This window comes from Equus caballus, chromosome 2, assembly GCF_041296265.1.
Source record: "Equus caballus isolate H_3958 breed thoroughbred chromosome 2, TB-T2T, whole genome shotgun sequence".
Taxonomy (NCBI): Eukaryota; Metazoa; Chordata; class Mammalia; order Perissodactyla; family Equidae; genus Equus; species Equus caballus.
In genome coordinates, this window is record NC_091685.1 from 122,863,496 (window position 1) to 122,935,584 (window position 72,089).

Sequence of the window (72,089 nt, forward strand, 5' to 3'; positions counted from 1 at the left end):
TCCCCAGCCCCTGTCTTGTTCTGGAGCCCAGGAAGGGTTGCGACACCCAGAGAGATGGGCTATTTACAGAGTCATCCTGGAAGGCTCCGGATCCAGGGAGTCTGACATCTGTTCCTGGTGCTTTCGCCCTTTTGAAAGTAGTTGCATTTTCTAAGCAACCTCTTGCAAGGAAAAAAGGATAGGCCAAACAAGTCACCTCTAGACATTTTACCCTCCTGTGCCTTTGTATTTCTGGGTGTGCAGGGGTTTACCCCTGCAAGAAACCATTTAAAGAATGTAGATAATCCCTATCAACGTTGTGAGTCACCTGCCATGAGAGCACCGTACAACCGTGCATGCTTGTAAGTTATTGATCTTTCCCTGAGGCTTGATGGAAGACAGTTTCCTTGATGAGGAGATAAAAAGGAGCAGCATGAAAGCAAAGTAAAAGGAGAACAGTTCGTTAACACTGGATCGACCTCTGGGCTTAACTTTTTTTGAGTTTTTTTTATTAGTATTACTGAAATTTTATCATCACAAAAAGTTTACTTTGAGAACATCTTTTCAGAAAATAAAGAGAACAATCAGGGAGGGAATAAGGTTCAAAAGGGACAGAAATACAGAGAGACAGAGAGAGAGAAAGTTTGAGAGACGAAGAAGAGAAAGGAGGAGAGACTAAAGAAACTAACCTCTGTAGACCTGGGCTATTGAAGATATGGGTAAAGAGACCAAGCCCCAAAGAATGGAAATAAACACCCCTGAAAAAGCAACAGCTTCTCGCCGTTGGAATTAGCAGGAGGAGTTTGCAGAGGTAGACAGAGGAGACCGTCCCCAGCCCACCTCACTCCCAAGGGAGGGCTGGAGGATGCCGTTGGAGAGAGCAGGATTGGTCATCAGGAGCAGCGGCCTCTAACTTGAGCAAACCAGTACCCTCGCCCTAAAATAAGGGGGTCGAAGCCAAGGTTTCTAGGGGCCTGCAGTTCTAGGATTCTGTATCTCTCAGGGTAGGTGGGGCGGCCACTGAGAGGTACTGGACTTGAGTCCAAGAAAGGGTGGAGAAGGGAGATAACTGATGCTTCATTTCGTGTTGAAATTTAGTTCACATTCCAGTTGGCTTATCCTCTCCTTCCCGTTGCTCTCCTAGAACAGAACCTCGGGAGTAAGCAAGCCTCAGGGAGAGGAATCGCTGATTTTCCAGACCATAGTAGGAGTCAACTAAATAGAGCAATGCAAGAAATAAATTTCTAACCTCATAATACCATGATTGTTTAAAACAACTTAAACTTGAACTAGATAAATCATATATGGACACAGTTTCTTTGTGAATGATGAAAATATTACATATAAGGCTTAAACTCCCCTTTCACTGCCATTCTTAATCCCCAGTCTGCCTCAGCCTCTTCCAAGGGAGGCTTTTCTCAGTTCACCGTGTTTCCTTCACAGACCTTCTTCAAGGCAGAAACTAGACAGTATTGTTTTATGTTTGTAAGTGTGCTTTTAATGTAAATAGTATGGGTTTTTTATTGAATAAATTTGACATGTAACATTGTGTAAGTTTGAGGTGTACAGCCTGTTACTTTGATACATTTATATACTGTAGTAGGATGGCTGATGTAGTGATATTTATCACATTACATAATTAGAGTACAATATTGTTGTCTATGTTCATTACACTGTGCATTAGATCTCTACGGCTTATTTGCTACTCATTGCAAGTTTGCACCCTGAAACAGCATCAGTCTTATCCTCCTCATCCCCCATTTCCTGGTAACCACCATTTTACTCTCTGGTTTTCACAAACTTGACCTTTTTCGATTCCACATATAAGTGATAACGTATAGTACTTGTCTTTCTCTAACTTATCTCGCTTAGCATAATGTGCTTATGGTCTATGCATGTTATAACAAATGGAAGGATAGCCTTCTTTCTCGTGGCTGAATAATATTCCATTGTATGTATGTACCACATCTTTTTTATCCATTCATCTGTTAATGGGCATTTGGGTTGTTTCCGTATTTTGGCTATTGTGAATAATGCTGCAATATACATGGGAGTGCATATATCTTGTTGAAATCTTGGTTTCATTTCCTTTGGGTATATTCCAGAAGTGGAATTCCTGGATTGTATGGTTGATCTACTTTCAATTTTTTGAGAAACCTCCGTATTGTTTTCCATAGTGGTTGGACCAATTTACATTCCCACCAAAAATATATAAGGGGTCAGTTTAGGTTTTTTTTATTGCTATGGCTTAAAGATTGGTTCTTATTAATACAGAAGTTCCGCCTCATTCTTTTTAACTGTCTTGTAGTGTTCTGTGGCACAGATAAGTCTCCGTTTAGCCGTTCCCTTATGATTTGCAATTATGTGGTTTCCAGGTCGTTGCTTGTTTTTAGCTACTGTAAATAAGTGCTGCACAGACCATCCTTATAGCTGCCTCCTTGTGCACCTGTGTCATTGTTTCTCTAAGGTAGAAATAGTTTGGTTTTCAGCCTCTGGGTCTCCAAGTCCTACAAGGAAAGTTTGAACTCAGCTACATCCCACAATGGGTCTGAAAAACTGCCCCAAAATTGAGGGCAATGGAAGAGGTGCTCTTTAATCTTAGCAAAACATTAGCCCATTTCCCAGCTACAGAAAATGACTATCAGTTTTTCCAGTCTCAATGATTAACTGCTGATGAAGAATGCTATGGTACACATGGTATCACCACTCCTCCCCCCACCCCCCAAATACTACCTTAATATTCTTCTTCTCTTTTGCAGCTTGCATGTTAAATATGCATTTCAGGCATAAAAATAGTAACCTTTTTGTATTTATATGAAAACGTGTATAAACCAAGACTTTCATCATAGTGCAAAGAGCCACTCTGTAGGAATATTATCTTTTCTTTTCCTAAATGAATGTTTAATGAATACATGGGATGGAAAAAAAAGAAAAGGAAATGATGTCAAAATTGGAAATCATAGTCATTTATGCCTCATGCTATCCGTACTGGCAGCTTCAGAATCAATGCAGTTGCAAATCCTCGGAGCAGCTGTTTGTATGTCCTTGACTAACAAAGCTCTTTGAGTGCTCTGGCATTAATGTGACGAAGCGGGAAGAAAAGGAGAGACATCCTAAAGAGAGACTCTCTTTCCCCAGCCACTTGTGGAAATCCATTTCAGGTCAACTGGGACCAATTGTGAGTTCTGGCCTTGGGCAAAATTCCTTTGTGCAGTCAATAAATTAATGGGTGACACCTTGAAATGGGTTGCGCTTTAGCTGAATCAATGTCTGATGTGGCCATTTTCCTCAGGCCAAATTCCCACTGGAGTTCATAGGTCGGGTCTGACTGAAGAAATAGATGGATCCTTGAAATTTCTTTCTTCTTGTTTTTCAAATCGCTCTAAAAAAGCAGAGAGCAATATTCTGGCACTGACGTTTCTTCTCTCCTGTCCTTGCCCATCCTCTTTAGTTGGCATGGAAGGAGTCCTGATGCTGAGCCACTTCATTTGGACAGAGCTCCACAACGTCTTTATCTGGCCGATTCTAGTTTAGTCGTTTCCTCTGAGAAAACCATCCATAAGGCCAGAGAAGGAACCGGTCCTTCACAGTAGCTCCTTTTGAAAGCTCTGGGCAGCAGGAAGCAGAGAAGGCTGCTGTGTTGGTTCAGCTGGCTTTTACAGCTGAAGATAACACGAACCACAAATCTGTCGAGGTTCGTGTTTTCGTGGAGGGGGAGGAAAATTCAGGGAGCAAAATAAAGAGAAGTTTAAGTTTAATATTTCATAACCGTGTGCACTTTTCCAGGTTTTATTCCTGTAATATTCTCTGTGTGTGGCCAGGCCCTTCATAACACAGCACTGTTGAAGCAGAGGGAGAAGGAAAACGGAGGAAGGGCAGAGGTAGGGATAAAAACTAGCCTTTGGGGGAAAAAGAACACTGCTTTTAGGGGTCCTGACCGTGACCCTAACTGGATGTAGTCAAGGCCTCCTGGCACTGAGTTGGTCATTCCCTTCTGAAAATAGGATAGAGGCAAGCGTGGTATGGCATTTATAGTGAGGCCAGAAGGGGGAAGTGACCCACTTAGAATCTTCCGGAAAAAGTGGGTTCCTGAGGCTCAGAAAGTAGAGGGACTGAGAGCTTTCCTTTCCCTGAGGATGTGTTGGATAATGTCTGCTGGGAAAAGACGATAAGTCAGAAGAACAAAGATGGGTGAGACATTGGAGCAAAATATTTTTTGTATTTTGGAATCTTTTTGTGGAATTAAAAAATAAGCAAAAATTTTCTAAATCTCTGGAAAGAGAACAAGCACTGGCACGTCCAAGTTATGCATGCAGCACGGTCCCTGCCCCCAGACCGGTAGTCTAACGAGCTCAGCCGCTCAGGAGAAGCATATTTTATTTTCAGGTCGGCTAAGCTATTTCCTGCCTTTGGAGCAAAACCCAGTGCAGCTACTGTACCCTGACGATATTTTTTCTCTCTGAATATCGTAAGCTTTTAAATAACAAGCGTTCTGCTCTTTCAGGGGCTCTGAAAACATGGGTGGAGAAACACAACAGCACCCTTTTATCCCTTCCCTCAGGAAGAATACCCTTTCTCTAGGTCTGTACACCATCGCTGGGATTTCTGAATGTAAACGCAGAAGATGACAATTGTGTTGCTCTCTCGAGAGTGAGAAGAAATAACCAAAACACACAGTAGCGATCCAGTCACCTAACCTTGAAAGGAACAACCAGAAGAGGGCCAGTGACAGGTTCTGGGCTGGTTGGGGTCCGTCAAGGCAGAGGAGTGTGTGCTGGGCAGGCAGAGGAGCAGCGGGGAGGCAGGGGCCGTGATGGGAGGGCTGGCGCGTGGTGTTTGACAGGTCTCACGCATTGATGCATATGTCTTCAGTGCACCATCACAGAGCTGAAAAGCTCTTAGATTTCATCTAATCCAATGCCATCGTTTTCCCGGATGATTTGCTAGAACGAGTGGCCACGGTTCCAGGGCTCTTGTCTCCCAGGGTGGTATTTTCCACTGCTTTGAGTTGGGCATTTTACCATTCAGGTGAAAACACACAGTCTCTGTCTTCTAGTAGCTTACAATTTAAAAGGTCTGTTTCCCAGAAAAAGGAGTAGTTTGGGAGTGAGTTAGCACTGAGATGACCAAAGAGGATACTTGGTTCTAAACCTGTGTCGCTGGGCGACCATGAGAAAACCACTGAACTCGTCTGTGCCTGTGAGTGAACCGGATGGGAAGAGGGACAGGGGCAGCTTCTTCAGCATTTTTAAGAGTTGCCGGTTCTGCGTTAACCTAACGCAGATGCAGACTCCTTACTGTGTGTGAGGGATATGGCAGTGGTCGGATGCAAGGTTAACGTTCTCATCTGAAAGTTGATGTTGGAATAATAGCACTGCCTGTTTCTTTGTGAGAGGGCAGTGCGGGTTCTCACAGTGACACAAAGTGCCCTGGCTCTGTATCTCTTCCTTTACAAACAGGCACCACATGTCAGCTTCCTGACTGACTTCTGGTAAATCGTCTTCAAACGATTCCTGGCATTCACCTCACAGAGGGTTAAAACTTCCTGTCACAAACCAAGGGCTACTACACACAGGGGAGAGAGACGACAAGGGAGGGCGTTGTTGCTCATTTTATACCAATTGGGAGAAGAGAGCACCAAAAGGAGAAAAATGCTGTGGTATTATTTTAAAAGTCCAGATTCATAAGAAAAAATTTTCCAGAGGTTTTTTACTCCATTTTTTCCACCCCACGTAACCATTCCTAAAAATGTCCTTATTCAGGTGAGAAAGATTATTTATGCTACCGCACTCTATGTTGAAACTCAGGAACAAAAGGTTTGACCAGGGGTGGTACAGACAGGGGTTAGTGATGTTGACCCACTGAACTCCCAGCCTTGGCCCCAGAAGGGCTTGGGGCAAAAATGTTTCCAGTGGGGCTGTTTTCGTCCCTCCCTTTAGAAGGACTGGAAGAAGAATGTGATGGCGGTAAAAACCAGCCCCACACGCATTCCTCTGCTCCATCTACTTCTTTCTGGGAAATAAGACGAAGAGAACAGTCACATCCATCGGTGACTGAGAATTCCTGGAAAATGGCAGCAGGGCGTATTAAACCTGTAGTGTTAGACCCGAAAGAAACCCGGGACATGGGGTTGGGTTTAGCTCCTATCTTTGTGGAGAACTGCACTGTTTTCTTTAACAGAGAGGTGGGTCTTAACCCTTCATGAATGCTGTGCAGGCCAGTATCACATCTTGCAACCTGTTACTGATGTAATTTTTCAGAGGTGGAATATGTGTAATGAAGAATTAATGTCCAGTGGAAAAGCAGAAAATGAGCTGCTGGAGACTTCTGGGCTATTATGTTAGGATATGCAGCCAGGCTGCTATAGTTCATGTTTCAACAGTCCAGAATGAGACAATACTCAAAATATTTATTTTAGGACCCAAAGTAGGTGTTGACATTTATGTGAAGGGCTTGCAGACCCACCCAACTATCTTTCTGTGCATTGCCATACTGTTTAAAGGGCCATCCACCTCTTGAGAGTTAACATACTTTATTTACTAAAAGTAAAAGTTTCTTTGGCCTCCCCCCCTTTTTTTTTTTTTGCTGAAGATGATTAGCCCGGAGCTAACATCTGTTGCCAATCTTCCTCTTTCTTTTGCTTGAGGAAGATTAGCTCTGAGCTAGCATCGGCGACAATCTTCCTCTGCTTTATACGTGGGTTGCCATCACAGCATGGTTAATGAGCGGTGTAGGTCCACACCTGGGATCCGAATCCATGAACTGGGGCCACTGGAGCAGAGCATGCCGAACTTAACCACTAGGCCATGGGGCCAGCCCCATCTTTGGTTCTATTTTTCTTTTGGGGGGTAAAAATAATTTGTTAGCTGTCAAGACAGCCAAACAGAAGGAAAAATAGCTTTACTCCTTCTTTTTAATTTGCTTTGATGACGTAGTAACCAAGTAACCAAGCTGGCATATATACTCAAAGTACATTGGATCAGAGTCTCTCTGGCGGGGCCGGGTCATCGGAACTTTTTCAAGCTCCTCAGATGGTTCTACTGTGCAGTCAGGGCTGAGCCACCGCGTCTGAGGTCTCAGCAATGTAACTGGTGTTTGTTAGGGGGCACTTTGGTCGGAAAGGGAACACCGGAAAGGCTAACATGGAAATGAGCTACAACGAATAAATGAGCTGCTTTAGGAGCTGCTTCATCGAATTAGGGTATGAAAAGAACTTGGAGGGTTCAGTTATTTCACTCATGTGCATCCAGATAGGAACATACTCCAGGAGCTGATATTCTGTGTCTAACGGCTTTCAGCGCTGGGCCTCCAGGCATCTCTCTGTAACTCGTTTCTAAACATGGTAACGGATGGAAAAGCAAGCAAGTCCATAGACCAGTAGTAAAAAGCATTCTAGAAAGAGCCCATTTTTCAGAAAAATAAAAACGGAAGTAAAAGGTTAAATTAGGATTGCTTGGAGACCATGCACCATGGGTAAATTTTCATATATACATATTACAAATGAAACTGGTTTCATCAAACCAATTTATAAATGCTCTTAGATCTCCCTACCAAAATTTTTCTTTTTAGTTAATGCCAGTGGGGGGGGCTGTTTTAGCCCTTTCTCTGACCTCTGGTGAAGGTACTGGTCTGGCTAGATTTATAGGTAATTTCCAGGTCGTGATAGCAATAACTTTTAACTCACCATATTTAAAAGCTGTAATTATTGGAGAAGAAAATTAAAAGTGAACCTTTGTCTTCATTGAGATACAAGAGGATAGAAAATATTTATAAAAGGAACGACCAAAAAAAGTCATGTAAATGATGAGGTTGAAAATACAAGATCTGTTTTCTGAAGGAACTTGGGCATGTATATTAGGAAGGACTCTTTTCTTTTAACAGCTAACTAGGCGGTCGGGTGGGTTGAGTTCCAAGGCTGACCGTCTCCCCTATTTGGTTCCTTTAGGGCCAGGAGGCAAGTGGAGATCCTTAAGAAAGGTGTGGGTGGCCAAGCCTCGAATCCCAAGGCTTCATTGTTTGTGTGCAGTGGGGTTCTGAATTCATTTGGGAAAGTGCTGAGTACAAGAAGGAAAGCAGTCACTGAACAATGATGAATGGGACCCAATGGGAGATGCAAAACCACAAAGGAGGGAACAATTCTTTAGCTTTTATGAAACAGTTAAGACTTTCCTGGCTCAGCCCAGAGCGCACCCAAAACTTCCCCAGGGCCACAGTAAGATGTTCATGGGGCCTAGGCACTTTGCCTTTGTGAGTCCCTTCCTTCATAAAAAAAAGGACTAAAAATTATATTTTATGACTGTGTTGGTATAAAAACAAATATATTAATATGATTTATATGTTAAAATATTGCCTTTAACCTAGAATTTTTTTCTTCTGTTTTTAACAAAAAATAAAGGTTTTTGTGGACTCCTAAAAGCATTGTGGGTCTATGGCCCTGTGCCTACTGCCTATTGGATAAGTTAGCTGGACCAGAGCAGGGTAAATGAGGAGCTGCCGAGCAGAATTAGCGAGGCGAGTAGCGAGGGGACGAAGCACAGGGCCTTCTGGCCATGGTGCATGGTAAGGATGTTGGCGTTTATTTTCATAAGTGAGGCGAGACTTTTGTGAGGGTTCTGAACAGAGAAGTCACATGACCTGACTTACATTTTAAAGGGATAGCTTCTTTTGTGGAAAATGTACTATGAGAGGCAAGGAAGAAAAATCAGAGAGACAAGTTAGGGGCTAGTCTGATAACCTACGAAAGAGGCAACACGGCTTGTCCACAGGTGATGGTGGAGGTGGGAAGAAGGGGTCGGATTATGAATAGATACCAAAGGTAGAGGCAGAAAGGATTTGCTGATGGGTTGAATGCTGAATGTGACAGAGGAGATTCAAGAGGGCTCCACGGCTTCTACTTGAACCCCTGGAAGAGTGGATTTGTCATTTGCTGAGATGGGGAAAAGTGTAGGGAGAGCACATTTAGGGGAGGAAAATCAAGAGTTCACTTTTGGACTTGTTAAGTTTTCAATGTTTATTAGACATCCACGAGGAGGGGTCTGGAGTTTAGAAAGTGGTTCAGGCTGGAGACGGGAATCTGGGAACATGTGCTCACAGGTAGTATTTAACGCCGGCAAAGGACGGCATCAGAGATGGGGTGTTACGCATGCGCAGCAGAGAAGAGGCTCAGGGACTGCAGTCTCAGCTTCTCTGATATCTAGAGGTTGGGAACATGAAGAGGAACCAGCAAAGGAGACTTTGTAGGAGTGACCAGCAGAGTAGGAAGAGATCCAGAGAGAGTGGTACCCTGGGGACCAAGTGAAGAAGCACTCAGGTCTGCATAAGCAGTTGCTTTCAAACCGTGGCCATCTCTGGTTGCTTAACCCCACATGAAATGATGGTAGACCCACATGCCTCCTCTCTGATGCGGGAGGAAACCAAGTTCCCACTGCCAAAAATGTGATGGAAAATCAACCTAACGACCTTCCCCCACTCCCCTATGTGACTTGCCACAAATAGAGAAATTTAAATAATCTCTTCTGGTTCAGTTAAGACACAAATATCCCCGAGAGGGCAGAATAAGCCCAAGAGGTAAGGAAATCTTTTCTCATGGTGGGAGAACCCTTTCTATAGATTTATGACCTCCTCTGGTCACGTCTGAGGAGGCATTTTCTCCCCTAGAGCTCCAGCGTGATTCTGGGTGTTCTAGAAGGAAATGACAAGAAGTGTATACAAATGGCAGTGGTGAGGGATCCGACGGTGAATCCTGTCATGGATGTTGACATGGTGGACACACAAGATGAGGGAGGAGCTCAGGAAAAGGAAAAGCAGGGCTCAGATCTGGAAGAGAAGAAAACAGAATGCAATCTGAAAAAACAAAACAAAAGTAAAAAACATTTGCTTTGCTCCAGATAAAACCTCACACAACCAACAAAATTTACATTTAAATATGATTGTCCCAGATTTGGTCGAACATTGGTCACAAATCAGCAGTAGTGCCCCTGGCTGCTACTGCAGGCTTTCAGAAGAGTTTAGGAGGGGAGGAGAAGAAACTCTTGGGCCACATTTCACACTGGAATATAGCTTTAATTTTCTGTAAAAAGTGTAAGAAAAGGAAATAAATTGCCATTATTAAGGGGGAGGTCAGAAGGTGATGTCTGAAGTTTTTAAGTAATTTAGAAATAAAATCTTTTAAAAACTGCCTGCTTCTGAAACTACATCCTAACACTAAAAATATAAAAACTGTATTCTGTTCAATGGGGTTAAAATTATAAAGAGACAAAGATGGAAATAATAAGATTATGCTTAAAAATATATATTTTATAAGATTATGTACATATATGTGTATATGTGTGTGTGTATATATATACAAATATATGTGTATATATTTGGCTGCTTGCCCTTGCTTAGTTCTCTTCCTGATTGCAAGATGACTTCCAGAGCTCCAGAGTTTTCTGTCATGCAGGCATGACAATGTCCAGTGGAAGAAGGGGACTCTCTCTTCCTCATGACTCTTTTCGTGCGTGTGTGTGTGTGTGTATGTGTGTGTGCGTGCACACACATGCACTTTGTCATATATATGTAGCATAATTTTATAAAAATATATATAAAGCATAATTTTATTCTTTGTCTCTTTATAATATACACATCAGTATAAAGTACTATAATCACATTACAAAATTTTGAAAACAAACAGAGAAAAATTACCCTACATCACACCATCCAACACAACCATAATTTTGGACTATTTCTTTCCAATCATTTTTCCCAGACAAATTTAAAAATCTATATAGTTATAATTATAAAATATGTAAACTTTCATATCTTACTTTCTCCACAGAGCATTAAGAAATGATTTTTTAAATATAGGTAACTGCCTTTCTAACCCTAGAAATTCCTTACAGCAGGGTCTTACCTACCTTTGGGCTGCATTTTTTTCATTGCTCCAAAAATTATTCCCCACCACAAGTGACAAAGGGGTCTATAGAAGACCCTGTGAATCAATTACCCTGCGTAATTTCTCTTTTTTCATTGCAACCCAAATCCAACTTTTGCTCAGATGTTCACTCATCCTTTATTGGCACCCATCCCCAATTCCAAAGTCATTGTGCTTAGCCAATCCTGGTGGGCTATTCCTCTGGTTGTGAGCATATGCCTCAGTTCTAGCCAGTGAGATTGAAGGAGAAATCTGGGAACAGTTTCTTATTAAAAGAGCCATGAGAGAGAGCAGTTCCCTTCGTCCAGTGGACACTGTCACATGCCTGCATGACAGAAAACTCTAGAACTCTGGAAGTCATCTTGCCATCAGGAAGAGAGCTAGCTAAGGTCAAAGCAGATATGCTGAGGTTGGCACAAAGGAAAGATGGAAGTAACCAAGATATCAACCCAAGTATTCGTACTCTACTTATCATCCTACTTATTCTTTATTGCTTACATTGATAAGTTGAGGTTTTTTTGTTACTTGAAGCTAAAGCATGTGCACTAACGCTGAGCCACTGCCCTCAAGCTTGGTCCTCTCTCTGCCTTGGGAATTGCTCAGAGAGAAGACCCCCATAAGTGGTTGCTTTTGGCTCCTGATATTGCCCAAGACCTTGGCCCATTGTAATTTCTATCCACTTTTCTTTGATCTACACATTTCCCCGTTCCCTTAATTTTAGGAAAAAAGCTTAAAACGTCTCTGGGATCTAGTATTAAATGTTGGAAAGCTTAAATTTGGTATTAATTCATTCAGTGGGTGTTTGAGCACTTCCTTTGGTCTTGTATTCAACATTTCAGGTACAAATAAGAATAAGGCATAATATCAGTCTCAGCTTGGTCAGTCAATATATATTGCCAGTCACGTGTTAGATGCTGGCGTTGTCACTGAGACCAGACTCTGACATGAAGAGACAGACACATCCCCCTAAAGCCTAACTTCAGTATAATGTACTATGTGTTATTAGCAGTGGCATAAATAAAATATTCTAGGAACCAAAAATTAAGAGATGACTCATTGCCTAAGAGTCAGGAAGAATTTCACACAGGAAATAATATTTGATTCTGATGTGCTTTGATGCGGAAATAATATTTGAATTGGGTACTAAAGAATGAATGAAAGTTTTCCTGGTGCAGACGTGGAGCAGGAAGGGGCGTCTTTGACAAAAAGCATAATATGAATACGCATGCAGAATCATAGAAAAGAAACATGTGGAGAACACTGAAAAGTTGAGGGGGCAGGAGATGTGTGTGAGAAGAGAGTGGGAGAGGAGGCTGCCAAGATTGTGTGTGACTGCAAATAACCTGACGGACCAGCTAAGAATTTGGGGTTCTATCTTGTAAGCGTGTAAACTTGCACACCAAGGGAACACGAGACATAGCACTAAACATGCAACTGAAGGCATAATATTTATGTGAAATCTTGTGGTTTACCTGAATTCATGTGAATTTTCCGATCCTACTCCATAATAGATTTATATTTTATAATATACACAATATATTTTTCTAAATCTTTAAGTAAAAGTGATGGCCCAGGAAGACATCTCCAGTTTATTCTATGCGTTAGTCTCCAGCATACGGTCACAATCTTTGAGGGGATATAGTCCAGATCAAGAAGCACTCTAGAGGCAATGGGAAGCTAAAAATTGTTTTCAAGAAGCAGAGAAGGATAGAAGTGTCGCCCCCACCCCCACTCGCCAAGGAAGGTCTCTCTGGTTTCAGAATGGCATATTGACTGGAAAGAGAGAGAGGGAAGAGACTGGTGGCATGCGGATGGAGAGAAAGCACTAAATGAGACTGGGTGAGAAGTGGGACTTCACCTCAGTGAATACTAGTCGTTGGTCTCCGCAGCACCCATTTCCTCTCCTTCCAGCACAGCCCTGGCTTTACCGTGTGCATCTACTCCTCCCCTACTTCTGCTCCCGTCTGTATAGGGCTCGGCTTCCCGTCCCAGCAGTGGAGCACATGACTCTGCCCTGAGCCAATCACCACACTGCATTTCTCTAACCACAGAGATTGATTCAAGGGCTGTCAAGAGACCCAAGTGGATTCAGTCAGAACAAACCATGGAAGTATGCTTAGAATGCTGGGAGAAGCTGGGAAGATGCAGCTATGGAAGCTATAGGAAGCCTTATTCTGGTTACTTGGGCCCTGAGAAAGGAGCAAGAAAAGAGAAAGAAAATATGGATCCTGGCTCAGTTTGGACACTTCAGCTACATGAGCAAATAAATATTTATTGGTTTAAACCAATTTGATTTGTATTTTCTGTTGCAATATGATTCTATTACAACCAATAGAATCCTAACAGATAAAAGAAAAAAAAGCTTTTCTACTTCTAAATGTTGTATTTGCTGAAGATATATCACAAGTCAATTTCCATGAAGAACTTAGAGATTTATAGAACTCTATATTTTTTTTTTTTTTAAAGATTTTTATTTTTTCCTTTTTCTCCCCAAAGCCCCCCGGTACATAGTTGTGTATTCTTCGTTGTGGGTTCTTCTAGTTGTGGCATGTGGGACGCTGCCTCAGCGTGGTCTGATGAGCAGTGCCATGTCCGCGCCCAGGATTCGAACTAACGAAACACTGGGCCGCCTGGAGCGGAGCGCGCGAACTTAACCACTCAGCCACGGGGCCAGCCCCTAGAACTCTATATTTTTTTAATCTTCACTTTTCCTTGACTACAAATAATCTAATTTTCAACTACAGTAATAATACAAGAAAAAAAAGGATTATATTCTTAAAATTAGATATTTAAGCAGATAATTTTCAAATGCTATGCTGGGGATCTCTTTTAAACATACACACACACACAACTACAGTTGCGTGGGGAATTTTTGCATAACAGTGATTTAGTGGAAGGCCAAATGAGAAACAAAATCATATACCAAGTGATTCCTCTCTGCTAAATCCACTAAAACCTACTTTTGAAGCAACTTGTTTAAAAAATCCACTTTCTATGCATCAAAACTGCAACTGAATGCAGGAAGTAAAAAATAAAATTACACATTGATAGACTCTAAGCTATAAAACTGTGTTCTGAGGCTGAATCTGGCCTGGGGATTGGAGGAACTAATCTGGCATTCATACCGCTTTGCCAAGCTACAGCTGCAGCTGAGGCCACTGCCTCTATTTCTTCATTGCATGCCCACTGAGTCAGCCTGATCCTGCGTTATCTGTTGTAATCATTTGGTACCCCTTATGGAAACCTATTGTTCCCATAAACAGTTATCAGATCTTTGGTCCAGACAATTCAAGTTGAAAATGTGCTTTCAGCCCTGACAGAACTAACACATCAGATTTCAGTTTGCTATTATAAGACCAAATCAAAAATCTCAGAAAACTTCTATCCTCCTTATGGTGGGTGTTCCAAATACAAGGCATAGTGTGGCCAACAGTAACCAACCCACAAAGAAACAGACCTCAGTTTTAGGATTCCGTGAAACAGCTGGATGAAATTTTCTCCAATGAATGCTTCAAAAACAGACACAGCCCTTAGAGCATTTGAAGATAAGTGGTTTGGATGACACCTTTGGTAGCCATGTAGCTGATGGGCTCAGTGGAGACAGGTGCTGGAACAGCCCAGAGGAGACTGGATGGGCCCAGAGGTAATGGATGTGGATGCACGAGGCTTACGGAACAGCCTCCACTTTGAGCGTATTAGACATTGTGGCAGGTGCTTTGTGTATATCTTAGAACGTAAGCTCCATGGAGGAGGGATTTGTCCGTCTTGTTGGTTATTTACTGAATAAATACGTGAATGAATGGATGAGTTACTCTGTGTAACCAATTCTTACCCTGTCTCCAATCCCCTTTCCATGATAACCTTTAACTCCTGCAAATCCCAATGCCACTTTCTCAGACTGGACCACATCAGCCTGTTGAACGTGCCCATTGTCTCCTGCATGCTTCCTTTCTGACACTCTTCACACTGCTCGATGTCTGTTATTCCTATGAGACTGCAAGACCCATGATGGTGGAACTGTGCCTGTCTTGTCCACTGGTGCACTAACCGACATTGAGTCAATGACACTCCATAAATCTTCAGGCAGTCTTCTTGTCCTCATTTCATATATGAGGAGCTCAAGTCACCAGGAAGCGAAGTGACTTGTACAAGATAATAAGGTACATCTTGGAATATGTTATAGAAATACATGGACACTTCCAAACTAGACTGTTCTTAGAAATATTCCAAAAGATAATTTTTTATTTCTAGTCCATTTCCATTATTTTTCTGGCCACTTACAAATATAAGTACAATTTAAAAGATATATTGAACGCAAGAAACCAGAACACGTGTGTACGCGCACACACACACAGCTGCCCCTGCCCTCCCCTTCGTTCCGCACTGTGTATTGAAATCTCTGTCAGGGCCTGAGGGCGCTGAGCTGTAAGTGAGAAGGCCCAATGGGAGAATATATGAACCTGATATAGCAAAAAATAAAAACTTCACACTCGCAACCACAAGAGAATAATAAAAATCCTAATGATAACAGCTAACTTTTAAGTGCTTGGAATGTGTCAGAACTGTGCTAAAAGCATGCCATTCACTCTCATTCAAGCCTCGTAGCAAAGATATGCAGTAGACTCAATTAATATTCTTATTTTATAAAAAGTAAACCACCTTGGAGAGGTTGTAATGTTTCCAAAGTCACATGGAGAGTGAGTGACAAAACTCAGACCCCAGTGTGTTTCTCACCCCTGCTCCCGTCCCAGAGAGAACAGAACTCTGGTGCTGTGTCACATTCAAGGCTCCTGAAAGGCACACTTTATAGTAGAAAAACTTAGCCTTGGAGCGCTAGAAATTTGGCAGTTTCCAGATGCATTTGACTTGATGTTAATATTGTTGATTTAAAGCACTTTTTTTAAAACCTTTTTTTTGAGATTTGGAAGCATGATTAAACAAGTCTCTAAATCCATCATTTTCGTGGCAGCAGAGCTGGTTTAAAATGAATGCGTTTCTTCTTCACTGTATGAGGACTGACTTCACCGTTTTCTCTCTCACCTCACCTCCAAGGCATCCCCGTCAAGGCAACTGAATTCCTGGTACAGGTGTGGTCTGGAAGTTTCCAATCTTGAGTGTTGGTCAGCATCACCTGGGCGGTATTTTATTTCTCTTTTTTGTACTGTTAATATTTAAGGCAAAACAATTCAGAAGCAAAGCTAAATGACAACAAAACAAGCACTGTATTAGGTATGCTGCATTAACTTTCTCCTGTAATCATCCCAGCAACTTTGCGTCAGATACTAGTGAAGTGCTGCGCACAGAGAGTGTTACTTGCCAGAGTCACACAGCTGTAAGTGGCCCAAGCTCTGAAGCACGGGGCTGCATTGCCTCCTTTTACTGAAGACACCAAAACCATTTCTAAAATAACCCCAACTGGATCCTCCCACATTAACTGAGCTTCTCTTGGTTCATTCAGACGGCGAAGCTCATCCATCAGGTAGAGATTCCACATTTCCACTCATAGTGGGCATCTTTATTCCCGTTGTTTCTAAATTTTTCCCAACCTGAAAGCTCTTATGCTAGAGGAAAGACTGAAGTATATCTCATTGTTGCTATAGAAAATTATACAACAAAATTGTCATTCAGAGAAGCAATCAAAGCGTGCAGCTAAGAGTAGAAAAAACACTGCAAAAGTGTCAGGTGGTTAATTAAAAACACTGTTAATCTGGATTTTGTGATGTTTATAATATTTATCGCCTCTTTGAACTTATTCTTAAATATTTACTTTCTTACCTAATTGCAATGTTGTGTTCTGTTTGTTAAAGAGAGCTCTCTACGTGGTGCAAGCATTAGACTCCACACAGCAGGCTGTGCCCCTGGGGAGGGCAATCCCATTCACGATCTTGGTCTCCTAACATCCTGTTTTAACCAAGGTTCCAACCTTTAAGTAAAGGCAACATTCAACTATTAACACCTTCTAGGGGGCCTTTTGCCAACCTAGAAGTGGATTAGAATGTCATGGACAGTAAGTAAGTATCTTCTCAGCTTTCATGAGCCACCACACTGTCCTTTCAACAGGAATCTGAGACTGAGTAGAAAGTAGAGCCAGCTCTCATTTATCCTCACTTGGTTTCAAAAAGGAAACAGTCCAAAAATGGGTCACAAATTGAAACTGACATGACAGGACTATTGGGAACATCTAACGTGGTATTTCCTAAGATTGCTGTATCGCCTGAATTGAACCTTTTCTATATTGTCTATGTGAACATATATTTTGGTAAATTCCCCTTAACTAATAGTATACCTAAATCTATCGCACTTAACCTATTTGAAGGTGACTTATTCAGTCACCTCAGTTTTCTGAAAGACATCTGATAGCTCAGGATAAAGTGGAAAAAGACAGTCAAATGTGTTGTCACAAATTCTGTTAATTAAAACAGGTACATTTTACCCATAAATGAGCCATAGAGGGTCTCACTCTTAATTTGGGCATGCTCCTACTAAATTTAGCTATGTGATTGCCTACCACTAAGTTTAAAAGAAGTAAACAATTAAGAAGTGTGGAGCAGCGGGGTACTATAAGAAGGTGGAATTATTGTGGGTCTAAGGAAGAAGGAAGAAAAGCTATGAAAAGAGGACACCAGAACTTAACAGGACTAGAGGTCATTTCGGGCGGGAAGAGCAGCCCCACAGAGCACGGTGCTCCTGAGGGCTTTGCACAGCAAATAATGCTCACAATCAACTCTGAGTCACGCATGGGAGTTTACTTTTCTTCAGTATTCCTCTGAAAATAATGTTATCAAACATTGTGGTTCTTAGAATGTCAACTATCTAGAAAATTTACTTATACATCTCTATCAGTTCATTTTAGAATAACGTGGTTTTAAAGACAATAAAACTACAATAAAGAGCCATAGTAGAACAGCATTCTATTTTACGACTTTGGAACGCTCTCTGTGATCTTTCCCCAGGCACTGCTTGCTTTGATTATGTTAATATTATTTGCATTCCCTGCCTGCACATCAGGAGAGAGTTATGGAGTCAAATATCTCAGGATAGAGACAATGTAGGATTGAACAGTAAGATTAAATACTTGTTGTGTATAATTCAGAATGTGCGTAGGGACTGATCGCGGGTCGTCCGTGAGGACGGATATGATTCTCTTCCTTGTGTGTAGACCACGCGGAGCTTTCTCCTCCCCAGGGTCGTGTTGGAATCCCCCACTAGATGGCGCCGAGAAGCAGGCAGGACGGCCGGGCAGCCTGGCTCTCTGGTCCCCTCCCCCGTCCGACCCTCCCCTCTCCTTCAGCGTGCTTGATGTTCCGAGAGAGCGATCGTTCAGGAATGTCTAATGATAACAAACCGCCTTTCAAACGTTAGACAAACACAAGCCGAGGTGGGTAAACATCATTAGTGGACTTCTCCTTTGTCTGTTATTAAAAGGGGTGACGCCTAGTAGTCCCAAATGCGAGCTGGTGGGCTTCCAGTTGTCTTCTCAATAACGAGGCACCTTCTGAAATACATGCATTCTCTGCTTGGGGTGGAAAAGAGCAAGGGGGAGGCGCGGGGTAGAAGAATATTTAAAAAGTGTGTGTGTTGCGAGGAGAAATATGAAATCGCCTTTGACAGCAAAGTGGAAGAGTCAGACACAAGCAGCCTGGAGTCAGACGCCCTTGGGTTCGAACCTGAGCATTTACAGTCAAAGGAAAGTAGAAGTTATTCATGCAAAGCTGAAATATCATACACTTACAGACACAGCTCCTCATAACAGTAAGCGATGCGTATGTCAAGACAAGAACTCAGTTTTTCTTCCTGATTAAGACCTTTCAACTTTAATGCAGGAGAACGCTCCTGGCTGCCTTAAACACATCCTGTTAAAACAGAAGCCTGCACTTAATCGCTCCTTTTTAGAACACGAGTCTGATTTCAAGCCAGGCAAAAAGCAGAGAGGAAAAAAAACCTTTGGGAATAAAGTAATCTTTGTTTCTGCTTTTGGAAAAAAACTTGAGCATTTGATTAAGGTTGATACCGAGGTGTTCATTTTAGAGCAACTTGGGGGATCCAGTGAGCTGAACTAACATCTTACCTTATAAATCTTAAAAAACTTCAAGTTGAAGAAGTTTAACTTAAAATCATGATGCCAGAAAAGGAAGTTAAGATTATTTTACTGTTATTGTTATTGCCAAACCAAGTAGAGCAGAAATTCTTGACCAAGACCACGAATCTGCAGTAGTTCTTTCTAGATCGGCCCAGCCTGTGCTCAGCACTTGCCTTATTTCTTCCTCCCTGTGGAAGTGTGCGTTGGGCTGTTTCCTCCCCAGGACAGCCTGTGTGCCAGGAAGTGCAGGGGACGTGGATGGTGGGACTGTGTTTGGGGAGGCAAAGGGCAGTGGGGATGTAGATAGCCCCAGAAGTAGAGATAAAATCATAATCACAGGCAGGTGCGGCTGCGGGCCTGAGGACGTAGGTGGGAAGTGAGAAATGTCAGGGGGAGGAGACAGGTCAGGAGGAGAAAGGGGCATGGAAGTGTGTGTTTCTAAGCAGCCCTGCTTTTAAAGGTGAACTTTGTTTTAGGAGGGAGCCTGAGGAGGATGAAAACCGGTTGGGGAGGCAGGTAGGGACCCATAGCAGAGGTCAAAGGACACAGAAAATTGTCCCGGTGCATTTTTACCAAGTGCTGTGCTGTGATGACCAGCGAGGCATCAAAAGGACAGCCTGGTGTGGGGCTCCCAGGCAGCCGGGCTGTGTGTCTCTGATGCCAGCGCCAAGGCGCCTCCCTGGTGCCTGCCAGGACCCTCAGAACAGCACGCTCTGTGGTCCCTGGCCTCTCACCTTGAAAGGGACATCTTACAGCCCTCTCACCAATGGCTCTGGGCTGCTGGGCAGCCACCATTGGCGGGTGGCCTTGGGAGGCGATGGTGGGGAGCAGGGAGGCCCAGCGTCACAGGGTGTCAGGTATTTATTGCTGCATTCAAATTACCCTGAAACTTAGCAACTGAGAACAAGAAATATTTATTATCTCGTCCAGTGTCTATGGGTCAGAATTTGAGAGTGCCTTCGCGAGGTGCTTCTGGCTCAGAGTTCCTCATGAGCTTACAGTCAAGATGTCGGTCAGGGCTGCAGTCGTCTGAAGGTCTGACTGGGGTCAGGGGATTTCCTTCCACGGTGGTTCGTGAACAAATCTGGCCAGTTCCTACTGGCTGTTGGCAGAGGTCTGCGTTTTTCACCCAGTGGACCTTGCTGTAGGGCTGCTTGAGTGCCCTCATGACATGGCGACTGGCTTCTCCCGGGGTGAGAGAGAGAGAGAGAGGGAGAGACAGGAAGCCACAATATTTCTTGTGACGTAGTTTGGAAGTCACATGTGGTCACTTCTGCCACAGTTTATTTGTTAGCAGCCAGTCCTTAAATCCTGTTCACATAGAAAAGGAGGGGAATTAAGCTCCACCTCTTAAAGAGAGGTGTATTAATTTGTGAATATATTTTAAACCCATTGGAAATCAGAAGGTGGCTAGATGGCCATCTCCCAGACGGTAGCACAGAGCCTTGGCAGGCTCTGAGTCTGTCCCAGCCCCTGGAATGTCTGCACATCCTCTCAATGGGGAGCTTTAAAAAGAAATGACAGCACCAGAGGCCCAGCCCAGACTAATGGAACAAGAATCTCTGGGGGTTGGAGCCTGGGAATCTGTATTTTTAAAGCATCTCATATAATTATGAGCATAGGGAGGTTTGAGAACCCCTGGTGTAGACCAGCTGCTGAATGGAAATACAATGTAAGCTGAATATGTAATTTAAGATTTTCGAGTGGCCACATTAAAAGAGTAAAGAGAAATAGGAGAAGTTAATTTTAACGTGTTTTATTTCCCCCAATATATCCAAACGATTATCATTTCAACATGTAATCAATATAAAAAATTGAGTTACTTAACTTTTTTTCCTACTGAATGTTTGAAATCCAGCCTGCCTTTTACACTTACAGCCCATTTCAGTTTGGACTAGTTGCGTTTTAAGTGATCAGGAGCCACTCGTGTCTAGTGGCTCCATGTGTGTTGATCAGAGCAGGTCTAAACTCTGAGTCCTGTGAGGGAGGGACCTTGTCTGTCTTGTTCACTGCTTTGAACAGAGCCTAGCATGTGGTATGTCCTCAAGAAATATTTGCTGAATAGACTAATAACGTGCTAGTATGAAATTAGATTATAAAATATATAGTTAATTCACATATAATATTTTCAAAAGATTCCAGTGACTTTCTAGATTTTTCCAGAAAAAGACTGAACTATTATATATGATGCTGAAACTCTTCACAAGAAACCTTTCTGGAGCTTTGTTACTTTTTGGTCTGCTATTCAATCTGAAGAAATCTACATCCCTTTGTCCTGTGTGTATTTGGTCTGACCATGAAAGCCTACATACACTTCTGATGTTCAAAACATAGCCTGGACCATCCACGTCCCCAGCCCTCCTGTGCTGCTCCCTCACCCCACCCCATCCTCCCCCATAGCTCTGGGTGCTCCAGGGCTGTCACGTTCTGGACTGCAGTGGTCTGCAGCAGGAGAGCACCTTGGAGCTCCTAGTCAGCCATGTGGCCAGAACACAAACCCCTTGCTCATCTTCCTGAGCATCTATCTGCTTTAAGAACAGTTCCAGCACACTGAAAGAAGCTCCTGGCTTATTCATTTGGGGTTTTTTACTCTTCAGAATTGAGAGAATTTCTCAGAATTACAACAAGTCTGAAAACATCGATGACACCCCCCCTCCAAAAAAAAAAGAGTAGAACTCAACTTCACCAGACCATAGATTTTAAAGATAATACCCAGAAGCTGGGCAACTAGTAGTTCTAAATTATAAATTTAGAGGCCTATTTTTGTTCCAAATTGTAAATGCAATACTTAAAAGAAACCAGTGTGAGCACAATACTTTAGAAAAACTATGTAGAGAAGCAGATAGAAGTCAGTATTCCAAACACTTCCAGTAATTTTTACCTAGTCGTGTGTATATAAACACATTTTTAAAAATGAGAATTTACTTTCCCTACTGTTCTTTATTACTTTTTTTCACTTAACTGCATCTCGTGACTATATTCTCAGGACCCCACACAATCATTTACCTCATTGTGTTTGGTTGGATGCATAAAAATTCATGGAAATGTGTAGTCTTATTGATGATTATTTGTCATTATAAATGTTACATTAAACGTGCTTGGACAATTAAAAAAAAGAGCAGAGTAGCCTGGCCTCAATGGCCAACACCCTGAGTAGGAGGGGTGAAGGAGGCCTCGAGCAAAGTTCATGGATCTTAAGGTTCCATGGACAAGGGTGTTTAACACAACAAGTGACACTATCCACTGGGGAACTTGAGCTTTCTAGACATCCTGAATTATTTCTAGGAGCCAGGAATTCCATGGGTGGGTGGATAGAATGCTATGCCAAGAGCTGAATTAGCAAAGGCGCTCAGAGTTCTTGGTCAAAGTCATCAGCTAAGTATTTTACTGACTGAGTCCAAACAGAGCAGCAACCAAGAGTGCATCTAGCAAACAGCGCAGCCGGCCTCCTCTCCCGTGGGAGACACACTCCTCACACACTGGGTGTCTGGGCCCAGAGTTCAGATGGGACAATTCAGCGGTGTTGATAACACCCATAAGTGGTGGGATGGCAGGTGGGAATGAGTCAGTGCAGCTCCCACTCACCTCAGGAAAAAGGAACTCCAGGGGTTGGGATCAGAACAAAGTCACAGTGATGCTATGCGGGAAGCCTCCTAGGAAGGGCTCCATGCTCCCAATTTTGTAGATTTTAAGTTACAAACACCTCACAGCAGATATTTCTTAGTGACATGACACTGGGCAAATCACTTAACCTCTCAAACTTAGCTCCCTCATTTGAAAAATGAGGATCCTAGCACTTGGTTATTAGAGCTTTAGTGACAATCAAATGAGATAATTCGCACAAAGAGCTTAGGACAAGATCTGGCACATGGAAAACCCTCAGTACTCAGTGACTGCTGTGATTATTTGAAAGGGAGCTAGGAAGGAAGAAGAACTTATCAAATCTAAACAGTGTCTCACACAAGACAAACGTATTCACTGATCTATCAAAGTCAAAGAATGTACCTGTAGGAGGGAAGCTTGGCTCATGATTTAGTGGGAACAGATTCCCACCAAATCTAGACTAAAACAATGTTCAGCTTTGAGAACAAGATACAAAACTAAAGCAGACATCAGATAGGGCGCTGACAGTTGCTCACAGACAATAGTTTGCCTCCCACATGGATGCCATTCAGCTGGTTAAGTGCTAAAAGTCAGCTCACAGTCAGGTACTGTACCTTATTTTCTGTGCCCGAGGGCACGATAACCAACCAAGGCACCTGGCCGTGAGTCAACGATCCATGCTCTAACGGCAGCTCCGACAATGCATATCCGTGGCATCTCTCCAGGGATGAACCAAGTTTTTTCATTTCCTGTTTAGTTTCACATGGGTGGTGATTATTTATGGAGTAGCAGGAGGTAAATTTTTTTCAGGTTGAGCAACCCATTGTGAGTTTTGAGGTTCGTTCCCTAAAGAACAATAAAACTAACAGTTTGATTAATCTAAGTTGCTCCCTTCACATTCGCAGTGTGGCCACTGAAGGCAACGTTGATGGGCATTGGGGGCATGTTGCAAACACAGCTCCCCACGCTGACCTGGGACTCTGCGTAGCATCTTGTCTGATGTCCCCGGTTTCACTGTTTGCAGCCATCTCTTGCAGTTGCTCTGTCTCTTCTGCCACAAGTGATTGCACGTGGCTCTTGGCTTGTTTCTGGCCTGCCACCACTCCCTAGTTCCATCACCCTTCTGAGTTTTCCTAGTTCCCTTTTGGCTACAGCCCCTGGGGATCAGACTTTTCTCTGCAAGGCCAATGCAGCTGACTGAAAGCTGTACAAAACAGAGAATTCTCAGTTGTTCCTGGCCTTGTGTGGTGCATAAGCCAGCCCCAATTCCTGTCTTTCCGATAAGTATTAAAGAGACTCCAGCAGAATTTCCTATGTTGCTTCTAGAGTCAGCTTCCCATTGAATGTTCCTAGCCAGAGAAGGTCTTCCTGCTTTAGTCCAAGGTGGGAAGAGGTGGCATCTTAAACACCTATTGCTTTCTTTCTAGGTTGTTGTTTTTTAATTTATTTTATTGATATAATTGACATACAACATTATATTAGTTTCAGGTATACAACATAAAGATTTGATATTTGTATACATTGTGAAATGATCACCACAATGTCTAGTTGACATCCATCACCTTATACAGTTAAAAAATATTTTTCTTGTGATGAAAACTTTTAAGATCTGCTCTCCTAGCAACTTTCAAATATGCAATACACTATTATTAACTATAGTCACCACGCTGTACATTATATCGTTAGGACTTACGTATTTTATAACTGGAAGTTTGTACTTTTTGACCCCCTTCACCCATTCTCCAGCCCCCCACCCCTGGCCTCTGGCAACCACCAATCTGTTCTCTTATCTATGAGCTTGGTTTCTTTGTTTTTGTTTTTAGATTCCATGTATAGGTGAGATCATATGGTATTTGTCTTTCGCTGTCTGACATTTCACTTAGCATAATGCCCTTGAGGTTCATTTATGTTGCCACAAATGGCAAGATTTCATTCTTTTTTATGGCCAAATAACATTCCATTGTATATATATATATACCACAATTTCTTTATCCATTCATCCATCTGTGGGCACTTAGGTCGTTTCCCTATCTTGGCTGTTGTGAATAATGCTGCGATGAAGATGGGGTACAGGTATCATTTCAAGTTAGTGTTTTCATTTTCTTCAAATAAGACCCAGAAGTGGAATTCCTCAATCGTATGATGGTTCTATTTTTAATTTGTCAATGAATCTCCATACTGTTTTCTATAGTGGCTGCACCAATTTGCATTCCCACCAACAGTGCACAAGGTGTAATTTTCTCAACATCCCTTGCCAACACTTGCTGTTTCTTGTCTTTGACAACAACCATTCTAGCAGGTGTGAGGTGATAGCTCATTGTGGTTTTCATTTGCATCTCCCTGATGATGGTCCATTGCTCTCTTCCGTCCACACAGCATAGGCTTCAGGCAACCAGGTCACATGGAGCTAACTGCATACATATCCTAGATTCTGGACAAGACACACCACATGCTTATATTCTTTTTTGTGTATTTGTTAAATATTTGTTCCCCGTCTCCAATTATATTTCTATTTGGCTCAAAAATGAATGAGAAGAATGAGACAAGCAAAGTGAATAAATGGTTTGGAAAAATTTAGAAGAAATTATCTGAAGGTAAGGACTATGCCAATTTCATTCATCTTTAAATCTTGAATTCAGATGTAGTGAACATTGTATTTTTGGCATTTATTCCTAAATTCTTCACTCTCAACAGAACCCGTTTTGCGTTTGTAGATCATATGATTCCAGAGACGCTGACTACAGCCATGGTTCCAGGGGTGACCCATGGCCTAGGCTAAGCTAATCCTGTGTTCCCTCCTCTGATCACAGTATTGGCTCAAAAGTGTGCATGTGACCTAAGCTGGTCCAATCACAAGGAACCTCAGAATTTTGCTGAGAATTATGGGGCAAAGAAACTGTCTCAGGGAGCTGCCGGGCAGCTACGTTGGGACCACTAGGAGATGATGCAGAAACCACAGAGAGCAGAGCAGAAAAATAGATGACAAGAAAACAGGTTTCTCGTTTGATGTCGCTAAGCCCCTGGATCAAGCCCAGCCAGAAACTGGCCCCGTCTCTGCACTTTTCAGTGACATGAGCCGAAAAATAAGTTCCTTTATTTGTAAGCTATTTTGAGTCATGTTTACTTTTATATGCAACTGAAAGTATCTTTCCCAATATAGTATAATGATGCCTGCCACATAGTAGGTACTCAATAAATAAAATGAGTGAATGATTGAACAGCTATGCCATGCTGAAACTCTAATAAAGACTGAAACTATCTTTGTTTTATCTATACTTCAGCAATCATTAAAACTAGAAAAAATAGAAAATCAAAACTAGAGAAAGTCACCAATTTATATGAGTGTTTTGGTGGGACATTGGGTGAAACCCGATTGAATATGTTTACAGAGGTTCTTCTGCATACAAACCCTGGTAACCTTGAACCCAGAGGGATGTCGCATAATGGAGACAAATACCCTGACCACCTGCCTACAGTTACAACCTCCCCTGCGAAGCTCTCTGACACCTTCCCTTCTTTGTTGTCATCCACAGCAATTCTCACCATCTGACATACGTATTTTCTTTTACCTATTTTACTCAGGTATTTAAATGCACTTCTCTACACTCTATGAAGTTGGGGATTTGATCTCTTTTATTCACTGCTGTATTCCCAATACCTAGAACAGTGCCTGATGCATAGTAAGCAATTGGTAAATGTTTGGCAAATGAATGAGTAAATTCTAACCTTTGTTAGCAACCAGTAATAGAGACAGATTGCACACAAATAATCATTTAGAATAGTACAAGGTCTTCTGCTTCAGGTTAGCCGACGGGTTTTACTGTGGACCCAGAGACATCCTGGATCTGAGCCTCAGTCAGCTCTCATTCCACTGAAGATTGGATGGGAAGGACCAATTCCATTTTGTTCAAAAACGACGGAGAGATAGAGTTGGTCAAGACATATCTGTGTTCTCTCATCTCTGCCAGGCCGCAGTCTGAGGCTCCTTAGAGCCTTTCTCAGTGAATCTTACAAAGAAATATTTTGAGGTTAATAAAACAAACACAGGTGAGGCCAGAATATCAACGTTGCATTTTGCTCTCAGAGTAAACAATTCCTTTAATTCAGCTGCCATTTTTCAAAATAGTCAGGCAGTGTAGCGAACTGTAAGGAAGGGTTTTAGCTCTCAGGAAATATTTTATCAGGATCATATAAAATAGTTTAGGGTTAGTCCCAAATGTGCGTGTATAATCTGTCAAATAAATTTATATCAGAGATGTGGTCACAATGACCTTCTAGAAATCCTTTGATTTCCCAAACCAAATCAGGAGATAGGGTCACAACAGTGCGGGAATTTACTGTACAGAGCCTTTTGTCTGGACATTTCTAAGCTTTTCCCAAATTAGTGACATTCTTGTTTCTATAGAAACTAATGCACTTTAAAGGGAAAAGTAGAGGAAAACCTAATGGCCAAAAGTGAACAAAATGAGAAAGCCATGTGACAGAAGTCAAATATGTGAAGGCAGAGTTTGTCAGAGTTTTCCCTTAATTTAGATAACTTTAATTGGAGGAAAATATCTTCAAGGAGTAGCTCACGCATGGTTCGTCCTACATTTATAGTCATGAATTACTTTCCCCTTGAGCCTTGAGCACCAGATCACTCTGGAAACTGGGCAGGATGGAGTGAAATGGATGACCCCATAGTTAAACGTTTAGGCATTTAATTGTTCCATATGAATTATGATGACTGCTTCAATGCAAATAAAGCATTTATTTAACATAAACTCACCAGGTAAGTCCTGATGTTGTGTCATAAGGTAAATAGGTTTTATCTGGTAAAATCCTCTAACATTGCAGCAAATTATTTAGTAAGGTCAATGAGGCGATTTAATTTATTCTTTCATGACAAAGAAACTTACTGTAGAAAGTATTTACATATACATACATACATACTATATACACACATACATATGGAAAATGTGAATGAAGAAAACACGAGCAGAGAAAGCACGCAGCATTGGGATCTAACTGCCAACAGACATTCTCATGGCATTTCAATTAGCGCAAGGTAATTTCAGCGCCATACAGGTGCGTAGAACAGGATGGGGCAGGAACAGGCAGGGAATGGGCGCGAGGATAAAATAGTGTCACCTGCTGTCTCTGATCTGTCCCACAGGGGCACTGCTCCTTGCAGCAGTACCTAGTGGGGGTGAATCTGCATGCACAGTCTTCACCCGGGAGCCTTGTCAGTTGAGTGGGGCTGAGGGAATGATACTGCACAGCACACAAGGTCCCTGGGTTCATGTGGGCAGAGGGAATTGACCTAAAAGAGCCGTGTTATGTTTTACCTGGAGGCAGTACTTCAGGGTGGGGTACATACCGGTAAGCTGACACATATTTGCACAAGTAAGTAAACATCTGCATCTTGGTTGACTGACTGACTTGGTGGGAACAACAAACTCTCAAACCAGTTTAAGTAGAGAAGGAGTATAGCAAAAAGGAATGTAAAAAGAAGAAATGTAGCAAAAAGGAGAGAGCGGAAGAATTTCATATCTTATCAAAATGGTAGCCTTACAAAATGTTTATGGAAGTACACTTTCTGTTCTGAAGGCAGTGGAGATAGACTAATTCAAATTAGTCAGCTTAGGCTAGAACCTGCTGTGGTAACAGACAAACCTCCAAATCTCAGGGGCTCAACACAGTGGAGGCTTGTTTCTCACTCACACCAAGTCCAATGCCAGTCGGCAGGGACCCCTGCTCCTCCCAGAGACTCGGGAATCCAGGTTCTTCACTTCGAGATTCTATTCTCTCCACTCATGGCTTCCAAGGTTGCTGGGTAAGAGAGAGACGGAGAGGACAGCCTGGCTACCAAGTGCCTCACCTGGACATGACATATGTTATTTCTGTTCAGTCGTGTTGTCCCAACCCACTTTGAGAGAATGTGGGCAACGGAGAAGAGCTCATGAGTATCGAGCAAAGGTTAACTGAATTAGCACAGACATGAAAGGAAACAACCGAAAATGGGTGAGTGAAGGAAAGGATAAAGAAACGAACGAGACTATTGAGGGATGCAAAGAAGCGATAGAGCCGGAGACCAAGACGCAGCCTCTGCCCACAGCCTTAGTGGGTGATCGAGGGTTGACTTTTATCTTACTTTGTAAACAGTGCTTTTTTTTGGTTTTAATTTCAAAGTAATGTTTGTCGACATCTAGGAAAAAAATTTTTTTAAAAGAATAAAAATATCATATGTATGACTTCGCCTCTGCTACAATTATAAATGCTTATGTATTTTCTTTTCCTTGCTCTCTTTCCTTTTTTTTTTTGGAAGGTCCCCTCAAATGTTCCCTCCTAGACAGAATTCCTTATTCTTCCCACTGGGAACACGCTGCTCCTCCCTCTGGAGGGTACCTACCGCATGACTGAACCCCAAACCTGTCTGTCGCCCCTGCTGGACTGAAGTTCCTGGGCAGTTTTGCTCCCTCAGGGCCCGGCCTGGACCTGGCGTAGAGCTGAATGCGTGAATGATGCCTGCAGGTGTAAGTGAAGAGTAAATTAATGAATGGATGGATCTTTGTCTTGTGTTAGAATTAGATATTTTCATGCCCCTCGTCTCTGAATTCTGTAGTAAGACTCTTAATTCTTACTTCTTCAGAAGTCGTCAGATGACCCAGACTGAGGGGAAGCTGGGATATGCGGAGGTCTGAGGCTGTAAAGCCTGTGAGAAACACATTTCCAGGGCAGGATGGGCCATTGAATGTAGTTAATAACTCAAGCCCCTGGAAACAGAGGGCCATGTGCTCCTGTAACAGTGAGGCTGAAACGGGGGCTTTCAGGGGACTTGGAGTAAGAGAGAGAGTAGACAGAAGGAGCTGGGAGACCCAGGACGGCCAAGATCAGGGGAGCTCAGTGGAGCCACCCAGGCTGTTCTGCATCCCGACAAATACAGCCCTGTGGGCAAGTTCAGAAGGCGGAGTCAGCTCCATCAGGACTTCCAGTAGCAGAGTTTGCTCTGAAGCTAAGTGGATGGATGCATTGACCAGACAGAATATGCCCTTGATGTTCCAGGAAACAAAACATAGCCTCGGATAAAAGACTAAAAACCTTAGCAAGAATAAAGACAGGATAGTGACGATAAAGGACTAGGGCTTGAGATGGGGGGAGGGTCAGTGGGAGAGAGAAACAGGGAGAGCAAGGGGCTGTCTAACGTGCGTTGAGTGGAAGCAAGCGCTTTAAACCTGTGCCAAGCTAATTAAGCCACGTGAGGCTTTGTGCTTGTAACTCACCTAATCTCTGTGTCACCTGTACTTTGAGATCCCCTTGCCTTGTTGTGTAAACAGTTTGTACACCTGAACCAATGGTGTGTTCTAGTTCAGTGGCCACAGCGTGGAAGAGACATGACTGCAAGAGAGAGCAGGGGAAAGTCCCGAACTCCAAGGAACATTCTGTTTAAAAACAACAATCCTGATTCCCCCAGGTGATGTCAAGAGAAACCTTCAGAAAAATGATAGAGGGAGTCCAGAAGGCCACGACTTCTGCTTGGGGGTTGTTACTGAGGTCGTCATCTTACCTGCTCTTCTTGTTGAGATGTGCCCTGTTCTGAGGGAATGGCCTGATCCTGATTTGGCTACATAGACTTGGCTTCTCAGAGGTGCTGGGTGAGTCAATGGCAGTGCCTACCTTATTCCAGAGCAGCAGGGAGAAGGGTTGTGCTGGTCCCTGCTCCCCCATGAAACTTTGGATGACCTCCAAACACAGAGAACATCCCTAATGTTATCAAGAGAAAGCAGCCAACTGGAATGTCCTTCCAAAGAAATTCCAGTCTTCATCAAGAATCTGGACAAGACGAGAGATTAAGCAAATGCATTGTCAGTTCAGATTTAGGGAGGTGAATCGAAGACTTCATGGAAGTGGGAAATGGGAGCGGGTGAGGGGGTAACTTTTGCTGACAAGTAACTGCAGGCAAAAAGTTCACAGTCAGAAACCCTGATACTTGGAGATCCAATACTTTAAATCCACATGCTAAGACTGTAGAGAAGCATTTCTTATAAACTTAAGACAATGACAATAATGCTATTAATGGTGAGCTGGCATTGAATTTATAGCATATCTAACCCAAGAATTGAGAAGACTGAGGGCTAAGAAAGTGGCGATTTGCTCAAGGTCACACCATTATTAAAAATGTGGCACAACACGTTAAGATATGCAAATGATCCATCAATAGGCTGGTAGGGGACCCATGCCCTTCAAAAGCTTGGGGCTGCCTTTCAACCCAAGGACAGCCCCCTACTGAAAGCAAATAATCCCTCTCCCAAACTAACAAACGTGAATAGAACTCGTCAAATACAAATAACATAGCCACCACCAAAAACATATCATCACAAAACAAAACAAAACACCTCCGCTAGTCCTAAGTTTAATTCTAGAAAAAGAGGTATTATCACATAGACATTGGCCAAAATGCATAAGAGAGAGAGGCCTTCCTATTAAGCTGAAGATTTAGACTGTTTATAAGTTCTTTCCTTTTACTGTCTAAAAAAAATTTATTTTGATCAGAAATGGAAACAAAGGGATTAAAGGGATCAGAAGAGTGATTTGCAATTGGTCTCCAGACTGCACTCCTGTTTCCGTTTGTCAAGAGCAGGCTGGCATAGAGCTGCATGGAAGGCTTGTACTAGTGGGGGCTTGTACTAGTGGGGGCTTGTACTAGCGGGGGCTTGTACTAGCGGGGGCTTGCCTCCTGCAGCCTGCGATTAGACGGAGGCTGTAACCTTGACACGCTCATTTCAGGACCACAAAGCCCTTCGCCTCTCAGTCTCTTTTCCCCTTTCCATATTGCCCTGATCCTGGCAGAGCTTTTGAAATTATCAGAGAACGGCTCTGTATTTCTCTCTCTCTCTGTCCTCTCCTCCTCCTTGTCTTCCCCCAAATGTACCCACCAATCTTTACTGAGACAAAGAAAAACAAACCCTCAAGGATGTGAGTGTGACAATATTTTTTATGCGTATTCTAGAAAGCTGCCAAAGAGGACAGTAAATATTGCTTTTGATGAAGAGTCAACGCATGTAGTATTGATTTCCAAAAGGAAATTTATTGAAATTAACAGATTTCCAGGAAAGCACAAAAAAGCATGTAGGAAAAATACCAAATGCATTTAGCCATCAACTCATCTGCAAGGAACAAAGGAGACCAGGGAGCCGTATGTCAGAAAACTATGCATGGGACGTTTTATCCAAATGGTGATGACGGAAAGGATATGTAATCTTGTTCTAAGAATCCCTTTGCAATTGGTGTGGGGTGGGTGCCGCTGATGTGCATAGATCTCTGAGGTTTATGTGTATGGTTGATTTGTACATTTGATAATGGTATCTTTATTCAGAGTTAAATGTTAATAATAAAACACTTGACTAGTATCGCAAAGACCTGACTAGCTTTGTTGTTTGATAGGTGGAGAAATCTATCCACTGTACACCAATTTATGATAATTATGGAGTTTCACTTTACTTTTTTCTCCATCCAGCAACATTTTTGACTTGTTTTAGATTAAAGTGTATGTCTGGTTAATTATGGCATTTAGTTCTCAGCTTGTAATCGGGATCTGGTGCTTCTGACTCCTAGCGCTCTTACTGTAGCTGTTTCAAGGGGGCCTGATGGATTTGTCTGAGGTAAACCAAAATGGAAAGTACCGACTTCCTTAAATAATTTCAGTTACTTCTTGTAGCTTCCACAATCTAAGATGGTCCAGCATAGGGGGTGGGAGTGGTGACAGGTGGGTTGTGTATCTGATTATCTTCCAGTCAGAGGGATCCAGACAGGGGCCCTGTGTTACCGGCAGGGCTGTGCGCCAAAGTGTAATCAGATAGGAAACCGGGGGCCGATGGTAATTTTTTGAGCTGTGCTTTTGTGACACCCTCCGCAAAGATGAAAGCAGTGTTCCCTAACACAAACAGACAGCCCCGCACTTGGGCTAAAGTTGTGATATGAAATTTTATTTATGTTTCACCAAACCCGACTTGAAAGTAATTATACATGATTTGGAACTTTTAATTGTTCTTGTAGTTTCTCTCTGCAAATAAGGAAATCCTGGCTTTCTGTAAAAAACTCTAGATCCCGGCTATTGGTTTCTTTTCAAGGTTCTGCCACACTAATTGCTTTCTGTTTGATTCTGTGCCCTTCTGAAATTGAAGGTTGCCTCAAGGCAGGAGAAAAGCTGGGGTGGTAACTTGTGGGTTTGGGACTGGGGTAACCCACAGCCGCGGCTGCAGGCCAGTCTCATTATCCCACGGGGCAAACCAGGGGGCCCGTTTCACTGCTTCAGATCTGAGCCTATGACTGGAAGGGTTAGACCCTCAAAGGTTTCTCTTTGCATTATTTATCATTTCTGACTGATAACAGCACCACTTTCTTCTAGGAACCAAACACTGGTCATTCTGGTTTTGTTTTAATGTGGTATTTCGTATTGTATTTCACTGTTCTTCAACCGCAGATTTACAAAGTAGGAGTCTACTAAGGGGTATGTGTTTCACAGGAAATAGACGTTTCACTTCTTTTCAGCGATAATATGACTTGATTCCTTCTACACCAACATATTCCTAGTATTACTATATGATTGCTTCCTTTAAGTTTGTCTAAACTGTAGTGGTGAAAGTTGGAGTGGCTTCGTCCATGTTTGGGAACGTGTACGTGTTAGACAAAGACAGAAACAATTTCACCAATTGTGTGGTCCCACGGTTTTGTAAGTGGGATTTCAAGATCATAAACTCAAACTATTAAGAAGTGAGTTGCTTAGTTATCCAGAAAGATTGACTCTATGGGGTCATCCTTGCTGAATGAAAACTACAGAAAGCGGCAGTCGACCGGGTCAGGTCAGACAGGTCTGACAGGTCAGACAGCCTGGGTTCAAATCGGCTCTGTCCGTCACCAGCAGGGACATTCAGCCGAGTCACTTCTCTGTGCTTCAGTTTCTGATATGTCACCTTAGAGTTTTCCTGGTACGTGGAACGTAGGGTTGCTAAAACGTGCCTAGTGCTTAGCACGGTGCCCAGCACCTGGTGGTGGCTTAACAAATGCCAACCGCCATTATTTCCCTAAAATGTGCTAGTACTTTTTAAATTGTGCCCAGTAAATATAATTTGGCCTTGTCCTGCACAATTTGGGTCATCACTGGGGACTTCAGTGATCTCGCAAAGCGAAGCCCTCATGGCCCCTTGGCAATCTAACCTCCTGCCCTCCAGGTGGCATTGCTGTTACCTTGAGCCGTAGCCTTGTCTTCCAGCTCCTTCCCAGCCCCCCGCCCCCGCCCTCCACCGCCCCGCCTGCCCATCACTGTGTGGGCCAGCCAGGGGTTTGCTTGTCTTCTCCCTCACAGCTCTCTCTGTTTTCTGCCCTCACTGCCCCCCGCCCCCCACCGTTTCCTTTCATCACAGTTGTCCCGCTTATAATGACTGAGGCGGTCTCTTTCCCACCAGTCAGCAAGCTCCCTGAGTGCGGGACCACACACTGTCTTTTCCAGCCCCTCCCTGGGGCTTGGTGCACAGGGGCCCAGAATGGCAAGCAGGTGCCTACTCCACGCACAAGCATGTGCTCCAGAGGCCGACTCTCTGGGTGCAAATCCTGGTTTTACAGTTCTGGCCTGCGTGATGGTGACAAGGTGGCTCGAACTCTGAAATTTAAAGCTTTAGTGACCTCATTAATACAAGGTGATAATAGTCCTGGCTGCCCAGGATTGTTGTGGAGATCAGACGACGTGGGCTAAAGTCGACTAGAATATAGTAAGTGCTCCAAGTCAGTGGTTATTCTAACTATGGCTGAGCTGAGAAAGCATCCATAACCCTGTCTGTGGACCTGCCGCATCTTCCGTGGTGGAGATGGGCGGACATGTTGCCTGAAACTCTAATGTGATCAAGGGAAAGGAGCTAAGGAGAGTCGGAGTTTTCAGTGCCATGTTGCGGCATTATGAACAGGACAAAGCAGGGAGTTGAAACAGCTATTCTGGTTTTTCAAATTAGAACTAAATATAATTCTTTAGCTCTGAAAGCAGCATGTTTCAGAAGGGCATCTGCTGTCTCATTCTATCCTCACGTTAAACTTCTTGGGTGAGTTATCTGAACTGTTTGTCTGTATGGTCCAAATTCACTAGATAATTACAGGTGTAGACCCAGTGTTTCCAGCCACCATTCTGACTGTAAATTTAGATAAAGCTCTCCCTGTGTTCTCTCTGCATAATGATAAGATCTAAGCCAATATTTTTTGACTCCAGTTCACCTTGGCCGTGGTCGTTCTACTGTGGTCATGGGTCATAGACTCTCAGGCCCCAGATCTGGAGGGAGCCTCAGGGACCACTTGGTCCAACTCCATCATTTGACAGGGAGAGAGAGGAGGCCTGAAGAAGTTAAGCCACTTATCTAAAACCGTAGAGCTGGTTCCTGGTTCTGGGACCATGTTGGATGCTGAGCTAAGGTTGGTGGGAGCACAGGTCCTCTGACTCGTCCAGAAGCATGCTTTCCACTAAACTTTCCAGTTTGATTACAGGTTTTTATTTTTATGGGAAGAGCACTAGACCAGGATCAGGAAGCCCAGCTTTTCTGCCTCTATCCTTTATAAACTTGGGAGACAACACGTATTCCCCTGTCTTCATCCATAAAAAGGGTGCCTGCCCTGCCACCTTAGCAGGATTGCTGCAGGATCAATGAGCTGATAAAGGAGAAAGTACTTTGAAAGAAAGACCAAGTGGACACTTGTAAGAGCAGGGTTTTGGGGTCAAAACACTTTGGTCATGAACCCAGGCTCTACCATATATCATTTATGTACCCTTGGTCAATGCAGTTCATAAATAGGGCTACAGCTTATCATCTTATTAAATCTGCTTGAAGATCTAATGAAATGGTATATAAAGTACCTGACACAGGTGGACTCTTAAGAAATGGTAGCTATTATCAAATCATTAAGACATTTTACAAAAACAATGGTTCACTACCTGCTTTGTATTATAGGGTTGTGCGAGCTCAAGTCCTGTCGGTCGCCACCCCCATCTTAGTAGATTTCACTGTCGTGATCCTTGTGCATCTTCAACACCGAGAACTGCAACAGCCAATGCTGGGGAAGCAGCGTGAGCTCGTGTTGAGCTAAACCAAGTACATCCGAAGTGTGTTTAGACTCATAAAATGTCTGTTAGAAACCTTAACTGTAGAATTTACGAAGGAAAAAATGGCTGTTTTGAAAATCAGGTTGTTTTCAAAACAATGAACTCTTCCACTTGTCCAAATTAAAAATCTAGTAAACTCTGTGTGTGGGGAGTTAAGGTCCAAATCACAGACCAGGAGGGCCTTTGCACCTCCAGATGGCCTTGGGCCAGGGCCTCCTCCTCACACACAGGTGTGCACGTGTGTGAAAGCCTCAAAGAGCCTTGTGGAGGTTACGGAACAGTCTTCCCAGCAGGAGAGCTCAGGGCCGAGACCTCCAGGAGGGGGCAGCTCCACGCACAGACGCTCCCCCCACAAGCCGGCGGGGAGGACACCTGTGGCTCCCTGGTCCCACTGCAGTCGTACTCTCCATTTATGAGGAGGAAGAGCGATTGAAAAATTAAGCTGATGCACAGTCGTACACATAGATTTATAAAGTCCTCATTAGAAAGAAAAACCGCAGGGTGGGAGTGATCAAAATAAATTGTATTGTCATAAAGCAATTAAGAGAAAATCAGGCAATCATAAGGTGATAAAAGCCTATTAGTTAAAGGGCCTGAAAAACACAGCGGGTTGTAAAAAATTAAATTCTCACACACAGAAAAAATGCAAAACAGGCAATTGTCTCTATGGCAAAGAGTCAGATTGCTGATGTGTGTGAAGAGTTAAAAGCCTTGAAAAACGTGGGGTGCAGTTTTATTTCTCATCTGTGCTCAGATTTGAGGATTTTTGTCTTCTAAATTATTTTCCTTCCTTCACCGTAAGCCTCACAAAACAGTTTTGTTTTCTGAAAACAAGAAGATACATCCTTTAAAGTGAAATGTAAGAGCATGTAATGAATTTCATACAGATTTCCACTTTTTGACTCCTTGAGACCACTCTGGAATTACGGTCTTTAGATGTCAGAAGACTCTTACTGCAGCGCTGTTACTAGGGAGGAGACTGAGGCCCCAGGAGCTGGAAGCCGAGTGTGCCTTGCTGCGGGCTGGTTGGTGAGAGCAGGTCTGAGTCTGGGACCAGGTCACTTCCCTTCCCCAACTGGTAGCTCCTCCCGCTAGGCCGCCCTGCTTTCCTGCTCTGTCAGGGCTTGAAAAGTCTGCTCTTCATCAGGGGTCGGGGAATGTTTTCTGTAAAGGGACAGATAGTAAATCTTTTCGGCTTTGTGGGCTCTTGGGTCCTTCTTGCAACCACGTACTCGACTCTGCCGTTATAGTGCATGGCAGCCTAGACGAACGAATGAGCGGGTCCCCACTCCAACGAACCACGTCAGAAAACACCGAGGGCCAGGGTCGGCCTGCAGGGCTTGGTTGTTTTCAATAATCATTAAGGTGGCCTTAAAATAACCTAAGCCAACCTTTCTAGATATCATAAGGATGTTTCTGCTGGGAACATTGCCCGGTTCCCTTGGTCAGGTGTGTATTTTTCTGAGCACTATTTCAAGTTCTCATCCTCAGTGAGCCCAGTCCTTGGCATGAAAAGCGGCAGAAGCCCCAGTCTTGGACCCTCTCACTCCTTTCTTACTTCCACGGCAGGCGTCCACACGGTGCAGCCTGGTGCCAGCACACGAGAACTTTGCAGGAGCCCTGGGATGGGCATCTCCCTCTGTCTACACGGCCGGTCTGAGCTCCGGGCTGGGATCTAACTACTTTCCTGCCACTGGGTAAGCAGTTGTCCTAACACTTCAAGTAATCTGTCTTTTTGGCACTGCTGAGAAAAGCCACATTTATCATATATGAATTTTCCATATGCACATGAGTCTGTTTCTGGATTTTCCTTCTGTTTCATTAATTTATTTGTCTATTTCCCCATGAATCTTTGCAATACTGTGTCTTCTCCACCAGGAAAGACTTTGTCCAGATTTTCTTTTGTCTTTTAATAAAAATTTATCTTTTTCTTCCCATGTCTTGCACATTTCATAATGGTTTTTACACGAGCTACATTTCACTGATTTCTAAGGTGGCAAACAGGAGCACAAGTGGCTGAGGCCTGTGCAGTGAAAGCATGACAGACGTGGCTTCGAGCAGTCGCACATGGAGAGCCCGAGGCTGCTCTGTCATTCCTGTGTCCTCCTTGGTTCTGGCAGCGACGGACTGGTGTGTGCCAAAACAAGACAGAGTGCACAGGCCGAGAGAAGAGAACGGAGAGCCGGGCAATTTTATCAAGGATGTGGATCCAGTCCAGGAGCGAGACAGCCTCAGCCACTCATGGCGAAGCCTCTCGACAGTGCACTCGTGAAGAGGGATCAGAGGCCCCCAGAGCAAGCACTGAGGGACACGGGGGCCACAGCACCCTCCCGTCAGGCTGCCCGAGCTTTGGGGCTTGAGTTGGATAAAATGGATCCTCCTGCTTTTCCCTTCTTCTTCTCTCCTTCCAGATGTCAGCTTCCCCCCTTCTGGCCAACCGCCCCAATTCTTGCCTGTACCCATGCTGACTCAGCCCAGCCTGCCTGGTTTTAGTCACCTGCCTCCCATTGTGCTACTTTTATCTGAACTGATTTATTTATTTATTTATTTATTTATTTATGTTTAAGATTGGCACCTGGGCTAACAACTGTTGCCAATCTTTTTTTTTTTTCTGCTTTATCTCCCCAAACCCCCCCGTACACAGTTGTATATCTTAGTTGCAGGTGCTTCTAGTTGTGAGATGTGGGACGCCCCCTCAATGTGGCCTGACGAGCGGTGCCATGTCCGCGCCCAGGATCCGAACCCTGGGCCGCCGCAGTGGAGCACGCGAACTTAACCACTTGGCCACGGAGCCGGCCCCTCAACTGATTTATTTGGCACGATGTGCACTTACTAACTGATTCTAGTCTCTTGACTTCACATACTTTACTATTGGAACAATCTCCATTTGGGTCTTTTTGCCTTCTGGTTTTCAATTCCGGGCAATCCCCACGCTGTCTGGAACCCGCTATTCCTCAGGAGCGTCTGTCTCCCGGAGCCCGCTGACCTCCTGGGTGAGACGCCAAGCTGACCCAATGCCGCCATCAGCCCCACAAGTCATTCTGGTTCTAGGCATACCGGCAGCTAATTTAAATTATCCCCTTGTGGATGTATGTTTCTACATTAACTATTTACTAAGAGATATCAAATGCATTCCACAGAGTAGAGTCACTTCTAACTAATCCTCTTGTTTATCTCGTGAAGTCCTGCATTAAATGAAGTGCTACAGGTATTACGGAGGAGGCTCATCGAACCCAGATGGATCCAGTCAACACGAGGAGTTGCTCTCCTGGCGAGCACACTGCGGGGGTCAGGTGCCCAGCGCCCGGTAGACCAGGGGGGCTGCTACCCGAACGGGTCATTAGTGTTGTCTTTGCCACTCTCAGTAGCAGTTAACGTGTTATTTGGAGTGTATTCTCATGTGGTAAATACTCATAGTAGTAATATTACCAAAAGGGGTTTGGTTTGTATGTATGACCTGAATTCACACAGAAATAGAGGTCTCAACTATGGTCCTAGAATTCATTTGGCAAGCTCTTAAAAGAGACAGATGCCCAGGCCCCCTCCAGACCAATTGAAACAGAATTCCTAAGTGGCGTAGGGGAGAGGGTAGCAGGCACTGGTATTTTACAAATTTTCCAGATGATTTTATCATGCATCCAAGGTTGAAAACGTCTGTTTTAGCAGAACTTTAGGAAGCCCCAGCTGACCTGCCACATGCCCTGTTGTCCCCAGACCCCTGTCTTAAACTTGCAGAAAACTTACGCGAACCCAGTCTGTGGTTTGGGTCACGCTCTCTAACTTAGGATTCAAAACTTGGACTTCTTTTTGTTCTTTCTCTGTTGTGTTAATCCTCCAAAGTCAGAAAGCAATGTATCAGAGAAAATTATTTGTAATTTTTAAAAGGGCCACATCAATGCCCAGATCTCATGGGTTTGTCTCCAGAGGAAAATGGCTGTGGCATCTTTGAAGAGTCCAGTAGGAATTTCGACAGAACGAAAATGTCATCGAGCATGAGTGGAATCAAAGCAAGTCCTCAGTGGAATGCTCCTGTCGAAACAACACTGTAACAGTCAGTTTTCCAGATGTAAACAGGACACACTGCAGCTAGCCTGAGCAGAAAATTCGTTTGTTAAGGGAGAGCTTGCAGGTAGGAGGACTGCCCAGACCCCACCATGGGGTTGCTTCTCTGAAGCCTTGCTGCTGCCATCGCAGGGCCAGGGGTGCAGGCCACAGCGAGGACCTGAGGCTGGCCCCTGTTAGCACCTGTGCCCACCCCCACGGATGCCTTTACCACCGGCTCTAAGCGATGTCCATTCTCAAGGTACTCATTTCTGTGTGGAAATCTTGACATTGTGCAAGATTAAGCCCAGCTGCAAGTGTTGCTGGGAAATCAAAGAAGATTTCCGAAGAATGACAAACCCCCTTTTTGTGCTCTTTCCTTCTCCTTGCCAGAGGCACCCTTGCAGCAACCACTCCTAATCAAAAGTGACTGGAAACACCTGGTGTCCATCCTCAGCATGTCCACGTGAATCCAGAACTCTGGCCTCGCTCCCTGAAGCGTGTGCACCTCATCTCATCTTTAATAGTGGCGTGGAAGCAAGGCTTTGCTCTCTGGGGAAGACGTTCTTGTTATCAGTGGTGTTGGTGGGGAGAGGGTTGTAAATGGTGCGTAAAGAGGACGAGGAGAGCCTGCCTCTTAACTCTATGCCAAAATAATCCACCCTAGAAGAGGCTCCTGTCACCGAACAGACTTTCCTTTACACGCAAGCTGCCCCTGCAGCCCAGAGCTGGACTTCACAATTAAGCAAGTTTGCCCAGTGCTTGAAACAATGTTAGAAAGAGCTACATTAAAATACTAATAGAGGGGCCGGGCAGGTGGCGCAGTGGTTAAGATTGCACGTTCCGCTTTGGCGGCCCTGGGGTTTGAGGCTTGGGATCCTGGGTGCAGACCTACGCACCGCTTGGCAAGCCATGCTGCGGTGGGTGTCCCACAAACAAAGTAGAGGAAGATGGGCATGGATGTTCACTCAGGGCCAGTCTCCCTCTGCAAAAAAGAGGAGGATTGGCGGCAGATGTTAGCTCAGGGCTAATCTTCCTCAAAAAATTTTTTTAAAAAACTAATAGAAAAGTAGAGCTCTGAGGAAATGCTCATAAAAGAATGCTGAGAACGTACGAAAAAAGTAAAAAAAACAATAGGTTTTATGGAGAAGATGTTACTCTATCAGGGACAGGAGAAAAAAGGAAATTGTTTTTATTACAGAATAACAGGAGGGGTTTTATTTGGACAAAGGCACAGTCCCTCCCTCGCCCCCCACCCCATGTTGCTCTCAGGACCCCCAGCGAGTCCCCTGGCCCGGAGGAGAGGCGATCCCCCTCTAACACAGATGGCCTCCAGGAGGACTTGCCTAGAGGCCACAGAATGACCCACATAAACTCTTCAAGTCTCTCGCAGGTTTTGATGCTGTGAAAAAGCTTTTGCCTAGGACTCCCGTGGAAACCACCTTAGTGTCTTCAAGCCACTGGGGAAGCTGTACAGCGAATGAAGCCTATGGGTAGTTAGTGGAGAAGCAAGTAGACACACATCTGAGACTCTGCCTGCTCAACGATCCGCCTCACACTCTCCACTCATCTGGTCTCCTGGCCTCTGCCCCAGGTGGCCCTTTGCTTCTTGAAAAGAAGCACAAAGTCTGAAACACAGACTTCAAAGACGAAGGGAATTCTATTTTAACATTTTCATTTCATTAAACTGGGACCAATCATGAAAGGTCATCAGTAAAGACCAAACAAGATAAGCATTGATCTGGGCGTCTTGCAGAAGGGCTGAGGGAGGGGTGGCCTCAGAGAAAGGAAAACACAATTAAATGTGCACTGGCTGCTGAAGGTGCATATTCTATGCTGTTTGCACCCGGAGGGAGCAGCTTTCTATTGCAAGCATTTGGTTGGTGTCGGTCCGTTTCACTGGGAAGAAAAACGCATGTGGGAACACTTACTGTATAATCAGGCTACGGGAAGATGTTACCATTCTTGCTTCCAAGATCCATTCTGTCCTTTGCTGTCAGGAGCCTGTCTTAGATGTCAAAGAACAGTCAAAGTGTAACAACAGGGGGCCCAAGCAGTCATTTCAAATTATTGAGAAATAAATGAATGGAGACAAAAATATCTTGATATTAACATCTAGCATTTATTTATCTACCAGGCACTGTAAAGACATTATCTCAATTTTATTTTCTAAAATGCCTATGAAGTACCTATTATTGAGGAAAATGAGGAGCGATATTAGGAAATTTGTTCATAGTTAAAAATCAGATTTACCCATGTCTTTCTACTTAGCTATGCCAGTCGGCAGCTGTCGGGGTTCTGAAGGACACTCTCAGTGTCCTGACACATCCTCTTGTCCTTACCACTTAGTGCACTTGCCCGACTTCTCAGTTGGCAGCTCTCTGCCTGAAGACTTTGTCTGGCTGACCTGGGAGCCCATTCTGCTCCTGCAGCAGGAAAGAGGTCCAAGTCTCCACGCCCAGTGCTCCACTCACCGCAAAGCAGCTGTCAACCAATGACTGAGAGGAGCTGGTATCACGCTCCCTCATTCTTCAGGTGGGACCACTCTGAGACGTGTACTCTACGCTGGCTCCGAGTTCCTCAGCAGGAATGCGCTTCAGTCATCCAGGTGGGAACTTGCTGGATAACAAAAGAAAACCTCTTTCCTTCCCTTTCTCACTGCCCATGCTCCCCTGATTCCCAGCATCGCTACCCAAATAAAATACTTGCACTTAGATCCTGGACTCAGGACCACCTTCCAGAGGAGCTCAAGGTGAGGCAGTTCTGTCTGTGCCTCGTGCCCACAAGTGGAGGCTGAGGCTGAGGGAACTGTGCCGGTGTGATGGCAAAGATGGCCCCAGTTCTCCAGCTCTCTGAATCCACACCCTTTGTAATGTGAGTCTGCAGCTCCGCCCACTGATAGACAGAGTGTGTTTCTCCATCCCTGGTGTCTATGCTGGCCTTGCCTCTGCTGTGGCCGGCAGAGTGAGGCAGGAATGACAGTGTGGGGTTTTGAGCCTGGGCTCCATGAGGCTTTGAGAGCTTCTGCCCTGCTCCCGCTCTGGCTTGCTCGCTCAGGTGTCTGCCACCCCTATACGAACAAGTCCAGGCTAGTGTGCTGGAGGACAAGGAAACACGGGGAGGAGAGCTCCTTAGGGGCTGAGGCATCCCAGAGCAGTGGCCCTCAGCTGACTCACCAGCTGACTCACCAGCTGACCGCAGATACAGGGGTGAATCCAGCCACTCTCAGCCCAGTCCGGCCCAGATCAGCAAAACCACCCAGCAGGCCCAGACACCTGGGGTCCAAAATAAGTATTGACGGTTGCGTGCCCCTGAGCTTCGCCGCGCGGCTCTTTCGTGCCGATCCCTAACTGAGGCACTTGCTGCAAACTCTTCAGAGTCTGTTCTCCCACTTCCTTCCTTTCACCATGCTTTTTCGGTACATGTTCACTTTTTCTCTTCCTTTCTGCTGGTGTTGGTAAACATATTAATATTTCCTTCTGATCGCTGATCAAGCTGGCATTGCTCAGCAGCGTACAGTGGGCGCTGCCGTTAATTTTACTGTAACCGAAAATTCCAGGTGATCTTTTTAGACCTCCCCTTCAGTTACTCTGCTTATTACAGGTTGAGGATTTTTTCTTTAACGTGACTACCACTTAAGGAATCGTCTTAAGAGAGGGTGGAGGGCTGAGGGAACATAGAGGCCTCAGAGGACACAGTGGGAAAGAAAGATACTCGCCCAAAGGACTGGTTTAAATGGAAAAGAGAAGATGGGAAATAGGACAATGCCTTCGTTTCCTCATTCTGTAAATAATTGAGCCCCTACTGTGTGCAGGCACTGCTAGGTGCTGAGGAAGCAGGGGTCTGTGAGAACATGGTTGCTGTCCTGGGAGAACTAAGCTCCTAGTGGAAGATTGTGCTGGAAAACACAAAAGTTAAGTAATTCTCCATCTTCCGGAGGCTTGCTAGAGGGTTTGGTAACGTGCATTTCTCAGACGGGGACGGGGTTAGACAAGTGAGAGAGCTCCTGTGAGGCCGGTGGCTTCTCAGAAGGCAGCTCCCAGGAGACCAACAGGCAGGGGCTCAGGCAGGGCGCGGCCTGTGCGAGTAGAGAGGAGGGGGAGTTTGATGGAGAATGAGCTGGGGGGAGTTCCCCACCACTGCCAAGCTTTGGGAGGTGCCGTGAAGACCAGAGGACCCGGGGGCTGGCGGGAGGCCGGGCCGTCCAAGGCTCTCCTGCCCGCTCAGGGGGAGAGCAAAAGCCCCTGTGCTTGCTGAGGGAGACGGGTTTATAGTCACACAGTAGTTCGCAGATTTACATGTGGTCCACCTACTTAATAGTAATCAATGTGTCATTTGGCATTTGTGTTAATTAAACTTTTTAATAAAACTTTGGGTTAAGAGTGCTTATCTCACATTTCAGACATTCCCAGGAGTGCTTAGAAAGGGGCTCGGAGAGGAAAAATATGCCATTTGGCAATATTCCATGAAACTAATTACCATAAAGAAGTCATGAAAATTTGCACAGAAGGGCTTGCGACAAATATTTGAATCAATTCAGAAGATAATTTGCCTTAGTTTTGCCAGATTCTCAATATATCCAGTCCCTCACCTCCCACATGGAGGCTTACGAGGGAGCCAGCACTTCGCCTTCCCACAATTCCAACAATATGAGCTTCTCCCTTAAATCTGACTTCCTTTTGGGACCCCATGGAAGTCTTGATGCTAACACCATGAAATAGGAAAATAAGTTTTTCCTTGCTCTTTAGCACAGAGTTGCTGACATGAAATTCTCCACTGAAGCTCACCACTCAGGACAAGCTCTCTGGGTCACCTTCTGAGACACAATAAACGACAGCGTCGCGTCGGCCTCGTGAGTGTGAGTTCCGTAAGGGCAAGGACGTCACCAGCTTAGTTTAGCTGACTGTGTTTCCAGGGCCCAACGTATTTATTCAATGAAAGAGTAAAAGGATTATATACCATTTCATACCCAGGAATAACAAAGCCTATTAAAAACAAAAATGAATACTGGAAAAAAAAAAGAGCATTTCTCCAGGGAAATGAAGAAACAGCGCATGTCTCAGTACGTGAATTATAGGTCCCTCGACAGAAAGTGTGTCCGCTTGGCCCCGGGTGTAAAGAGGCCTGAGAAAGCCAGGACAAACGTCCAGTCTCATAATTTGAAAGTGTCTGGGCAGCTGCTTGCACCTCTTGTCTGACCCACATTCTGCCTATCTGCATATTCAGAAGAACCACACGTGACCCACGACAGTGGTGAGAGTAGTCTCCTCTCTCTGCTAGACCCAAGCCACCGGGATTTACTGCCACGTGGACATTGAGAAAGAAAGCACTGGCCATAGTTCATGAAAAAGATGGTGGGTCACAGCTTTCTCCTTCTTGTGGTCTTGGTTCTTTGATTCCAGGAACACCCGATCTTAAATTATTAACCCTGCTGTGTTGTTGTTCTTTAGACTTAGTTTGGTCTGAGGTGTCTGTAAGAGGTTTGGGACTTCACATTTTGCAAGTGACACCTGGTAAAGCATTCAGTGAGGCCGACTGAGTACTGAGTTTGCGACTCCATTCACTTGTGAAGTCCCAATCGTCAGCCATGCCTTGACGTGCAGAAGAAAACCATTTTGAGTAAATGATTTCCGTTACTGAAAGCCTATGGGTATAATTTTCTGAGTTTCTTCTATGGAAGACAAAGATGTATGTCTAGTATTTGATAAATATCAAATGCATTTGACTTAATTTTAACTTTGTTCTCATGGGCTTCCTTTGAGACCAGTAAGAAATGGTTGAATTGAAAACCAAGGGATGGAGTGAGGCACTTGGAGTACTCAGTACTGTGGTATTCAGTGCTTTGGTACTCAGTAGTGGGGCACTCAGTGCTGGGTACTCAGTACTGTGGTACTTGGTGCTAGGGTACTCAATAGTAGGGGAGTATAGCTCATGCTTTCCTGGAATAAGGAACAGAATTGGTGGTCATCAGGAAATTTGACCGCAAGTGTGGGTTTATCAGTCCTAGATAGAGTCTCAGAATTGGGAAGGACCCTGACAGTTCTGGAGTCTAACCACTCATTCTGTGCTTGCATCCCCACTGTGACATGTTGCCCATCTGTCCTCACCTCCTCCAAGATATCCATTCCACAGAGATTGCAAACTGGCAGCGCACAGAAATGTTTTGTTTGATTTGCCTGGTGTTTAGATGTTTTTTAAATTTAGCTCGTAACACTTAAACATTGAGAGATTCCTCATAGACTCTTAGAACTCTGGCTTCTCCTGAAAATCAGTTAACGCCACTGGTGCTGCCTTCCTGTGGGCGTCAACAGGCTGGAGTGTGGGAGCCACTCCCGCATTGAGACGAGCACTGTGCTCTCCAGCTCCCCAGCCTCCACCCAGCCTGCCTTGCACTCCTTCTGCTGCCTCTGTTTGCCTTGGACCCTGACTTCTGTCCTGGAAGCCCTGTTCACTGGCTTGACACCATGAGAAACCAGCTCCAAGCAATACGAATGCCCATGTTTAATAAAAGGGAAAACTCACTTTTACCTCTTTAGTTATAGTCTTCTTGCTGTGGTTCATGTTTTCTTCACTCTTCTCATTTGTGCCCCCACACTCTATTGACACTCTCGTCCATTTGAGTCAAATATTTTTTGGGCTCTCGCAGGGTCCACATTTTTCAATAGACCCCATGTAGTTGGAACAGAAACAAGGAAAGTATATGGTCTCTACACAGAGGGAGTTAATAGCTCATTAAATGGCAAAGTGGAAAAATTGATGATTGAGGCAGATCAGTGTGTGGGAGGCAGTACGTAGATCAGGATGAATTCTCTCTCCCAGCTGTGGAGCCCGGCCCAGTTGCAGAGATTTGACTTATTTGCCATTGGCCAGTTGGTTCTGCCTATGTTGAAAGAACTGAGGGCTTTTCTAACATTTTGTGCTCTTAGAGCTGACTTGAGAGAAGCAGAATATGCAATCGTTCATGTGGGAACTGAGTCTGATATCTTCATCTGATTGTTAATACCGTCACAGCAAATGTCTTAAAGCTCCTGTGATCTTTCTGGAGTCACTTGTTGTTTATTGCGCTTAGCTCAAATTATGAGAAAGCTAACATTTACTTTACATTAATATTCAAAATATATTGGCATTCCGGTTGCTTTTGGGTGGTCTAAATGCCTCTGCAAACTTGGACCGGGCCCACCCAGCTGTTAGGAGAGAGATTACCTTACTTCTCAGTGATCAGATTTCCACCTACGGATTAATAATAGAACTCCCTGCAACAGTACCTCTCAGGAAATTTAGATTTTATTAAATAAATAATAATATACATGTATATATATATATACATACACTCACATGCGCACACACATGTACAGAGGGAGAGAAAGAGAAGCAAATGGGGAAATTGTAAATGTGGGAGAGATTACGTTAAAACTGTTTGAAACAGGCATTTGTGTATCCCTTGTCACAAGCACAATAGTGAGTACGCACGTGGCCATCTGACCGAGCATTTCCACGAAACAGAAGCTGGTCTTTTCCACAGGGCCTCATAGCTCCCCAGCTGTTTCATATCAACGGACAGTGGCCTCCAGCACCCACATTTACTGGGCAAATCCATCATTCGTTGGGGCAAAGGGAATCTTCAAGTGAAATAAAGGACAACACAAATCTTTCACGTAATTCAAACTCTATTCCAATTTCTGAAAGTCTAATCTATTTAGTTAACATTTTTAACAGTGGCTTTTTCAAACCTTAACCCTATTAAAGGGTGACTGAGGACTGGCAACAAAACCATCATGTCACACAAAAGGCTTCTTCCTGATGCTATTTCTAGCCTGGTTGGAAACTGCAAGCTTTAGAAATCTACCAAGACCATCTAATTTTGCTGGATTTTTTGCTCAGTGCTGAGGCCTGTGGGTTTGGATAAAAGTCAGAGCAGTCTGTGGTAACATCTCAATACATGCATTTTCATATAAAAATATTATGAGAAAAAGAGAGAATAGGGGTGCAAATGCATTAAAGAAAAAAAAGATGATTCCAGTCTTTTGTGAGTTCAAATGATTTTAGTTCTCACCCAAAGTAACATCGCAACTGAGACTGAAACAATTCGTTTGCCTTCAGCGTGCTTGGTGGTAAGTGGAGCTACTCAAGTTCCGTCCAGGGAGTCCAGGGGTGGATACCGTGTCCACTCTGACTGCGGTCATTCAGAGAAGCCTCGGGAATGGGAATTGGGCGGAGCACACGGGGCGGTGGATCACGGAAAGCAGGCTGGGGGAGTTTGCCTGGAAATTGCTGAGCCTGTCCTTGAGTTGGTGTAGGCTCCCCAGGAAGCAGAGAAGGGGAGCCAAGGGAGGAAATAACAAAGCCCAGGAGCAGGCCTCAGCGCTGGATTCAGACAGAGCCCTCACTGGGCCAGTAAAACCCCTCGTCCTGAGTGCTGATGCCTCTCGCTTCAGGAAATGGCCTTCTCTCCAAGAACTTACGTGTAGCTGGGCAGAAAGGGGTGTGGTGGAAGGAGGTCCTAGCGGGGAAACAACTGAAAGAAGCCTTGGTTATTTTGCAGAGATTCCTTCGTAAACCACATAATCATGTGTTAATTTGGTTATTTTGTAAGTTTGAATTTTCTTATGATGAGATTTCTTAAAGAAGGCACAACTGGAGGCTGGCCCAGTGGCAGGGTAGTTAAATTTGTGCACTCTGCTTCGGTGGCCCAGGGTTCACAGGTTTGGACCCCAGGCATGGACCTAGCACTGCTTGTCAAACTACACTGTGGCAGCATCCCACGTAAAACAGAGGAGGATTGGCACAGATGTTAGCTCAGTGACAATCTTCCTCCCAAAAAAAAAAAAAAGGCAGCACAGCTGTTGTTTATATTTCTGAGTGAGCCACTTGAAGGGCAAAGTTTACATCTTGGTTAATTTATTATTGTTTATCTGTTTTGTGAAGATGTCCTTTCTGCTCTATTTATAAAACCCAGTTAAGAGCTGCTTGGTATTCATTTGGCATCACAGCTATTGTGTAAATAAGTTTATTTTTTATTTTTAAGAATTTCCTTTGTAGAGTATGGCCTCAAGTTAAGAGGGCAAACGCTTAAATTAGCCCTCCCTCCGATCACCACCCTGGGGAGAAGTGTGGGGGTGTTGTCCGACCTGAATAAAAGACAGCAGGGCAGGGAGGAGCTGGCAGGGCAGCGACACGATTCACAAACACGCTAAGAAGTCCCTGCGATAGACAAATCCTGCCTTCTGGGAAAGATGTGTGAAACCCACTCCTCTAAGCATTTCCTTTGGAATCACACCGCACGGCTATCTTTTTATTTGCTTTCAGCCACAGCTGTTGACTCAAGGAGATGGTGTCAACTGTTGTCTTTCCTGTTGCAAAGCTCATTTGGCTGCTGAGCCTTCTCTCAAGACCGGGCACCTGAAGATGGATGTAGAAAGGAGGAAACTGGAGAGTGCAGACAGGCAGGCGTTTGAGAAGTCAGCCTCCCCAAGGCCAGGTGCTTGAGGATTAGGGAACAGGCCCTGACTTGTTTCCCCTACAGTGTGACATGTGTCACAGCGTGGTCGCCACCCCGTCCATCCCGGATAACACCCCAGGGGTGCTTTCAGGCGAGTGGCTGAAACCACTGATTCGGTTAGTGAACGAACCCTCCATTATCCGACTGAATGAGCAGGAGGGAGAAATACAGGGGAGGAGGGGACAAAGGACATCCTCTACTTAGAAGTGTTTCGTTTTCTCAGTCAACTTCCTCATTTGTAAAGTGACACTATTATTCATCATCAGTGATATCGGAAGGGTAAATAAAACTAATGTGTACAAAGAAGTCTGCCAAGGTTCTGGCCCACAGAAGACACATAGTCTACCGGTGTGAACCTGAACGTCACCCTTGGAGGCAGCCCCAATCCTGGGCTGTGGTGGGAAGTCCACCGTCACTTACAAGTGCGCCCATTCCAACAGCCGGACGTATGACCCTGCTCCCAAAGTGGCCATCCTTGCTGAGTCTAGGGTGCTTGTTTCTAAGCTGTTACCTCTCAGCTTCAAATCCATCCTTCTCTGCTCCGCTCTGGGAGTCCTTCGTCAGGTGGTCCTCTGTGAGAGTCAGCCAAGAGAGAATCCTAGAGGAAGACTGGGGGGCAGGAAGAAGGGAATGTAACGGTGCAGTTGGTTCCCACCGCAGCTTGTCCCTGAGCTCCTAGAGCGGTCTTAGCGTCCACACCGCCTCCCCCACAGAGACAGCAGCACCAGCCAGGCGGTGCCCCTTCTCAGACACCTGAGTCCCTGCTCCGTGGAATGTCTCCTCAAGTTTCCAGGTTCTGACAACCCCAATGTCCTCCCTGGATTTTCCTAACCTTGGAAACATTGGACCCTTTTGGCTGCTAACATTGCTGCGTTACCTTGGTGTGTCCTTTGGGACTTTCCAGTTCTTGAACATTTAGATCCGGTACACGCCTGACGCACCTTGCTTTTCTCACATCATGGTATATCTTGTAGATCTTTGTGCATCTGGATCTTTCCCACTCTTTAAGTTAGTTGCATGGTATTCCTTTGGGTTGATGTATCAACATTTATTTAACTAGTATCTTAACGGTGGCTTTTTGGCTTATTTCAATATTTTACCAGTTCCAACAATGTTTCAGTGAGTGGCATGGCAACCTTTCACACACCATCCTTCATTTTGCATATGTGCACGTATATCTTGGGACAGGTTTTCTAGAGTGACATTGCCTGGACCTGAGGGTGGACTCCTTTAGATGTTGCAGAATTGCCCTCCACAGGGACTACACCAACTCACCCTCACGCTGACAATGTGTGAGAGGGGCTGCTCCCCCAGCTTCTCCAGCGGGTGTCTAAACACTTCTGCAGTCCATAGAGTGAGGCTCTCATTGAGCTTCTGAAGTCCTGGCTGTGATAGTTGAAAGACTCTCTCTCTTTTGTAGGCCTTACAAATCTAGACTTCTGCTCTGCTGATCCATCAATGTGCTCTTTCTCCAGGCAGACAGAGAGCACTGGGCTTTTTCCTAGGCCCATCTCCTTTGCTCTTCCAGCACAAAGGTGAAGCCTGGAGTGAGGCAGCCTGGGCATCAGAACTCTAGCTTTGGAGTCCAAAGCCTGAGGGCACCTCTGGATGTTAATTTGACCTCCTCCACATCCTCACCTCCAGATTGCACTTCAGTGTTATCCTTCTACATTTTTATTTCAGGGAATTTGATCTGATTTTGCAGGCAGTGGGGACCTGTAGAAAGGTTTCCTCAGGGGAGTGGATGGGGGGATGGAATGATGGGGGAGGGGCCTGGCCCCAGGTGTAGGGATCCTGGTGATCCAGCCTGGAGGCCTGATGAGGGCAGTGCAGCAGCAATGAGCTGGAGAGACTCCAGAGAGGGAGAAATGACAGCCTCCTGATAGGATGGAGGGAGACAGGAGACCTGAGGAAGACATCACAGATGATGCCAAGACTTGTAGCTTGATGTACTTGGTGAAGAGTGAAGGGAAAAGAAGGAGTAGGGGAGAATAAAGAAAAGTTTTACATTTATATGTATATTTTTTGACTCTTCTGTTTCTTTTCTTTCTTTCTTTTTTATTTTTTTGGTGAGGAAGATTGGCCCTGAGCGAACATCTGTTGCCAATCTTCCTCTACTTTATATGTGGGGCACCACCACAACATGGCTTGATGAGGGATGTGTACGTCCACACCCAGGATCCAAACCTGTGAACCCTGGGTCACTGAAGCTGAGCACATGAATTTAAACACTACACCACTGGGCTGGCCCCTTTTTTCTAATTTTTTAATGAAAAATTTAAAACACACAAGAATGTTGGTTGAAAGTAAATTGAATACTCCTACACTTATCATCTAAATGTAAAAGTTATTAATACTTTGCCATATTTGATTTGTACATACACACACAGATACACACACACAGAGATGTGTGTTTTTGCAGAAACATTTGAAAGTAAGTTGCAGGCATCATGAAAATTTATCCCTAAATAATTCAGCATGTATCTCCCAAGAATAGGAACATTCTCCTTCATAAACACGAAACTATTATGACATTAAAGAAAATTTATGCCATTTCTCTAATGTTATGTAATTTAAAGCCCATGTTCAAATTTCCCACATTGTACCCCAAATATCTTTTATAGCTGGTTGTTCAAAGCAGAACCCAATCAAGTTTCATGCATTGCATTTGGTTATCTCTCCTTAGTTCTTTTGTTCTAGAACATTCTCTGTTTTCTAAATGATGTTGACTTCTATTATTTATTGTCTTTTTGAAGAGACCAGGCCGGTTGTCTTAGAGATGTCTCACAATCTGGATTTGTCTGATGGTTACCTCATGGTGTCATTTACCTTGTTCCTCTATCCCCAGTGTTTTACGTAACAGGAGGTTAGGTCTAAAGGCGTGATTACATTCAAGTTAAACATTTTTGGCAAAAATAATTTACAGGTAATGCATACACTTTCTATTTTATCCAATCAGCAGGTGTACAATGCCAGGTTTCTCCACAACTGGTATTACCCTATCTGGCCACTTGATTAGTTAAGGTGGTGGCCATCACTTCCCTCCATTGTAAAAAGACATTTTCTCCTTTGCAATTAGCAAGTGACTTGTGGGGTGATATTTGGGCACCTTTCAAACATTCTATCTTTCATTCTAACTTATATTTTGGAAAGTTGACCTGTAGGATACCTAGTGGAGTTGTCCAGTGGGAAACCAGAGAAGTTTAGGGAGTTGAGGTTCAGAGATAGGACTGAGAACCACTGATGTTTGAAGGATGGCTGAAGCTGGTGAAGAAGACAAGACTGCACAGAAAGAGTATACAGAGAAGAGAAGAGGATGGCAGTGCAAGCATAGCCAGCAAAAGAGACCAGAGGGAAAAAAGTCCTAAACAAGAATATGGACACACAGCCTGGGAGATGAAAGTTTCAAGTAGCGGGTAGGGAGGGGCAGTGACAGCCAACCCTTCAAGCAGTCTCACAAGACAAGACCTAAAGGAGGTCATGGGATGTGGAAAACCCCCAGAAGATGCTTGGTAGATTGTGGAAGACAGAGTCTGCTTGACAATGAGGGCAAGGTCTGAATGGGGCAAAGGCCATCTCTTTGCAAGAAGCTGAATGTGGGGCAGAGAGAGTAAAAAGGGAATATAGTCATGGAGAAGGTTTTAATTTGCTTGCTTGTTCATTTGTAGTATGTGGTATATTCGATCCTATGTGAGGAGCGAAGGCAAGGGGCCAGTGGAGGGAGAGAGGACTGCAGAGGTAAGGGGATAGTTTATCAGTCATGATGCCCAAGGAGAGTGGAGGGGATGTGATCAAGGACAAAGGCTTTGGAAAGAATCATCCCCTTCAAGATAAAAGAAGTCAGTAAGGATGGGGGAACATGTCTGAATATGCTGGAGAGGAAAGATGGGGTAGCTCTTGCCTACTGACCTCTGTTTCCTCAGTGAGTTAGTACAATATCTCATCTTCCAAGACAGCAGGTGTGGGGGGCTCAGGCCCTCGAAGAGAACGGAGCGTTTTGAACAGCTGCTGGTGAGAATGGGAAAGGGAGCCAACACACGTGCATGGATAGCAAGGAAGAAGATTGTGAAAAGCCAACCAAAAACATGAATGAAGAGGCTGTTCCTCATACGTCTGTAGCTCGTTAAGAAGACCATAACTTCCTAAAGGGTCCTCATTTGATTTGCATCTGCCTCTGCTATAGGTTTAGGAGGTGGTGTCCGTGGTGCCTGGAGCCAGTGTTCCCACCCTGTCTGACCAGCGCTGCTCAGACAGACTGCCTTCCTGCCCCTCATCCCCGGCCCGGGAGATGTCGAGAAGTCAGACTCACAGAGGCCCATTGCGGCATGTCAGAACCCACAGAAAATGTTCCTCCTGTGCATTATTTATGACTTTCCTGCATTTATATAATATCCAGCTTCCTGAAAGTAATTTGTTTTGGATTGTGTAGTGCTGGGCAGCGCATCAAAGGTATGCTAAGCAGTGGTAATAAACCATTGAGGTTTATGGTCACTGAGGTATTAAATATCACTCATAAATTACGGGGTGAGTATTTGAAATGAGCTATGGCTTGGAGAACAGTAGGCGCCCCATCTCTGCACATATTAATTGCTACTGCCTGGCTTATTAATTATCAATAGTTTCAAAGGCTTTGTTGCTGTTGTTTTCTTAAGAAACCATTCTATGCCCTTTCTATGGTTCTGTGAGTGTGCGTGAGTGGTGTGTCATGTGCGTAAGCTGGCATTAAGCATAATAAAAATGTGAGGATATTTTAGAATACTATGGAGTCTGATGGCCTTTCACTGAAAAATCAAATATCCCTCCATTTTAACCACTGGCACTCTGGTGGCTGTTTCCTAACCAGGCATGCTGCTGACTGCTTTGGACTCCAAGTGGCAAAGTCAGAAGGACAGTCCAGGTCTGTTTCATTTCAGGCTTGGGTTGGTTTAGGCTTCTGGTTCCAAGGCTCTGTCCCAGAGAGTCCCACATTTTCTGCCAAATCGTGCCCCGCGCCATCTAACTCGACTCCACAAGCTCCGTTTCACTTTGAATACCCTAACGTCTTTTTTCCCCACCCACCTCTAATGTTGCTTATCATCACAGTTTCTGGGCTCCTACCATCTCTCCTCTGCCAGCCTCTGCGTATTTCTCCTCAGATGAGTTCTTTTAGGTTCTTGTGTTTAATTATCCACAAGTCCCAGAGGACGCCCAAGCACCAAACTTGGAAAGGGGTTGGTGTTTTACAAAACTGAATGGCTCACACTTTGGAGACTTAACAGTTTAAAACAGACACTCAGACCCAGAGTCAAGCCAAGGGTGTGGCCCCTTGGGGATGCTCCCCAGCTTTGGGTGTGGGAGCCAAGTACTGCAGCAGGCAGTTGAGAGGTGTTGGGAATAGGTGGCTGAGCCTATGAATCAGGCTAGACTCCAGTCATTAAGTGGCCTTGACTCTTGCTGGTCAACACACACCTTTCACTGCAGGTGGCTCTGCGTCCAGTAAGGCTGCTGCATACTTCTGTAGTTGGATTTCAATCATACGATTTCAATCATATGAAAAGAGGAATCCCAGAGAGGAAAGGTAGGTAGATATAGATCATTTCTTAGGACTACAGGTGAGACCTGCTCTATCCAATATGGTAGCCAAGAGCCATGTGTAGCTAGTGAGCTCTTGAAATGTGGCGAGTGAGAACAAGGAACTGAACTTGTCTTTGTATTTAACTTCAATTAATTAAAATTTAAATTTAAAAACCAATACCAATTCAGTTGTTAGACAACTTTTACGTATATTTGGGAAAGGTTGGATATATGAATTTATCTTCACAACTCTAAAGTTTACCACCAAATGCAGAGCAAGTATTTCTAATGAGAATTCAGCATCCAAATAGAGGTGCACTCTAAGTGTAAAATGCACACCAGATTTTAAAGACTTAGTGTAAAACATATTTCAAATATCTTGTTAAAAATGTCTATTGATTTCATATAGAGTATTTTGAATATGTTTAGTTAAATAAAATCTATTATCAAAATTAATGTCACCTGTTCATTTTTATTTTTTTTACTGTGGCTACCAGAAAATCTTAAATTACATATGTGGCTCACATGATGTTTCTATTGGACGGCTCTGGGTTAGAACAACTATTTCTTGGAGGGGTGTGGTGACCCTTGGAGCCCATTCCTACTGAATTCTACAGAAATCTTGATTGTAGCAACTACTTGGCACGATCAGGGTAAAAGTTTCAAGAAAGTGCTGAAATACTAACTTAGGAGAAACTGCCAAGACTGGGAGTTCAGACTCTAGGTGCAGATTAAGAGTTTGAATTTCTCTATAATAAAAATCAGTAGTCATCTTCTTCTGAATATTTTTAACTTTATGTAAATGATATTTTTCCTGTATGCTCCCACAGCTTTTGTTTTCTTTGTCCTGAACATTATGTTTCTGAGTCATCCAGAATGATACTTGTAACTCTAGTTAATGCCATTTCACTGCTGTGTCGTGCACAGTATTCCATTACATGAATGTATCACACTTTATTTACTGGCCTCCTTTTCGTGGACATTTAGATTATTTCCACCATTTAGATAGTTTCTCACTATTACAAACAAATGGTGCTATGAATGTTCTCCTTCACATTTCCTTGTACACATGTGCAAGAGTTTCTCTAGCGTGTAAGTCTGGAAGTGAAACGTTGAACCTTAGTGTATACACATCTTCAATTTTACTAGATAGTGTTGAATTATTCTGCAGGGGTTGTATCAATTCACACTCCCCATAGCAGCATCAATTCACTCTCTCCTTCACACGTGCTATTTTTTAAATAAAAATGTTTTGCTGAAAAACCTAAAGTGTGAAACAGTGTCTCTTTACCATTTAATTTGGATTTCTCCAGGCATCTGTTCATATTTATTCATCAGTCAGGCTTCTTTTTGGACATCTTTGCACATATCTATTGCCCGTTTTCCTGTTGGGTAGTTTGCTTTTTCCTGTGAAGGACCCTTCCACCAGTCATCTGGAAGCAGATATGGAAGTGACAACTGAGCTGTTCAGTCTTATCATTGCTCCTTTTTCTATATTTTTCCTTCTCTTTAAATGTTTAGCTTTTAAATTTGTCATCTAAGATCAAAGAAGGCCCTCCCCCTGTACAGCTCCCCCCAGCTTCTGCTGTTTCTGCGACCACAAGGAGTGGGGAGAAGACCCAAGCCGGGGTCGCAGCAGTGACCCACCTACACAGGAGAGAAGACAAAGCAAGACAGCCTCTATTTCTTCACCACGGCGACACCATTCTTATGTGTTCTGCCTGTGTTAAGGACAAAAGCTGCTGTTCACAAGAGAAAAAACGATAAAAACTGGGGCTGGCCGGTGGCATAGTGGGTAAGTTTGCGTGCTCTGCTTTGGCAGCCCGGGGTTTGAGGGTTTGGATCCTGGGTGCGAACCTACACACCGCTCATCAGGCCACACTGCGATGGTGTCCCACATACAAGATAGAGGAAGATTGGCATAGATGTTAGCTTAGAGCCAATCTTCCTCACATACATACAAAAAAGATAACTACCACAGTTAGCATATTTAGGTATCGAAAATGTTCCACTGAGACTATAATTAGATAAGAAAAATGGAATAATTTGAAGGTTTCCAAATTACCACTAATTTAAAAGTAGTAATGAAAACTAGTTTGAAGACGGCAAAAGTGCTTTAAAAAGCGTCCCTTGAATCTGCAGCTCACTCTCAGAGTGAATCCACGGGACAGCAATCTTTAAGCTGACACCAAGACACAAAACTCTCTCGATAATTCTAGCTACGTCTTCATAGACACTTGTACGCAGACTTTGAAAGCTTTTCTGTGGCCTGTAACAGCTTTTGTTTCTTAGGACACTTATTAGCCTAAGTACAGATATGGTCATTAAATGTTAATAATGATACCTGCTATTTACACAACACCTTTCATCCGAGGACCTCAGAGAACTGGGCAGACGTGACTCCCTAATTCACATCAGAGCCGTGAAGCAAGAGTCATTACATCCATCCTACTGCTGAGGGAACTGAGGCACAGAGAACTTAATCACTTACTCAAGGTCACATGGGATGTTAACATCGTCACTAAGAACTGGTCTGGATCTCATGCCCTCTGTTCATGTCTGTCTAAAAAGTGGGAGTTTTCTTTCCCCCCGCTATTTTCTCCCAAGGAGTCATGTTAAGCAAACAATTAAGAAAGGGGAGATTTTTCAGTGCTTAAAGGCAAATTTCCAGAGAGCAGCACAATGTCATATAATTTGGGAGAAATGTTTATTGAACAAAAGAATACACGTGTGTGGCCGAAGAGGAGAAAGAAGATTATATAAGTGGTATCACTGGTTTCCGATAAAAGAACTCTCAAGTCACTCCCTAAAAGAAGCTGCCTCTCATTTCTTTAAAAGTGGTTGTGAAGATTCTACCATCTCAACTGATCGTTCCTCCAGTCCCACTCAAAGAAGAAGCTTCAGACATCCTCCTTTCTGCTTGACGAGTCCCAGGGAACTGCATTAGTTCACTTGCAGCCCGTTTTGTTAGGCTCTGAATTTCTTTTTATATTGAACTGACACCCGACCTCATTGGTCTTAGTGTTGCTCTCCTGTGAGATACAGAACAAACCTAAACCCTCTTCAACATGGCAGACTTTCAGAGCTTTGGACCCACATCTTTTGTTTCTCTGCAGCCTTTTCCCTGGAAAAACCAGAGTTTCGGCAACTGTAACTCCTATTTTGCTGTTTCTAGGTACATCCCACCATATTCACCCCATCTGACACACTCCGGTTGATCAAGGTCTCTCTTAAAATGTGGTACCCAGAACTAAACATAATATCCAGATGTGACTTGAGACTGGAAAACAGCTGCTCCCACTAACCACACCATGGTTCTTTCTTTATGTCAAAACTGTGGTTTAATCTTCCTGCAGCCTTTTCTTCTTCAGGCAAAAAACAAAACAAAACAAAACAGCAAAAACACCTAATTTACATTGTCATTTCTTAAAGATTTATTTTTCCTTATTTGAATAATTTCTATGCTTATTTTCTAACTCTTTTCTCTTGTATGCCTAAATATCATAGATGTGGGCATCGTCCTCAGATAACACTTTTAAGCTGATTAAAAATGGTGAGCCTCAATTTAAGTAAATCTTGAGTTTTTCTTAATCAGCTGTTGGACTGTGACCTTAGTAGATGTGCCTGGAAATTTGGGGATACATTTAATATTTGTTGTGCAAGTTACATGCTAAATGCAACTGTGGGGTTTCTTGTTTGTTTTTAGAATAAAAATAGAGGATGTGTGTGTGTTTCTGATTACAAAAAAAAAATGAACTTTAGTACAGTGGTCAATAATCCAAGTTCTGGAATCAGAGATGCAAGAGTTTCAATTCTGGCCCTACCACTTATGAGTCCTTGGACAAATTTATTTAAACTCTTCAAACTTTAGTTTCTTCATGTGTAAAGTGAGGGTAATAATAGACCTCTCTTATAGGGTTATTGTGAAGATATGTAATGATGAACATGAAAGACTTCACACACAACCTGACACGGAGAAAACACTCAATAAATAGAAACTGTTTTTACTGTGGAAGTATTTGGAACATACAGAGAGGAGGACAAAAGAAAATAAAAGTCATCTGTAATCCCTGGCTCATTCCGGAAATAACCACCATTGCTATTTAGAATATATTCTTCAACATTTTGCTATACTTTCGCTACTCCTGGGTAGAAGGAGTTCTTGCAGGACAAACAAGGTCGTGAAAACTAGCAGTGAAATGTCTAATGTATCACGATAAGCTCTAAAACAGTAATCATATCAGTATGATAGACTTAGAGCTATAAGAAATACACATATATTTATTTTAGGTCATTATTATTATTAGAAGTTGCCTAAAAATAACACCTAATGGATCAGATATTCTATCTTTTATAAAAGTAAATCAGACGTGGGGGTTACTGGTTAAGGATGCATGTCACAGAGCATGCAGAGACATCCATCACCAGAGGATTTAAATTCCAAAAGTAGTTGATTCAAATCTACTTATCAGATTTACTCATGGGATTTATCTTATTGGTAAATAGATGTAAACTTGCACTAAATTGGTTTCTCTCTTTCTTTCTCCTAGCATTTCCTTCCCATGACATGGCCTCTACTCTGGGGAAAAGGATCTATGATTTCCAAAGCAATTTTATTTTTGGCTTCTGGTGCTGCACCTGACACGTGAGAGTGGTATTAGATGGGGGACCACACTTGTTCACCAGGATGGAGCCTCCTGTTTCATTTCACACCCCCTTCACACAGCCTCCTGCAACTGCTGATTGTATCTGGCCGGTACCCACAGGGCTGGATTCTGGCCAAAGGGAGGAGACGCCCAGCACCAAGACCCCGAGGCATCCTTTACTATCCCTTTCTCAAACCCCAGAGCCACGCCATTCCCATGTCATAAAACTTCTGAAGCGGGCACTGAAGCCAAGAGGGGCGGCGCTGACTCAAGCCGAGCCCTCGCCCTCCCCGGCTCCTCAGCCACAGGCTGGGCCAACATCTCAAAGCAGCTCAAGATGGTCCCAAGAGCGGCGAAGGCCTCCCAGGGCTCCACCGGGTGCCAGGCCAGAGGAAAGCGGGACAGGGGCGGGGGCCAAGGGCTGGAGACCCCACGGTGTTTCATGGCACAGCGACACCAGCTCAGAGGCAGATGGCCGTGGAGGAGCAGCCTGTGACAGAGAGAGGGTGCGGGCTCTGTGAGTCACGCCGGCAGGTGTGTTATTATCGAAGTGATGTAGGGGTCTGGAATGTGACTTAGAAGGCAGTAAGGAGACATTATCCATAAACACATTAACTGCTTCAAGTAAACGGCACTAAAAAGTGAAGGCAGCCCCATTCTTGTGAAATCTCTGCTCTCAGGCCATGAATGAGCAAATATAAGTGGTGCGTAAGCAGAGTAAGTGACACGGGCAGGCTGCCATTTCTTTCTAGAGGAAGCCAGACGTTTGTTCCTTACTCTCTGCACTGCTCCCCGGCCCTGTCCCCCGACATGATTCCCATGACCATTTGAAACAGCCTTTCTGTACGTGATATCCTGTTAGTTCTTAAGAAAATCTGACTCTTTCTTGCCATCCTGACCCAGGAAGTAAAGCCTTCCCCTTTCTTGAAGTATTACTATTTGACTTCACGCTAGAGGGCAAGAGAGCTGTCACACTAGAAGGCAAGGGGTCCCCTATTTGTTCCTGTCTTTCAGGCTCACAAAGGATGTGTTTACAACCCACTGTGCACGTGCACAGAGCTCCTCCAGCTGGGGCCCTGGACAGTGATCAATGGCGGTCACTTCCAGCCTTCCAATTGCTGACTGTAATCCGAGACGCAGAATGACCGTCTTCCAGGCTCGCTTCCACCAGCAACGTAGCTGCCGACGCCCCAGACCAGGCTCTTCTGAGCTCCATGAGCCTGTCTCCATCTGCCAACCCAGCAGCCTCACCTGAGTGCCCCTCAGGCATCTCAGGGAGCATTTTATCATCACCAAGATCACCTCGGCAAAGACAGACTCAGGGGGCAGCCCTGACCAACGAGACCCATAAGTCGATGGTGACCTGTTCCAATTTCCACATCGTGTGTGTTCCACCTTCTGCTTCCCTGTCTGGGGAATTAGGATAGTTTACAATTTGAAACTTGCTTCACCTTGTTTCCACTTGACTTTTTCCTTTTAATAGTATTATTATCATCAGTAATAATACTAATAACAGTACCTATATTTGCCCATACTCGTGACTTTTTCAGTCCCTCTAGATGTTGCATATTATTTCATTATTATTGTTTCATGATAACTTTATAGGCAGTTGGTTTATTTTGAGCAAATTCAGTATGCTATTAAAGAGTATCAATACCCATCTTTAGGTTGTAATTTACTCAGTCTTCATACAAAAGACATTAGATGCTGTCTTCATACATTAGCTCAAACTTTGGCTGATGTCTGATATAAGAGATTAGTTTTTCCCAGACATAACTTTTTGCTTAACTAAAGGCTTTTTTCCTGATTGGGAGAAAGGAGGAAAAAACTGACATTTATTGAAGCCTGATATATAGCAGGCACCTTTTCATAGCTGATCTCACAGAGTTGTCCACTGGTCCTAAGAGACAGCTCTTAGTCCGTATTATAGACAGGAACGTGGGAATATTGCCCAAGGTCGCAGAGCTAATATGTGGCAGATCCAGAATTCAAAGTCTGGCTCAAAACATTCCCAAAACGAGCCTGAATTTCTGATGTTAAATGCAAGACTCTTAGAATCTCAAAGCTATAAGTAAGTATTCAGCACTGATAAGACTAAATAAATCATATGAAACCTAGTCATAAAGACAGAGTCCATAGGTCAGAAATAATCTTGTAAAAAAAAACCTGCACAGAAAATTCAACTTGTAAACTTAATTACTTGGTAGGGACACTTGATTTTCAATTACATCACCTAAAGGATAACTAAGAAATAAATCTAATTTATTGAAGTAATGTCAGTGTTAATAAAGACTTTTTTTATTACCACACAATTTAAATACTTCAGCTTCAGCTAAATATACAACAGTATATTTCTATACTGTTTTTTAATTTAATATTCTTAGATTTTATTAGCTAAGCCATTCCCGCTGCTGGATAATAGCCATCTGTCTACAGATGAGGTCAGTGTAGACAAACGTCCAGTAAATGCCGGCCACTGTGTTGTCTGCTTTACACTGCTGCCACACTGGAAACTGGCAGAAACTAAAATCTACCAAGTGTGCATTTTAGATGAAAAATTTAGCTGGAAATGAAGCTCAAGCCGCAGAGGACGCTGCGAACAGTCCTTGGCCTCTGTGGGGGTATCTGTTGTTTGTGGCCTTCTGCAGACCATTAGACCTTTCTGCACCTCAATTTCTGCACTTGGAGGATGGAAGCAGATAGTCACTACAGACCCGTACATCCCTTGCCTCCATGATTCTATGGTTCACAGCAAGGTCACGGACTAAGTCCCACTCTTGCTTCTTTGCGTCCCTGTTGTTTGGGGCTGGGCAGTTCTTGTTTGGGGCTTCTCTGAACCCTTTCTTCCTTCGTTCCTTAAGAGCACCTGCTCCCACTCTTGCCCTGGTGAGCTGCTCCTCCCTCCCCACCACCCCAACACCCACTTGCCCTGTAATTCTGGGGAGGCAGTCACTCAGAGCACCCCACCCTCCTGACCAGAGGGCTGAGCCAGTGCTGAGCACGGGACGATGCAGGGCCAACCCAAGACTCTCTGAGGTTTTCCATTCAGCAGTTGGCAGGGATATTCATCCTTGCCTTCTGGAACTCTAGCCAAAAGGATGTGGCCCCAGAGCTGCCTGTCCTCATGTCCCCTAATACGTGAAAGAGCTGGTGAGCAGCGGGCCAGGCCTGAGGCAGACTGAGGCAGAAGCCAGGATGAGAGAAGGGGAGAAGACAGACTCCTGATGGTGTTCAAGTCTCTGGATCTGGCTGACGTGAGGTCAGCTCCACGGTTGCCTTCCTGTGATTTGCTGAAGTCTATGTGACCACTTCTTTGCTTAAGTCCTATAAGTTTGGAATGTCTGTCACTTACAACCAAAAGCAGCCTGAGCAACACAGTTCTCCGCCTTCCTCCCACTGCCAATATTCTACATTCCAATTCACTTAAATTTAGTGAAAACAGGGGCTGGCCCCGTGGCCGAGTGGTTAAGTTCGCACACTCCACTTTGGTGGCCCGGTTCGGATCCTGGGCATGGACATGACACCACTCAACAGGCCACGCTGAGGCGGCGTCCCACATGGCACAGCCAGAGGCACTCACAGCTAGAATATACAACTATGTACTGGGGGGCTTTGGGGAGAAGGGAAAAAAGGAGATTGTGAACAGATGTTAGCTCAGGTGCCAATCTTTATAAAAAAAGAAAATTAGTGAAAATAGTTTTCATGATTCCGACAGCTTAGCAGCTCTCCGTGTCCTCAGAGCTTTGGCCCTTGAGGTGGTGCAAGCAGATGACAGACTTACATCAATGCTGTAAAACACCGTGACTGCAGCTTTTGAGAACTGAGTTTTAAAAGACAGATGCCTTTAATCGAGAACCACAGAAGTGTCTTCCTGCACGAGAACATCTGAGGCCTTCTTCACTGTGCTGATTTTCTGAAAGAGGAAATCAAGCAAGAAGAACATGCCAAACAGATTACCAAGTCACTGGCTAGAGCTTCTAGAATGAAACTCAGGGGTGGGGGTGTCCTCTGTGGTGCAGGATTTGACACTAAATCAAGAGATAGTAGGGCCTTTTCCTGGTGGCATACGCAGGGGAGCAGGAGGAGAGGAGAGGGAACAGAAACACGGGTGCACCTCTGCCAACTCTGACTTGGCATCACGCAGACCCCAGAGAGCTCACTGAGCAGTGCACGCCATGAGATGGCCCAGACGCCTCCCAGAGCCTCGGCTCCCTCTTGCAGGGAAACTGGGCTGCATGTTTTAGGGGAGTAGTTCAATGCCTCCTGCAAGTATAGATAATATATAGGGACACTCGGTCCAAGGGCAAGAGAAGAAAACCACATACAAAAACTCCAATCTACCACTAAAAATGCAGGCTGGGGAGAGAGGTCTTTCTGCCTCACTAGTAAGAACAACTCTAGAAAACCCAAAGGAAACAGCCCAGCCTGTGTTTGGGGCATGGCCGAGCCTGTGAAAGACACAGAGGCCAGTGAGTGGCTGAGAGCACGGATCAGCTCCACAGACGGGGAGGCGGCTGCTGAGAGAGAAAACCAGCGAGAGCTCCTCCCCACCACAGACATCCGAAGACAAACAAGGTTGTTTTCCCTTTTAAGTGCAACTTATTTGCTTTAAATACAAGGAAGCCTGAACCCAAACTGCAAGAGGACATGCATAAATCCCGGGACTCCAATCCCCTCCTCCTCGTCGTACCATTTCCACAGTGAGAGCGGTGTGTACTCCCATGGCTGGGATTTGAATCACACAAATATAATTATCGCTGCAACAGACTAATATTTTAGGAATTAAAGCTTTAGCACCACCACAAAGGATTGTAGAGCAAGTTACTCTAAGCACCACAATTTTGGTTATTGTAAATTCAGCTCTGACGGGTTTATAGGATTGAGCACAGCCTAAGTATTATCTGTGCCTTGTCCCTTCCTCCATCGCCTTAAGCATCTTCTAAAGCTACACTCTGGCGCTGGGAGGTACCACTACAATGATCTGACCTAACCTCCTTGTCTTTTGAAGACCAGGACACCAAGGCTCAAATAGATGACGTGACTTCTTCAGGGTCACACAGGGTGTTAGAGGCAGAGCCAGAGCTAGGTGCCAGGTGCCTGGAATCCCAGATGCTGACTCAGACCACGGCCCCATGAGCTCCTCTAGAGATGACAGGCATCGTGCCAGGAGAGCACAAGGGGACGCGAAGGGGACAGGCGCACCAACTCAAACTGACCGAAGGGATTTGAGTGAGCAGGTCAAAATGGGACAAGATAAAAACAAATAACATTTGCTCAACTGAAAATATCAGAGACCCCTTCCCAATCTCAAACAAGATGTTGGAAAGTTAAATAACTATACTTGCCTTTAAGGCTTTGATAGTAGCTAACATTACACAATACTTTCATCTGTAAGTGCTCAAAATACTGTAAAACGAGTATGATTAACTCAATTTTACAGATGGGGAAACCGAGGCACTGGGTGGAATAAAAACTTGCCCAAAGTTATACCGAGAAGCAAGAGTAGAACTTAGTCTACGACCTTGCTGTGAACCGTAGAATCACGGAGGTTTGAAATGTGAGTCCATAGCGATTATCTAGTTCTACTCTCTGTGTGGAGACCAAGGGGCACAAAGGTCTAATGACCTGCCTAAGGTCACAAAGCTGGTTTGTAAGTGGGCTACCATGGGCACAGGTCTCCTGAATCCCAGCTCTGGGCTCTTTTCCCTCGTTCACGTGGCCTGAATGCAGTCCCGCGCAGGCGGATGTGCAGCGAGCCCCAGAATGGACTTCCTGCCGAAGCTTTCTAATTCTCTTGCTGCAAGGTCATGCCTCCTCCCTCATCCCCCCCAGGGTTGGTCAGCTCTAGGGGACACGTGTCCCTCCTGGCTGTGAAGACCCAGTGGGAGATCCAGAGTGAGAATAGCCTACTGGTTGAGGGAGCCGGCCCAAGAGCCCTCGTCTCACCTGGTGAGTGGCATCTCCAGCCTGCTCAGCTGTCTCTGCTGCTGCAGAGGTTGTCACTCAGCAGACTGGAGGTCCAGTAGCGGCCACGATGGCCTGGCAGCATTTGGTGGCTGCTGACCAGACTTGTCGGTCCCGTTAGATGCTTAATGGTGTCTTTTCCTTCAACTTGAAAACACTTATGATTCTTCCCCTTACAGCCCACCCCTAAGCAAAGAACGCCCTCTTATTTTTCCTTTAAATATTCTTTTGGCAACCACAAGAGATGGCAACTCTGCTGCAGTTAAAAAATCTACTCCACATCAAAGCCAGCCTTTCTTTCCAGCAGACTCACAGAGCTTTTTATTCCCAGCCCTCCTGAATACTCCCAACGCCACCAGTGTTTACATTTTTGTCCAGCCTACACGTCTTTTCCTGCTTCAGAACCATATGCCCTATCACTTCAGTCCTGTGGCTAACACACCCTGCTTCCTTCCTTTTCCTCCGGCTCTTCTGGCCTCTGACTCAGTTACACCCATCCTGGCTGGTGGTACAGTAGGGAACATCTAAAAAATATCGGTTCTTGCCAACGCCCTCTGACATGGTTCCTTTGTTCAAGGCTGAAAATACTCCAGCCCTTCAGTAGCCCGAGGGCCACCAGTGTTCCCCAAGACTAAACCCTTCATGCCAAGTATTTCAACAAGCGTTCTCTGATGAGGACCATTGTAGAATTCGTTGCATCTGAAGTCTGCTTTCACTGTTCTTGTCCCTGGTGAACAAGAATCAGGAAGGAAGGTACTGATGGTCGGATTTGGAAAGAAGGTAAAAACCAAAGAGTTTGCAATCCATGTCTTGCCTCAAAATAAAGATAGAAACCCTGGTGTCCCCAATGACATTGAGTGGGAAAGAGCAATGGCCATACTTGGAGTAGAAAAGCCACTAACAGTCTCCTTCTCTGATCCCACTAAAATCAGGGGGAGTGTATTTTCCAGAGAATTCTTTATTCTTCCGTAGGGAAAACATTTAAAAGATCAAGTTGAGCTATCTTCTTAGATTGTGGCCGGACTCATTAATTCAGTCATTCACAACATTTCTAGACTATCTACCATGGCTGGGGATCTGTGCCAAGTTCTGGGGACAGACAGGGCATAGGACACACATGGTGCCTGCCCCGCGAAGCTGACAGCCCAGTAGAGAGTATGCAGCAGCTGCCCACCTCACCCACCAGGTCTAGTCAGTCACGGACACTCTGGAAATTAAATATCCGTGGAGCACAGGGTATCATACAAGGATACCCACTGTTTCGTTGTGAGACGTTTAGTAATAAGGCCAGCTAAATCTGAAAGCTGCAAACTCCTGCCTTGGGGCCACTGCCTCGCCAGCAGGGGGCACCATCGTGCGTTGACCAGAGAGTGGCCACAGCCTTGTGCTCTCCAGGAATGGGGTGGGTCATTGGAGACTTTTCATCTGCTGGGAGCTGTGGAGCACCCCCAGTGGGCCCAGCACTCTGAGCTATGTACATAATCTCATTTAATACTCACAATTACCCTACAAGTAGATTTTGTCGTTACTGCTTTATGGAGAAACTGAAATTCAGGGGGAGAAAACTGCTCGTTCAAGGTCAACAACTAATGTCAGGCCTGAGCTCAGATCTGTTGACTCCAAAGTTCTTGCTTTTCTCTCCCAAGACACACTGTCTCTCAAACCATAGGAATTAAAATCTTAAAACTAAGAATCTGCCAAACTCATCGTTTTTGTAATAGAGGAGAGGCACTTTGGTAAAGAAGCTGCTTGGCATCAACATCCACGAGGACGGGCTCCCTTCCCTTCTCCTTTTCTTGTCTGGGCGTCTTTAACTACAGAAGCATTCAGGTCCTTTGAATAGATACATATTCCTACATCGATTTCAAAAGATATATTTCACATCTGGATCTACTATTTCATTTTTGCCCCAGTCTAGACCACAACAAAAACACCAACACAAAAACATGAGTAAAAGGGAAACGCTGTAGGAGCACTCACATGGGGATTGTTATTTAGAAACCATGTCCCTGAGCTCCACTTGCTCAGCTTCTCTGAGCCACTTTATCCCCAATTCTCAAGACAATGCAATAGTTTGTCATACCCTGAAGGGGACCAAAAAAAACACAAAAACCGCACTTCAAAGCACAGAAACTCCTTCGTAACTTAAAAGAAATGATCAAGCAATTTAATATGAAAATGAGTCAAACATTTTTTTAAAAAAACAAGCATAATTTGAGGCCTATTGAATGAAGCAAAAGAAATAATTGCTTGTTTTTTTTTTTTTTTAAAGCAGATTGTTTTGAAAGGAAATCAGGCTTTTCTAAAAAAACCGTAGGCTTGTTGAGTGTGGTCAGGTGCTTGCAACAAGACTTGGAAACGGAGGGTTCATGGCCTCCTTCTCCAAATTGTGAACTTCGGATGGACTATAAGCCTCCAGAAAAGTTGTTTGTTAACTCTGTACTGTTGTTTGGCTGTCTATAACGTCAGTAGGACCATTGATTTTTAACTCTGATTTTAAACTACTGATCCTCATAAGACTGTAGGAATTTACAATATGAATGGACTCACCCTGCCAGGAGATGGCCTGGCTGCTGGCCCTGTGTGACAGAAATAGTGACCAGGAGACAGCAGGGAAAGGAGGTATGTGCTTACATCAGTGTCCATGGGACTTAGATAAATTGGGTCACTAATGGACACATACCCCAGATACTCATGATGGCACAAGGTCAATTTTCAGAAGGAGCTAAGGAGACAGGTGGGGGAAAGAGTTGTGTGTTAGAGTCTGAGCTGTGAGCTAAGCTGCAAGAGAAATACAAAGCCTGTGTGTAAAGATGAGCTGGCTGTGAAAAGGGAGCAAAGAGGAAGGGACAGAGTCCAAGACTGAGAGCAGGAATGATGGATACAAAGGTTTGGAAAAAGATTCTTTTCTCTATACTTACGGAGGGTAACTTTGCATTATTATTGATTTACAAATACCCACTGTATACCAGAGTCAGTACTGAGCATGAATATGACATATTCATTTTTAGGCTCAGGGCCTTCAACTTGTGGCTTATTGATCTAAGACTAGTCGTAGAATCTCCGACTCTCCAAGCCATAACCCAGAACTCTTCGCCGCATAGGAAGGAACAGGAGAGCAGCTGGCATCGGGCACCCTTCACGGAAATACTGAGAATCTTATGAAGTGCAGAGAGACGACCTGCCAGGAGCTGGGGAAAGACACCCTGGCTAGTAAACATGTCCCAGTGAAGCAGGGTTACTGTCCAGTTAAGCAACTATCATAGCCATTAGGAAACGCAGATGGGTTTCTTGGTGACGATCCGTGTGTTGGCCTGGGGATGGCCCGATGGAGTGCCTTTACTGACTTCGTGCCCTGTAATGGTTGTCAGGGAGCCTAGCTACTCCATCCTTGTTCCAGTGCTCTGGGAGTTCACATCTGCATGGATCCTTGAATGAATGGAGGTGATACCAGGAGTAAAGGACGTCACACTCACAGGGCAACATTTGGATGGCCAGAATAGGTCTCGTTGAAACTGCTCATACGGCTGCCTGTGCTGTTCTTGGAGTTCTGGGCCATTCTCTCTCCCCGGCTGTCACATCTTATGATCTAACCAGCTCTCAGGGCTTCCTTGGTCAAGCGCTCTGGCCCTGCTTCCTCCTTTTGCTTGGCTGGCAACTCTCACATAGACTTCAATGGCAAAAAGCTGTCAACAGTTCATAAAAGGATCAAACACCTTAAGATGTTGTATACAACTCCCAGTGATGTTTTCAAATGCGCTTCCTCTCCTAGTTCCTCAGAGATAACCTTTTGGCATGCAGTGAAGTAATTTGGAGGGCGGATAGCCAGTCCCGACTTGGGGGAAGTTTTTCCACCCACTAGCTGTCATCATACATGGTTTGGTTGGAGAGACATTTCATCAATGGAACCTTGCGATATTCCTGTTAGCAACCCTCGTCTTCCTAGGAAACAGAGGTCAAGGAACGGCCTTTCAAAGGACACCAATTGTAAAGGCCTGGGCTTACTTTCATGTCTGCCATCACAGCTCTTAACCGTTCCTCCCCAAAGAGAAGCAAAAGAAAACACAGCTTTCCATGATGCCTGTTCCTTTCAGGGCAGCCTAGTTTCTAGCAAAAAGAGTTTCAAAATGAAGTAAAGGTTGCAGGGTGTTTTCCTAAATTTCCAACTCTGAGGCTAAAAGTTGGCAGAGTGTTTAAAGAGGAGCTAAAAGACCAAGACCAAGAGCGCTTTGCTGGTATCACATCGGTGGCTGGCGGGGTCCTTGCTTTCTGGGGAGTAGGCAGTGACTGGATCAGGGGCAAGGGCAGGGGAGATGGACCCATTGTTCAGAGGATCACAATCCCTGCTCGGCCTATGAGAAACTTTCCTAAGGACCTCTTTTGAGACTCTGAAGCTTTTCTCCATTGGGGCTCCTCCTTTGAACCCCGAAACAGAAAAGATTTGAGCGATGATTTCATCAGCTTCCCCAAGGGTGGCCGAGTGCTCATGCCATTCAGGAAGACGCAGAGGAGAGAAGTGAATTCACTGTGTACAATGGGCACCTTATAGCGGTCAGGGCTTAATTCCAACTCTGAACTGGTTTAGACCGTCAGAGAAACGCCACACCCAAGGCCCAAGCCTGGAGTCAGGAGAGAGAGAGACAAATTGCTTCTCCAAGCAGCATGGGTGATTAAAGTGGTTTAAAGATAAATGCACGAACTTGAAATTTAGCTTTCACATAGTCACAAAGTTTAGGGAAAATTCTTTCAGATGAATCCAAGAAAAGTTCTGAAATTCTTCTACAGCTTTAGATGGGAGGGTCATAGCAAAAGGAAACAGAATCGCTCCACTTTGGATTCAAAGGACCCAAAATGAGCACATTTCCCATAACATTGACTCTAGCAATTCATTAATCTCTCCTTTCAAACAACAAACAAACATTTCGTTGGGCGCTGTCTGGGTGATGGGCATTAGGGGCCCATTCAATGTTTCAGCATAAATTAGACCCTGTTGTCAAGGTGCCCATAGTCCGTGCAGGGAGGAGGCAGGCAGACGAGATGCCCTGGAAGTGCGAGACAGAGGTGGATGCATGAGATACCGAGGAAACAGAATCTCCTAGAGTTAGTAAACAGCTGTGTTTGCAGATCACAGGAATGGGCTAATTTGGGTGGTTGGCTTTTCCAGGCCTTAATTGGGAAATACAAGAGACAGAATTGAGTTGTGGTTGTGGTTGTTATTGTCACATGGATGGCAGGGGAGATGGTGATGACAAGCTTAGTACTGGAGGAATCTGAGTTTCCAGGAAGGCAGCCAAGGGGAGGTCCGCAGTGAACAGCTGGACACAGGTCTGGGTTTCTGGAAAGAGGTCGCACCCAGAGGTGAAGATCTGAGAGTGATCTTAGAAGTTGGGAATATGTTCAGCTCATTCATGGAGAATGTATTTATCAAGGAGAGGAATGGTCTTCATTTTTGATAGCTTGAGAAGCAAAACTATATTTTCGGTAGTAGCTTCTGTCCTGCACGTTCAAAAGATGACGTGAATGCAGCCATCAGCGAAATTCATGGCCTTGACTGTGACCCGAGGAAACCTCCACAGGCTTGCTTACTTTAGACACCAAAGTCAACAGCTTTGACTCTGTTTTCTTGGACACAACTCCCTTCTCCCTTTTCAAATGCTGTAATTCTCCGGTTTTCCCCAAGCACTTGACTTCCCTGAGAGGGACCACAAAACCATCTGTGCTTCAACACGTCCTCTTCGAAAAGCCACGTGATTATGCTGCCCAGCGCGGGAGAGATTAAGTGGGGAGATTAGCCACTGGATTTTAATATAATTAGTATCCAAATAGCCCAGGCTTTGCCAGATTTCTAACAGCTTAAAAATATCTACATCGTTTCTTACGACAAAAGAGACAACTATGATGATGTGAAAATCTAAACACTGATCTCAGTCTGCAAAGCATTATACAAAAAAGTATGCACCACAAATATTGAAATATGCATTTTTTTGAAAACCGTCAAGATAATAATGTAATTTGAAAAGGAAAATTTAGCACAGAGTAAAAATGAGAGATCATAATATAGTTCCTTTCACCTAAGTAAATGAATGAAGAAATTACGAGTGATATTATTCAAAATTCTATGAAATAATTTATTGACACAGAAAAATCAATGCATCATGTAGAGTAAAATAGCAAAGATTTCTGAACGAAACGAATAGTTAACCCCAATACCTTCATGAATGTATGGCACCTAAGAAAGGACTCCTTCCGACTCAGCTGGAAGCCAGTGTTGCCTGTCCAGGGCAGAAGAGAGGGCGTGAGGCTTTGTAAGAAGCCCTGCAGATCCGTGGTTAGGAAGGTGGGCTGTGGAGTCAGCGTGGACGGATTCGGATCCCTGCTCCACAGCACGACCCTGGGCAAGTTACTTGACTTCTCCAAGTCTCCATTTTCTCATCTTTAAAATGGGGTTAACATTAGAACTTTTGGTAGAGTCAGTATCAGAAACAAATGGGGCAACATAGAGTCTGGTATGTAGTAATTGCTCAATAACCATTAGGAGGTCATCATGATGATGATGACTGAGAGGGGTTTTGAATGGAGATGGGGCTCAAAACCACACCTTATTAAAACAGAACGTTAAATCAGGTTATAAAATACACTGTTTTTACAATGTGATACAGATGGAGAATCAGAGCTGCTGCATATGGCTGCAC

General features: G+C 44.3%; 1 long non-coding RNA gene across 1 annotated transcript; it reads left to right on the forward strand.

Moving 5' to 3' along the window:
* The first annotated feature begins 29,960 nt into the window (after window positions 1-29,960).
* On the forward strand, window positions 29,961-42,653 carry LOC138923104 (uncharacterized). The gene is made up of 3 exons (XR_011436311.1): window positions 29,961-30,208; window positions 37,264-37,391; window positions 42,085-42,653. It is a non-coding gene; the product is annotated as an uncharacterized lncRNA (long non-coding RNA).
* Window positions 42,654-72,089: the final 29,436 nt, after the last annotated feature.